This window comes from Lampris incognitus, chromosome 21 (genome assembly GCF_029633865.1).
Source record: "Lampris incognitus isolate fLamInc1 chromosome 21, fLamInc1.hap2, whole genome shotgun sequence".
NCBI classification, from domain to species: Eukaryota; Metazoa; Chordata; class Actinopteri; order Lampriformes; family Lampridae; genus Lampris; species Lampris incognitus.
In genome coordinates this window covers 12,571,874-12,643,962 of record NC_079231.1, presented here as the reverse complement: position 1 = coordinate 12,643,962, position 72,089 = coordinate 12,571,874, and the positions used below count along the sequence as shown (strand labels likewise).

Below are 72,089 nucleotides of genomic sequence, written 5' to 3'. Positions count from 1 at the left end.
CAGAGGCAAACCACAGCTGGTCCCCTAGCTTACAGTACTGTCACCTCCAGCCCGGAGTACCAGAGGCCAGCCGTCCGGGTCCAACCTGTGTCTGCCATCCAGACGGACCTCAGCCTGGTCCTGCACCACCCCAGCCCCGAGTACTTTGATACCTTATTTCTCTCTAAAAAATTAGTTTTTTTTTTTACTTCAGTCCTATTTTCCTATGCTTGAGAGTCAAACTGAGCAATGGGTAACATCATTTCAGTATTAAGCAACCTGGTAACCAAGCTGCAATGTAATCCTTCACCAAATAACATCCACTGAGAGAGCTCCTTTTTTGGCAATAACAGATTCAGACTATTATGAGAAGTGTCTGAAAACACAATAATGCCTGAAAACATCGTGAAATACCATCTCAGTACAGTCAGTCAGTGCAGTGATAGACCTTACTTTTTTGCACTTCTCTCCAACTTTTTCACACTTCCACTGTTGTCTTCCTCCAACAAATCACTCCTTGCGGGATTACAGAGCGAGGTTTCTGTTCCGGGTTAGAAATGGATCGATAGCTACATAAATTCATGGTCGATATCATGGCCAGTAAGACTCTTTAGACTCCTCTAATAACATCCTGAGTCTGTTAGTGCCAAAAAAAGAGCTTTTAGTAGATGTTATGGCAGGAAAATAGGGCTCAAGTTAAAAAAAACACCAGAGTTTTAAGACCCATTAATTTTCGATGCCAATTCATTCATGGATCGTGTGGATAATTTGAATAATCATGCTTAAAAAAAGGGTTTTGTATTTAGTGTAGTGTAGTTCTGAAAACATAATGAGAGCAAAACATATTACCATATAACCTACTGCATTGTATATCAACTTCATGTAAGCATGGCCCTCGGGTACCTGAATCTGTTTGCCATTAAGCACACATCTTAAATACTTTTCATAGCTGAAGGAAACTAAACATGGATATTCCAAACAATTATTTTTTTTGGCTCAGTTCTGTCGTGCATGCTTGCTGAAGGTCTCCCATTATCTTACAAAGTACAATTTTGTAAATGGAGAACGGCGTGAGAAGGAAATACGTCGGCAGTGACATCACATCTCAGTGAAAGTCCAGAACACAACACGCTGATGTCTTCAAACGAGCGAGGACCTCAGCCTTCCATAGCCTTAGCTTTACTAGCCTGCTCGAGCCTTTATAAACCACATATAAATCCAAAAGTGCATCCAATGCAGCAAAATAATACGCTTTTCACAGTCCGAACTGTAAATGTACTGATCCATTTTAAACTTTATAAGGGTGTACTGCATGACGAAAATGAAGTAGTCCGTTTTATAACATGCCTACACCGATTCAAACACAGTCACGTATTGCATGAAGACTGCACCTGACAAAGTTATATATATATATATATATATATATATATATATATATATATATATATATATATATATATATATATATAAAAAGGGTCTCGATCAATTGTGCTATAACTATTGATATGTTAAGTGACAGCTCATCACTCACCAGGAGAGATTTAGAAATAATGGTTAAACCTATTTTTCTAAATAGAATTTTTGATTTGCCATTATTTTTCTATATACCTTATTTAACTGTGTTTGCAAATGGCCCTGACATTGGAATGGTGTGGCCTGCTAGTAGGATGATGATGATGACGCATAGGACATTGATAAATGCAATGCATATTCTCAATGCAGCAAGCAAAACATTAACGCATCAGACTACGCGTAAAGCTGGATGTTGCATTTATGCCGGTTGTTTTGAGCTGATATTTCAACCACGTCCCGTATAGTTCGGTCATGTCTGGTGTCGCGTACTGATCCTTAAAAATACTTCCTTCAGATTCTGCAGCTACAACAGGCCCGGTGTCGCTTGTCAGCTGATCAAGTCAGTACACCGTGTATTGGGAGAGGCAAATTTGAGCTGATAATACTGCCATCCATATATCTGGATTCCTAAATTGTCCCTAGATCGCTTCCTGCTGTCTGTCCCTACAACTCATTATCCCTTGTGGTCAAATAAAAAACAAACATGTTTCATATTAGATGGAATGACAACATTTCTGCAGCCTATCAGCTGTCCAGACAAAGAAAAGTACATTTATGGATGGACTTCCCAACACCGCAGACAAAACTGCAGCTCAGACTGGAAAGGTTCTTCTAAAACTATACACGCCGTGTGTTCAGGATAGGCCAGACAGAAGACCTCAGTAACCATTAGAGAAACGGTTACCAGACTAGTACAGCCCGATGCCAGCTCAGTGTGGTGCGTTTCCTTCATCAGCTTTCTGTCTGGACCACCAATGAACAACCAACAATCTGCTGAAACCTAACTCGCTGTGTGCAATGTCTGAGGAGTTGTCTACTGAAACTTTTGTGGGATTTGCAAACTTTTGCAAATTAAGAATTAAGCGTTGCAGCAAGCAAACAAGCAATGGGTGGTACTTTCCCGCCGTGGCTCAGACACGATTCAGTAATGCTAAATTTGGCCTCCATCTGTAATTCCTCTGAGGCGGTGGTCCAGACACCACCAGGGATTGGTTTGTTAAATGCCCTGATTTTACGGTACAGGAGACAGCAGCGCTTAAATGGACATTGTACACTGGATAAACTGTAAGGGGAGGCAAAGAGAGAGAGAAATCAAGTGCGAATTTATAAATCGGAGACAAATGGAGGATATCTGATGTGAAAAGCCTCTGAAGGAAACAGCATCACAATAAGAAAATGAGAGAGGGAGGGAAAAGAGTGGTAGAGGAAGATACGTACGTCGTCGTATTGGAAGGTGACGGCTCCCTGTTGCGTAGTGTCTCTCTGTCTGAAGTTTCCTGTGCAAGGCAAAAAAGATGGGGGTCACGATTTCAATGCACCTATTCATCCAAAATCCCCTTGTAAGGCAATGTTAACCACTTGGTCAAACAATCCAATGAAAGGACTAGGACATGATAGCAACAGCAAGGGTGCAAGGTAATAAGGGTGGAAAGAAAAGAATGCAATTTATTTAAAAAAATGTTAGTGTCTCTCTGCAATATAATGTCTCTTCATAATGGTCTCGAAACAGAACATGTGAGGTCCTTCTAATTCAATGCATAGCAGCAGAAAGCAAGCCGAGGTTTGTGTTTTTCCTGCCTCCTACCTGTGAGAGCCCGAGTTTCGGGTGTAATGGATATGAAAATGTCTACTAAATGCACTGAATGGCAAAAGATGGTGTTAAAAACATCCACTATATGTGCACTGAATAAGTTAAAATGGCTATAATTCATTGCGTTACAAAAAGATAGTTAGAAATGCACTCTGATCTGCTAATCGGATTATCTGCAATCCATTGCTTTGGTATAGAGATGTGTAATCCATTGCTCATGCTGTCCAGGTAAAAGTTAAGAAGACGTAATGTGTTTAACACATCGTCTCATTTGCTTTCTCTAATGTTTTGGGAAATGTAGTTGAAGTAACGTTTTACAGCAGGGATAGGCAACATGGTCTAAAAAGGTCCGGTGTGGGTGCAGGTCTTTGTTCCAACCAAGGAGTTACACATCGGAGTCTACAAATCAAGGTCCATAGCAAGGTCCTATTGGTTGACTAATAGAATCAGGTGTGTCACCGCTTGGTTGGAACAAGACTATTGGTTGATCTATAGAATCAGGTGTGTAACTGCTTAATTAGAACAAAGACATGCACCGGACCTGTCTGAACCATGTTGCCTATCCCTGTTTTACAGTTTCTTCATTTCCCCAAATTCAACTATCAGTCCGTAATCTACTGATTTGTTGTCGATTGCTCATGCCTAGCTCTGCCTGTGAGGGAAACGTGTTGCTTGCGGTTTGTCCATTACAACTTTTGGACTCGAAGCAGCGTCGTCGTTTCTGCATTCATTCCTTTCATATTCCTCTTTACAGGTAAGAACCAAGGTGAAAATACGTTTAACCATGTGTATATGTTTTCTATGCTATATAGAACACGTGGAGAGTAAAATATCTTTCTAGAATAATTTTAACAAGTGATTCTAGTTCGGCTAATCATGAAAATGTTGCTGGACTGTAGCACGATTGCTAGCTGGCGTCACGTAGGCGAGAGAGCGGTAGAAACGTAATGGCCGCGATGTCGTGAGGCAGCATGTTTGGTCCGTATCCATTTCATATTGTACGGTTAAAATAGTGACGCCAATGTGTTCCAGTTTAAGAAGTATATCACTGTTAGTTGAATGTGGAGATATAAAACCGCTGTTTGTGTTTAAGTTAAAGCGATACCTTCATGCTGTTTCGGAGCACATTTCTAACACGGGTGGTTTGAATTACGACGAAAGGGAGGCGTGGTTTTAGGATTTCGTAGCTACTGGCCACTGAAATTCAGGGCGGGCTACACACTGGGGCTAAGCCGCTTGCCGTCCTGCTCTGTCGTCACTTTATAAAAAAAATGGCGAGCGACGAGACCACAGACATCAGCTTTGAGGATGTGGAAGTTGAAGACACGAGTCCTCTTCCTCAGTGGAAGTTGACTACTTGCCTCACGAACATGTTGCTCAGCGGCCTCAGCCAATACAGCCGTATTCCTTCGAGCCAAAAGGGGGCGTCTCCGCTTTTATAGCGTCCCGCTACAGACACGCCCTCTATGCTAATAATAATTCGTGACGCGGCAAATTACCAAATTTGTCACCAACCGGAAATATTTCGACCGCCGATATCTCGTCTGGCCATAAATGTGATTTTAGGGCTACCATTTGTCTCATCGATCACATCCACACTGCTTACATCGATCAACAACAGGACAAGTTGGGTTTTGATGCAGGTATCTCTTTAAAACAAGAATGTTTTACTGATTTATTGATTTACCAGTGACTCAACTGTATTCAGGTTTAAATGCGTGGCGGCCATACAGACACTACTGTATAATGCACACATACTATGCAGTCTGGTTAAAGGTGCTATAAAGGTATTTTCTAATTCTGTTTAAATGAACTGTAGAAGTATTTTGCCAATTTTGTTTAAAGGTGCAATGCAGGTATTTTTTTGATGACTACTACCCTGTTACTTGCTGTTAGCACTTATTGTATTCATTCATTTAAAAAAAAATGTCTTTCTTGCGCTTTTACTTTAGCACTGGTTTTGTTCTTAGATGCTTGTTTAGAGAGAAGTTGCACTTATGACCTCTGACTAGTAGTTCTCCTGATTTCCTACATTAAATGCACTCACTGTAAGTCACTTTGAATAAAAGCGTCGGCTAAATGACTGTAATGTAGTTCCAATGTGTTTTCTTTGTGTAGTTTAAGGTGTCTCTTTAAGAAACTCTTGAAGAGACAATACTCTGATTTTCCGAATGTGCAGTTTCTTAAAGGGACAGTACAGTGTTTATTGAGGATTTTGGTTAGCATGTAAAATTACGACTTTGGAACTTGAAGCAGCAACGTCGTCTCTGTATTCATTCCTTTCATATTCCCGCTTACAGGGGCATAACATCTGGAGGAACTGCTGGGATTGTGTGCAGCATGGGTCAGTGTCTACAACAGATGTCCCTAGCCATCACGTAGTCCTTTTACAACCCAGACATCGAGAGCAAGTGGTGAGTCGGCTACAGTGGGTTCCCGGCAGTCTGAGAGCTGAGCACATGTGATTTGAGGTATTTCTACATACTGATGGCTGCTACCACTCACCAAAGATTAAGATTAGAGAAAGTACAGCTAGACGTAATAAAAGAATTATGTGCGCTGCCCAAAGATACTTTGGTGGAGTTGTGTGACCATCTAATCATCACAGGATCAGGGTTCGAGCATATTACTGGCAAGGTTCAAACGGCTCTCATCACACTAATTTCAAACTACATACAGAGCGAAGAGCTAGAAAAACTTGAGGATAAAGAAATGGCTAACTTGCTCCATCTTCAAGACAAAATTTCTGAGCTCCAGGCAGCTCGTAAAACTGGCACACTAAAAGAGGCAGACGAGGAACAGAAAAAACAGGACGAAGATTAGCAAAAAATAATCAAGGAAATTGAAGCCTTGCAACTTCAGTTGGCAACCACACAGAATGAGAAAGACAGCAAGAGAACAGGGAGATTAAAAACATGATTCAAAGCAGGATGGTAGCACCGAGCACAGCCTCCAGTCATACACCTCCCCTATGGCATAAAGACCTTTATGATATCCGGCCAAATCAGTGAGCCCAGTCGGAAAGAGACTAACCTTCTTAAGCTTAGCTCATCAAATCGAACATGGTCTAAGCAAGGGGTTCCCCGAACTTGAGATCATAGATGCAGTGATAAGAGCAATATCCCCTGGCAGGCAACTTCGTAGCCATCTGGAGGGGAAAGCAAACTTGACCTTACCCACATTAAGGCGAATACTCTGTTCTCATTACCAGGAGAAAAGTGCAACAAATCTCCATCAGCAGTTGACCTCAGAGGTGCAGGGCCTAAAACAAACCCCCCCCCAGAACTTCCTTATTTGTGCTTTCGATCTGAGACAAAAGATCTTGTTTGCTTTGCAGAAATCAGAGTCAGGTTTCCAATGTGACCCCGGGTCGGTGCAGAAAATGTTCCTTCACACTGTTAGCTGGCCTGCAGAGTGACAATAGGAAACGTGACTTCCAGCCTTATTTGGAGCAAACTGACATTTTAACTTTCAGTTCACATCTAGTGGATGTTTTTAACACTATCTTTTCCCATTCAGTGCATTTAGTAGACATTTTCATCTCCATTACACACACCCCTTCAACACCGATGTCGTCCTGACATCTCAACAAACGAGTTAAGTCAACTTTTCAAGCAGTTACCCAGTGCATATGATGCTATTGTTTCAGCCTCGCAACGGTTCATACATGTAAGCACTCTGCTTTATCAAAAGTCCATGAGTGTATAGAGCGTGTGGTCGTTTCCTGTCTGTACTGGTCCGAGCTGTGATTTGCGTCTTTTATTTTGCACGTTTTAACTGAATCTCGAGGGGGAAATGGGCACATGGCAACAGGAGGTTACGGTGCAGAATTCTACTTCCTCTCCCTTTGCCTTGCTCTGGTATTACTTCATATATGGGTATATCTTTTCCCACCTGACGGATGACTTTGTGGATGCAAGCTTCCCAATGGTTCCGGAGCTTCCCTGTTCTTCCTCTGGGTGTCATTCTGAACTAGGACCCAGTCACCCTCGTGGAAGACAGAGCTCCTTACTTTGTTGTCATGATTCTGCTTGCTCCTTTCAGTACACTTTTTTGCATTTTCTGTTGTCATCTCATATGCCTCTTGCATCTGTTGTTTCCACTTTTTCACGTATTCTTGATGATCAGTAGTTCCAGTCTCAGGGGTCAAGCCAAACAGCAAGTCAACAGGTAGTCTTGGTGATCTCCCAAAGAGGAGATAGAAGGGAGAGAAGCCTGTGACTTCACATCGAGTGCTGTTCTATGCATAAATGAGTTTGGGCAATGACTCTCTCCAACTTGACTTCTGCCTCTCAGTAAGCGTTTTCAGCCTTTGCAGTAGTGTTCTATTTAGATGTTCAACTTGCCCGTTGCCTTGTGGGTGGTACGGTGTTTTCTCGAGCCCATCACTCCACAGTTTTTCTTCAGCTGCACAAACAACTGATTTTCGAATTCCCCTCTCTGGTCATGGTGGATCCTTAAGGGAAACCCAAACTTCAGCACATAATCGTTAAAGATCTTGTCAGCAACAATTTTTGCAGATTTTGATGTTGTAGCATAGGCTTGTGCAAAGCTTGGGGAAATGATCGACTATCACCAATATCTATTTATATATACCTTTACGTTTGTCTAAATGCAGGAAGTCAATGGATACGAGTTCGAAGGACTGGGTTGTGACAATTGAGGTGAGTGGAGCTCTTGTTTCTCTACAGGGCTCTTTCTGTTTGAGGAAGGCACAGCTTTGAGACACATACTGCTCTATCTCTCGCTGCATGTGTGGCCAGTAGTACTTGTATATTTCGGGTAGAACAAGTTGTGTTCTGGTTGCAGTCTTTCGGTGGAGTATCTCATCTCCATCCAGGCTGAGTTTTTCCCACTCATGGAGTAAACACTTGCTCTGTGTGCTGAATGATTTTAACTGCTGTCCCACAGGCTTTTCATCTGACTGTTTGAAGGCTATGACGGGGCCAGTATTCTGATCATCTCTCTGAGCTTGACAGATAGCTGCTCTTGAAAAGGACTTAGATGTGCCCTCATCTGTTTCTGCACATCCGACAGCCATCATGGACCATACTGTGTGCGAGTCTTTCGTGTCTGCGGCTTGTACTGAAGAATAGGACATTTGCGCTGTGCATTCTTCCATCACTGTTTCGATGTCACAGGGCATTCTTGAAAGGCTGTCAGCATCACAGTTCTCTTTACCCGGGCGGTATTCGATAGTTAGGTGGAAGTTGGCTAATTCAGCAACCCACCTACATCCCATTGCGTTGAGTTTGGCTGTTGACAACACATCGGTAAGTGGATTGTTGTCTGGGTGTATGATGCAAGATGAGCCAATTAGGTAGTCCCGAAACCGTTCGGTAACGGCCCACTTCAAGGCTAGGAATTCAAGTTTCCCTCAATGAAGATGGTAGTTTTTTTTTTCAGCTTTGGTCAGTTTGCGAGAGGCATAGGCTATAACACATAGCTTCCCCTCCTGCTCCTGATGCAACACTGCACCTAGACCTTGGTTTGAAGCGTCTGTGTGCAAGATGAACGGTTTGTTGAAGTCTGGGAATTCAAGTATAGGCGGCTCAACCAGGCAGTCAGTCAATGTTTCCAATATCTGTTGATGTTTGTCAGTCCGTGTTATCAGTTTTTGTGAGGGTGTACTTTAGTTCTTCCCTTTTACTTTCCTCATTTTTGCGTTACGGTCCTTTTGTTTATCTAATCCAGGATCCAATTCGATCAGGGCATATAGAGGTCCAGCGATTCGGGAGAAGTCCCTAATGTACTGACGGTAGTAGCTTAGCAGTCCCATGACTGCCCTCAGCTCTCCCACAGTCTGTGGCCTCTTCTCTTTTAAAGCTCTCACTGCAAGAGTATCTGCGGGGTCCATTTTACTGCCCTCAGCAGACACGGTGCACCCTAAGTAGCCGACCTCATGCCTGAACACTTCACATTTAGTGGGTTTCAGCTTTATTCCGTGCTGCTGTAGCACTGTCGTCACATCCTCCATGTGATCCTCAAAGGACCTACTGAAGACCAGGGTGTCATCTAAGTACGGAATGCAGCTCTCATCCCTCAACCCTTCCAAACATTCTTCCATACAGCGTTGGAAGGCAGCTAGGGCGTTCATCAGGTCAAAGGGGATTCTGATCCATTCATAAAGACCCCACGGTGTCACCAAAGCAGTTGAGTCTGCTCTCCTTTCCCATGAAGCCCTGATGGTACACTTTCCCTTTATCTAAGAGAGAACCAGGAGTTTCCTCCTAGGCTGTCCATTAAAGTCCTGCACCCTGGGAATAGGCTGGCAGTTGGGGAGAGTCTTTCTGTTCACTTCACAAAAATCAATACACAGTCGTAGACTCCCATCTTTTTTCCAAACACGGATGGCCGGTGATGCGTATGGTGAATTAGATTTCGCCACCCAGCCCTGGGCAATGAGGTCATTCAAGTATTCCTTAATTTCCCGGTACATTGGTTTAGGCACTGAGAGATAGGTGTGGAGAAATCTAATTCACCATACGCATCACCCACCGTTTGTGTTCAGAAAAAAAGATGGGAGTCTACAACTGTATATTGATTGAAGTGAACAGAGACTCTCCCCGACCGCCAGCCTATTCCCAGGGTGCAGGACATAATGGACGGCGTAGGAGGAAACTCCTAGTTCTCTCATAGATCAAGGGGAAGTATATCATCGGGGCTTAATGAAAAAGGAGAGCAGACCCCTGACTGCTTTCGTAACAACATGGGGTCTTTATTTGCGTACCTTGAAAAGCGCTATGAATAAAATGTATTATTATTATCAGAATCTCCTTTGGCCTGATGAACACGCCAGCTGCCTTCCAAAGCTGTATGGAAGAATGTTTGGAAGGGTTGAGGGATGACAACTGCGTTCCATACTTAGATGACACCCTGGTCTTCAGTAGGTCCTTCGAGGATCACGTGGAGGATGTGAGGACAGTGTTACGCAATAAAGCTGAAACTCAGTAAGTGTGAAGTGTTCAGGCGTGAAGTCCGCTACTTAGGGCGCATCGTGTCTGCTGAGGGCAAGAAAATGATCCCCGCAGATACTCTTGCAGTGAGAGCTTTAAAGGAGAAGAGGTCATGGACTGTGGGAGAGCTGAGGGCATTCATGGGACTACTAAGCTACTACCGTCAGTACATTAGGGACTTACCCCGAATCGCTGGACCTCCTATATGCCCTGACCGAATTGGACCCTGGATCAGATAAACAAAAGGACAGTAACACAAGGATGAGGAAAGTAAAAGGGTAGAACTAAAGTACACCCTCACAAAAACTGATAACATGGACTGACAAACATCAACAGATATTGGAAACATTGATTGACTGCCTGGTTGAGCCACCTATACTTGGATTCCCAGACTTCAACAAACCGTTCATCTTGCACACAGACGCTTCAAACCAAGGTCTAGGTGCAGTGTTGTATCAGGAGCAGGAGTAGTTGTCTGTGACACACACCATAGGCAAGATGCCGTGTGACATTTCTTGTGGTGAGTTCCGAGTAGAGGGATGATAGAAATATGGCATTGTCAATACCATCAGCAAGAGCAAGTGTTTCTCTTGCCAGAGTGCCCCGAACTACTCTCCTGATCCTTTTGGATTGCCAACAGACAGGTGAGAATGTCCCTTCCTTGCCCATCAGCATGATGAGATGCCTTCCTTGTATTCCGCCGTTGGTAGGTTACCCATAGAAGCATCACTGAAAACAAGCTTCAAAGAGTTATCATTTCCTAAGTTCTAAAATTTTAGGATAGCATTTTCTAATTTGAGTTTCCTTACTTCTTTGTTTGCTTCATGCATGGTTTGCACAGTAGCATGTTTTAGGATGGATGCACGTATCATATATGATATCCGGCCTGCTCTGTCTAGCCACCCATAGGAGTTGACCTATTTTTGACCTTAGTTTGTCAGTCTCACAGTCTGTAAGAGAAGAATCATGCTTCAAAGCTCTTGACGAGTCCATGAGATTGGACTGAAGATTCTCTATGTAGATCTGTTTGTTGCATCTCCACTCCACCTTTTACTGTGGCAAATTCCATCCCCACATAACGATAGCTGTTATGCTGCTCACGTCCCACCTGAAAAGCTGTTTTGAGGTGGGGAATGACTAGTGGCAAATGTGTGCAAGCCACCCCAAATGAAGTCAAGCAAGGATGCCAGTTACACTGCAGTGTTCATCAAGGCAGTAGAAAACAGCAGGATCCACTTGTGACATTGTGGCCCCTGTTCTGAGCAGTGTTGCCTTGACTCTATTATACCAGTAGAGTGATGCATCAGCTAGTCCATAGACACATTTCCTGAGTTTCCACAAAATTCCTTCACTTTTGGCTTCAGCAGGAGGACGAATGTAAATGTCCCAAGACAGCTCAGCTCCCTGAAGAAAAGCTGACTTGATGTCCATGGAATGTAGTGTCCACTGTCTCTGGCATATAATTGGCATAAGTAACCTGAGTGACTTTGAGGAGTACGTAGGAGAGTCTTTTGGAAGTTCTTTAGCGCTAAATTCCTCAAAGCCCCTTGCTACTAGACGTGCTTTGGGTATTATACCATCAGCGGTTTCTTTCAGTGTGCTCACCCACCTGGTGGACACCCGCTTTTGACCAATGTCTTTTACCTCCTAAAACACTGCATTTCTCTTCCAATTACTAATTTCATTAAGTTTTGCATTGTCAAATGAAACGTCCTCTGTGACTGACGCATCATTTTCGTGCACAATTTCATCAGGTTTTACATTGTCAAATGAAACATTCTCTGTGCTTAACACACCATTTTCATGTATGTCAGAGAATATTTCAATATTGTTCAGTGGCTCAATCTGAAGATTGTCTACCTGAGTAAGACCAGCTGACCTCATAGTACCTGCAATGTAAGCAGGTTCTGAGTACTGTAGGTTGTACCAATTCTTGTGCTTTCCTGTAGCCTTTCTTGCTCTTCCCATCATTTTTGCTGTGTGAGAAACCCTGGTGTCATTGTCCACATAGCTAATTGTCTGTCCTGTTTTAGTGCTAGAGAGCCTCTTGTTTTTATGCCTAGTGGCTGTTGATCATCCTGATGATTGACACCCTCAGTGTCACCTATAGCATTGTCGAGGACCCCTGCAACATTCCTAGCATCATTGTCCATATCATTATCAGTATTAGTATTACCCTGAGTGTCATTTTCTGTAGGATGCTCTAGACCTTCAGCACCAACTACTTCAGTGTGATCAGCATTAGCCTTCCTTAGCCTAGCGTGATGAACCCTGACATAGGTCCCACCATGATGTACAAATACCACCACCCCATCTTGTCCTATCACAACTCCAGGGCTTTTCCATTCAACACAATCTGTCCTCTTGTAGAAAACTTTGTCCCCAGTTTCATACTGTACATCTGTGGGACGAAGCTGCTTTCTTAGAGCTCTCCTTATTCTCTCTGAGCACTCTGCCTCTGAATGCTTTCCTTGCTGTGTGTAGTGCTGTTGTGTTGTTCTACCCATGCACTCATAGTAGTGCCTTCCAAAGCAGGTGGCTTATCCACTAGGACAGAGGGAAGATTTGGATTTTGTCCAAATACCACCTGGTATGGACTGAAACCGTGCACATTCTGCATTGTGTTCTTTGACAGGAGTGCCCAATCCAGGGCCGTTCTCCAGTCACATCCATTGTCGAGTTTTACTTTCAACAGTATTTCTGTGAGTGTTTGATTATGGCGCTCCAGCAAGCCATTGCTCCACGGACTGTAGCCAGCAGTGGTCTTAATCTCAATATTGAAGTTCTCTGCCATGTCTCTCATTTCCTCATCTTTGAAGTCCCCTCTGCTGTCACTGAAAAGTCGCTCCGGCGGACCGTGGACACTGATCCAGGAGTGCATGATATGTTTCACTATCACACTTGGTTTCTTGGAAGTGACGATACTACCAGCGCTGAATCGAGTGAAGTGATCGATAATGTGGAGGTACCACACATTTGGTTCTAATTTGTGTAAATCCACTGCCACAGTCTTGTTGTATCGGGAAGCCATGGGCAGACCAACAGCAGGCTTGGGCTTAGGCTTGTCGTGTTTGAGACATATCTCACATTTACTTATCTCTTCCAGAATAGCAGTGCTCTCATCATCCACATTTCCAGCATTCATCCGCAGTTTTTTGAGTTTATCAGCTGATGCATGGAAAAACTGCCTGTGAAGTTTCAGTAAAGCTTTGTTCCTCCGCCATTTTCTGTAATGGCTAATACCACGTTCTCAAATGTATCACTTGGGGGAGGGTTTATTTGATATGTTTACACAATAGTGTCCTGAGGCAGTAACCTCTACAGCTAACGATTGTTTAAACATTATCGCTGCATCGTTCTCTAAGTCCAAAACAGCTCCTGCCCTTTTCAGTGAGGTTTTGCTTAGTAAGGGGATGTCGGATTGCGCTACTTGCCCCCCCCGTCCGCTCATACACCCTTAGTCTGCGGCAGGCTGGAGACTGAGCGCTTGACCTGCATCTGTGATTTATGTGATTTATGACGTTTGTTTTTCTTTCCCTTTATATCTCTCCAAGTCGGCAAGTACTGCTGGCGGCGTCTGTGGCTGCCGCTTCTCTCTCTCGTAGCCCCCCTTCCCATCCACCTCTTTATGTCTGTATTATGTTAATCTGTTGTCTTATTTCACTCCATTTATTGTAAAACGACTGAGTACTAGAAAAGCGCTATATAAGATTGATTTATTATTATTACTTATGTTTCTATTCACAATTTTGTTTTTCTTACCTTTGCTGGGTTTTATACATTTCTTGTGGAATGCACAACTTGTCCATCCCCAAACTTGAAAGGCCTGCTACTCTCCATGTTTGTCACTTCTTGTACTCTCTCATTTAGTCCCTCTACATAGTTATTCAGCCATTTTTCACCGCAGACTGTCCTTGTGCAAGGTGTATCAATTATAGCCAATCCTAGAGACTCAACCATGAATATGTCAGACTCTAATTCCCTTGGAAAAACAGCGTTATGTTACAATCCCCATGTTCTTCACTGCATTTATTTTCACTTGTCATCTTTACGTGTTCTTTCTTGTGTGGGCAGTCTTCTACCCAGTGGTATGTGCTTTGACAAATTCCACACTTTGTCCGCCTTCCATACTTATCAAGTGGGTTAGTGCCAGGGAGTGGTCCTCTAGCTTGGCTACTTTGGGCTCATGACTGCTCTCTTTTTTGATCTGTGTAGTAAACGGCATCCTGACTCACGTTAATTGCTCCCACCTTTTGCTCACTTTTCTCACCAAATACTCGTTTGAGCGCTGACTTCATGTCAGCAAAAGTATGAGTACCGCATGCAGTTAATGTCAGTTGCTTGTCTTTTACATCAAGACCGGCTGTATCCAGTAGTTTAAACGCCAAAACCGCGTCGGGCAGAACCATATTAAACTTAGGGATCTTATTGTATTTCTGTTCAAAGTCCGCAATATATTCAGCCATCGAGATGTCATCTTTCCTTGATATACGATCAAACTCCGATTACGCTTCAGAAGCACAGTTCTTCTCTTCTCTCATAAAAACTTAGTCAAGTTCCTGAATCAAAATGATCATTCCATTATCCTTATCGAGATCGTCAGCTTGTATTTCCAGAGCGTCATCCCTGGCCCTACCTTTCAGCGATAAAGCCACAGCCAACGCTTGTTTTTTCTTGTCCAAGTCCATCACCCTTCTCCACATTTCCACTTAATTTTTCCAATTCTCGTAGGACTTAACCTTGTCGAATCCAGGAGGCAATTTGTAGTTATTAGCAACCATCCTCTGCTACCATGTTAATTTACAATAATGACACGGTTTCCATTTAGTTTTATTCCTTTACTTTTTGCTCTAAACAGCAGGTCACACCAGCATGGCCACCGTCCACCATCAAAAACGTCATCACAATGTGTGTGACACAACACAGAGAGGACTACCGCAGCGTTTCTCAAATCTCTCCTGGCGGACCACTTGTCCTGCAATGTTTTAGATCTCTCCCTGCTCCAACACAGCTGATTTAAATGATCGGTTTTGTTAATCGGCAGCTTCGGGAGCTCGTTACGAGTTGATCATTTGAATCAGCTGTGTTGGAGCAGGGAGAGATCTAAAACATACAGGACAAGTGGTCCGCCAGGAGAGGTTTGAGAAATGCTGGGCTACTGTAAAGAGTGGTATAGAGGCACCAACAAAAGTTAACTTAACGGAAACAAGAGCTCCACTCACCTCAATTGTCACAACCCAGTCCTTCGAACTCGTATCCATTGACTTCCTGCACTTAGACAAATGTAAAGGTGGATATGAATACATATTGGTGATAATTGATCATTTCCCATGCTTTGCACAAGCCTATGCCACAACATCAAAATCTGCAAAAACGGTTGCTGACAAGATATTTAACGATTATGCGCTGAAGTTTGGGTTTCCCATAGGGACCCATCATGACCAGGGAGGGGAATTCGAAAATCAGTTATTTGTGCAGCTCAAGAAAAACTGGAGTGATGGGCTCGAGAAAACACCGTACCACCCACAAGGCAACGGGCAAGTTGAACGTCTGTATAGAACACTACTGCAAATGCTGAAAACACTTACTGAGAGGCAGAAGTCAAGTTGGAGAGAGTCATTGCCCAAACTCATTTATGCATAGAACAGCACTCGATGTGAAGTCACAGGCTTCTCTCCCTTCTATCTCCTCTTTGGGAGATCCCCAAGACTACATGTTGACTTGCTGTTTTTGACCCCTGAGACTGGAACTACCGATAATAAAGAATACACGAAAAAGTGGAAACGACAGATGCAAGAGGCATATGAGATGACAACAGAAAATGCAAAAAAGTGTGCTGAAAGGAGCAAGCAGAATCATGACAACAAAGTAAGGAGCTCTGTCTTGCACGGGGGTGACTGGGTCCTAGTTCAGAATATGACACCCAGAGGAGGAACGGGGAAGCTCCGGAACCATTGGGAAGATTGCATCCACAGTCATCCGTCAGGTGGGAAACGATATGCCCATATACTATGAAGTAATATCAGAGCAAGGCAAAGGGAGAGGAAGTAGAATTCTGCACCGTAACCTCCTGTTGCCATATGACCACTTGGCACTTGCCCCTCGAGATTCAGTTAAAACCTGCAAAATCAAAGAGACAAATCACAGTTCAGACCAGTACAGACAGGAAACAACCATATAAAGAAGATGATGATAGTGATGATGATGACTTTGGATACTATATGTTTCGGGATCCTCTGCCTGCGATACAGCCTCAGGTAAATACAGAGAGGATGCTGATAGGGACATCACAGAACCCTCACAGGATACCAAGCCTCAGCAACAAGACAATCCTCAGCTGGATCAGAACAGGGGAGACATGTTGACAGAGGACACATCAGGCCAACAGGAGATGACGGTTCAAGAGGCGATTGCCTTGGAAGAGAGAATTCCAGTACCACTGTCTCCAGTTCAAAGTGAAAACGGCAATGAAAACGAACAACGATACCAGCGACCAGTAAGAGAGATGTGCTCAGAGTTTTCACATATGACCTGCTGGGCAATCCCAGTTGTTATAGCACTGGACTCCCAAGTAACAGCATGTACTGGTACCCACCAGTGCCCTATGGAATGATGCGAGCAACAGGGGGAAGGATGACTCCGGTACAGCACTTCAACTACTAGCCTGCAGTTGTACTGGGGTACTGAATGACTCGTTCATTACATGAATGGCTTGTTCATTACAACTTTTGGACTTGAAGCAGCAACTTCGTCTCTGTATTCATTCCTTTTATATCCCCTTACAGTTAAGAACGAAAGTTATAATATGTTTAACCATGTATATATGTTTTCCATGCTCTATAGAATACGTGGAGAGTAAAATATCTGAGTAATTTTAGCAAGTGGTTCTAGTTCGGCTAACCATGAAATGTTGCTCGACTGTAGCATGCTTGCTAGCTAGTATCACGTCGGCGAGAGAGCAGTAGAAACATAATGGCTGCCATTTCGTGAGGCAGCATGTTTGCTCTGTATCCATTTTATATTGTACGGTTAAAATAGTGATATCAATGTGTTCCAGTTTAAGAAGTATATCAGTGTTGAATGTGGAGATATAAAACTGCTATTTGTGTTTAAGTTAAAACAAGACTGTTTACTGTTTTATTGATTTACCGTTGACTCAACTGTATTCAGGTTTAAATGCATGGTAGCGATATAGACACTACTGGATAATGCTCACCTACTATGCAGTCTGGTTAAAGGTGCTATTGTGGTGGACACGTATTGGGGACAGAATTCAACCCAGGAACTAAGGGTTAAGTCATGGTTGCCCTGGCAGGTTAACGCAGGGTTAAGTTATGGTTGTCCAGCCAGTTTTCTGGTTATTCTTGCCACCTCCGCTCAGTCGAGCTGGGTTTGGTTGTCTCTCTGATTTACCGTGGATTAAAGAAAGTTGCCTACACGGCTAAAGTGTGAACCTACGGTCTTCTCCGTTCCTTCGGCTCTACACTGGTGACCCTGACGTCGGTTTTCGGATAAGTTTTCTGAAACCACACACATTATGGCTACGAACGCCGTTGCAATTAAACTGCCGGAGTTTTGGGAGTCTTCCGCGGCTACATGGTTCGCGCAGGCTGAGGCACAGTTCGCGCTCCGAGACATAACAGCAGACGAGACCAGGCACTACTACGTAGTGGCAGCGCTGGGGGGCGCTACGGCTTCCAGGATAAGCGGTTTCATAACCAACCCACCGGCCGATGGTAAATACGCCGCACTTAAACATCTCCTCCTTGAAACTTTTGAACTGTCAACAACGGAGAGAGCACGTCGCCTCTTCGCAATTCAGGGCTTGGGAGATGGCAAACCATCGGAGCTAATGAGCAGGATGTTAAACCTACTGGGTCAAGAAAAGCCATGTTTCCTGTTTATGGAGCTGTTTCTGCGCAACATGCCGCCCCACGTCCAGACTGCGCTCGCTAACTCCACCTTCACTGATCCCCGTGAGCTGGCAAAGGAGGCTGACCGATTCTTCGTCGCTACACAACGTTCCTCCCATGCCGGAGTGCTGGCGGGGGGCCTTCACTGGCCCCCCGCCGACATCGCGGGCGTGGCCCGACGGTGGCGCCACAGCATCAGACCGCTACAAGCCCTCTGGACTCTGTATGTACCACGCTCGATTTGGTGCGAAAGCTAAACGGAGCCGTTCCCCCTGCAACTACAGGCCGACGGGAAACGAGAGGGCCAACACTCAGTAGTGGTCATGAGTGTTGGCGATACGAGCAGGCTACTCTTCATCCTCGACACCATCTCCGGTCGGCGATTTCTTTGTGACACGGGCGCACAGAGAAGCGTGCTCCCTGCTACTGACGTCGACATCATGGGCGGGGAGCGGGGCCCCCAGTTGGCGACGGCTGACGGCAGCCCTATCCACACCTACGGCGTGCGGTCTGTAGAACTGTGTTTTGGTGGACAACGTTTCACGTGGGAGTTCGTCATGGCCAATGTAACGCTTCCCCTCCTCGGAGCTGATTTTTTTGTGCGCTTACGGTTTGCTAGTGGACATTCAGAACAGCCGTCTGGTCGATGCCTTAACCTTCTCCTCCTTCGCATGTACGCGGAGGGAAGCGGCCTATGCAGGTCTAGCCAACTCTCTCTGAGGCAGACAAGTTCAACCGCCTCCTCGCTGAGTTCCCTGACCTCACCCAGCCTACCTTCTCTGCACCCACCGCTAAGCATAGGGTGGAGCATCACATTGCTACGAAGGGGCCCCCGGTCTACGCCAGAGCCAGGCGTCTCGACCCCGCCAAACTCGCCATTGCCAAGTCTGAGTTCGAGCACCTGGAACGCATGGGGATCATCCGCCGCTCTGACAGCCCGTGGGCGTCCCCACTCCACATCGTCGCTAAGCCTGATGGAGGTTGGCGCCCATGCGGGGACTACCGCCGACTAAATGACGCCACCACGCCCGACCGCTATCCTGTCCCGCATATCCAGGACTTTTCTGCAAACCTGTCTGGCAAATGCGTCTTCTCAAAAGTCGACCTGGTCCGTGGTTATCATCAAGTTCCCGTGCACCCCTCAGACATCCCCAAGACAGCGGTGACTACCCCATTCGGCCTATTTGAATTCCTACGAATGCCATTTGGACTCAAAAACGCGGCCCAGTCCTTTCAGCGGCTGATGGATTCAGTGCTCCGTGACCTTCCTTTCATCTTCGTCTATTTGGACGACATACTCATAGCCAGCGCCTCCGAGGAAGAACACCTGTCCCATCTTCATGCCCTCTTCACACGCCTCAGCCAGCATGGGCTGATCGTCAACCCAGCGAAGTGCCGGTTCGGGCTGACAGCCGTTGATTTCCTCGGGCACCGCATCACTGGGGACGGGGCAGTCCCCCTGCCCTCAAAGGTGGAAGCGGTGGCGGCCTTTCCGCGCCCCCAAACAGCTCGTGCGCTCAGGGAGTTCATCAGGATGGTGACATTCTACCACCGCTTCATTCCCCGAGCCGCCTTTATCATCCGGCCACTGTACGAGGCGCTGAAAGGCATGTCCCCCAACCAGGCGGTCGACTGGACAGCAGAGCGGGACCGTGCGTTCACCGAGACTAAAGCTGCGCTCTCCCAGGCTACCCTGCTAGCGCATCCTTCACCTACAGTGCCTATTTCCATAACCACGGATGCATCGGACTATGCTGTTGGTGCGGTTCACGAACAGTGGGTGGGGGGGGCTTGGCAGCCTTTGGCCTTTTTCAGTCGCCAGCTTACACCCCGAGAGCGCAAGTATAGTACTTTTGACAGGGAACTCCTCGGTCTCTGGCTCGCCGTCCGGCATTTCCGTTTCCTGCTAGAGGGCCGCGAGTTTACTGCGTACGTGGACCACAAGCCCCCTCACGTTTGCCATGTCCAAGACGGCCGAGCCATGGTCCGCTCGCCAGCAGCGACAACTCTCCTACATTTCGGAATTCACTACCGACATCCAGCATGTCGCTGGTAAGTCTAACCAGGTAGCTGACTGCCTCTCTAGGGCAGTGATTGGAGCGGTCCACCTAGGCCTTGACTATGCACAGATGGCTGCTGACCAGGCCACGGACCCGAGCATCCTCCGTCTCCGGGCCTCCGACACGGGGCTCCGCCTGCAGGACGTTCCTTTCAGCGACACAGGTGTCACCCTCCTGTGTGACGTCTCCACAGGACAGCCCAGGCCCATCGTCCCGCACAGCTGGAGACGCCCCGTATTTGAAGCTGTGCACGGCCTCTCTCATCCAGGCGGTAAGCCATCCGTGCGCCTGACCTCTGTTAAGTTTGTGTGGGAGGGACTTAAGAGAGACGTGAAAGCGTGGGCCGACTCGTGTGTTGCCTGTCAGCGGGCTAAGATACACCGCCACGTTAAGGCGCCCCTGGAACGCTTCGCAGTGCCGGAGAGATGATTTGACCATGTCCACGTCGACCTGGTTGGTCCCCTACCCCCCTCCCATGGGTTCACCTACCTCTTCACTGTGGTGGACAGGACTACGCGCTGGCCTGAAGCTGTTCCCCTGGCATCCACGACGTCTGCTGATGTGGCCCGGGCTTTTATTGGGTCGTGGGTCTCACGTTTCGGTACGCCTTCCGACCTTTCATCTGACCGCGGGCCACAGTTTACCTCAGAGCTATGGAATGCTGTGGGTGAGGCTCTGGGCGTCAAGCTTCATCGCACTACCGCCTACCACCCTCAGGCGAACGGCCTATGTGAGCGCTTCCACCGGTCCATGAAGGCTGCGCTTCGGGCTACTCTCAAGGACTGCAACTGGGTCGACAAGCTCCCATGGGTCATGCTGGGCCTGCGGACCGCCCCGAAGGAAGACCTACAAGCCTCCTCTGCGGAGCTGGTGTACAGCACGCCGCTGCGAGTCCCAGGCGATTTCATGCCCAATGCAACGCGTCCCTGGTCAGCTGTGGACCAACGAGCCTCCTTGCTGGACGGGGTCAGAGCTTTCACACCCGTCCCTACCGCCCAACACGGCGCTCCGGTGTCCCAGGTGCCCCCAGGTCTGCAGTCAGCGGACTACGTGTTCATCCGTCACGACGCACACCGCCCCCCTCTGCAACCCCCTTAAGACAGCCCCTTCCGCGTCCTGGAACGGGGAACTAAGCACCTGGTGGTGGATTTTGGGGGCACGGCCGAGCATGTTTCAGTGGACCGAGTTAAACCCGCACACCTGGACTTGACGCAGCCGTTGGAGTTAGCCCAACCTCCTCGTCGCGGTCGTCCCCCGGCTCCGCCTCCTCCCCCCGTGGAGGCCCGAGCTGCCTCTTCTGCTCCTCAGGCCCGCGTCAATGCCTCCCAGAGACACTCCAGCCCCTGTTATCCGGAGCCGCCGCGGGGGGACGACAGGCCGTCCGCGCCTGCCTGACTTCGATTACTAGGGCGAATTCTGGGGGGGCTCATGTGGCGGACACGTATTGGGGACAGAATTCAACCCAGGAACTAAGGGTTAAGTCATGGTTGCCCTGGCAGGTTAACGCAGGGTTAAGTTATGGTTGTCCAGCCAGTTTTCTGGTTATTCTTGCCACCTCCGCTCAGTCGAGCTGGGTTTGGTTGTCTCTCTGATTTACCGTGGATTAAAGAAAGTTGCCTACACGGCTAAAGTGTGAACCTACGGTCTTCTCCGTTCCTTCGGCTCTACACTATAAAGGTATTTACTAATTCTGTTAAAAGGAACTGTAAAAGCGTTTTGCTAATTTTTTTTATAGGTGCAATGCAGGTATTTTCCTGACAACTTCCTAATTAGGGGTCCAAGCAGCGATGGCTATGGAACCCTGTTGTTTTTTTAAGGATTATTATTATTGTTGTTTTTGCAAAATTCTTCCCTAAAAGTGTCTGGGCAGCAAAAACTATACGCTGCACAGACGCCAAACTTGGTACGTAGGTTCCACACCTCTTAACGTTCTTACAGAAGAGATGTTACCTCGACACAACTCTAGTGGCTTTACAATAAGCACATTTACGTTTTGGGTCATAGTTCGGGCTCTGTATTGAATTTTTGAGAAATTCGTTTATCCCCCTAATTCCTTGGAAGCTCCCGAATCTAACGCACCCATTCCCGCCAATTTCCGCTTGCCAAATTCCCCGCCATTTTCAAAAAATCGAAAGTGGAATTAAAATGAACTAGTCTGAGGCTTTTCATCCGATTCGCATGAATTTTGGTATGCGTCATATCCAGACAATGCTGAATAAAAAGTTGTCAAAAGAATTTTGATATGTCATTCAATTTCGAAGTAACAGGTCAATGAAAGGTGTGGCCCAGAGTGATTCTATTGCCTATATCTAGTTATGTGATTGTCCAAATTTAACGAAACTTGTCACACACAATCATAACATTCTTTGGAAACATGCCAAATTTCGTGAAATTTCATCCATAGGGGCGTTACTACTGGCACATGTCTATCTCAAAAACCACTTGAGCTAAAAATCTGAAATTTGGTATACTTGGACCCATTTGGCTACATTGCCTAAAGTGCCGATTGGCTGGATTACCAAAATGGCCACCAAACAGCCAATCAAAATTCAGTAGCTAATATTTGTGAGTGTGAATTGCCGATCTTCATGAAACTTGGCAGGCTTATTCTTTGTGGCACATAGAAGCCATGTACCAAATATGAAACGGGTCGGACACATGGGGGCGCTACAATAAGCACATTTACGTTTTGGGTCATATCTCGGGCTATGTCCGGAATTTTTGAGAAATTATTTTCTCTTCTGATTCCTTGAACGCTCCCAAATCTAACACACACATTCCTGCCAATTTCCGTCGGCAAAATTGTCCCGCTATTTTCCAAAAACGAAAGTGAAAGTAAAATGAACTAGTCTGAGGCTGTTCATCTGATTCTCATGAAATTTGGTCTACATCATTTCCACATGCTGATTGTAAGGTGTTAAAAGAATTTTGATATGCCTTTCCATTTCGAAGTTACATGTCAATCAAAATTTAAGGTGTGGTCCATAGTGATTCTATTGCCTCTATCTTGAGATATGATTTGTCCAAATGTAGCGAAACTTGTTAAGCACAATCCACACAACATTCTTTGGAAGCACACCAATTTTTGTGAAATTTCATCCATAGGGGGCGCTACAACTGACACATGTCAATATCTCAAAAACCGCTTAATCTAAAAATCTGGCCCCATTTGTTACTTTGCCTAAAGTGCCAATTGACTGGATTACCAAAATGGCTGCCAAACAGCCAATCAAAATTCAGTAGCTAATATTTGCCAGTATGAATGTCCGATCTTCATGAAACTTGAGAGGCTTATTGTTGTCACATAGAAGCTATTTGATAGGCAGCTGCAATACTGCTTGGACCCCGTTAATCGCTGCTTGTGGCTATATTTCAGTTAACGGTACAATGCAGATATCTTCTGTTGTATTTTAAATGTGTTTTCTTTGTGTAGTTAAAGTGACAAAAGGCATTGATTATTGTAAAGTTTCTTAAAGAGACTACAGTATTTATTGGGGATTTTGGTGAACATGTTAAATGTATGTATTTGGATTTTTTTCATTACGACGTTGGAACTTGAAGCAGCAACATGGTCTCTGTAGTCATTCCTTTTGTATTCCCCCTTACAGGGGTGTAACGCAGGCAGGGGCTGTGGTCCCTGTGACAACCGGACGAAGCAGACCAAGCCCTCCAGCCAATCCAGCACCAGCTCTCCCAGTTAGACACTTCTGACACACTCTACACGACGACATCAAAAATACCACAGTCAACACCAGGTGAGGCCACCACCAGACCGCCCTCGGTGTAATCGTAACTGCCGTCCTGCGTGGGCTAGCAGTTAGCTTAGCCTGCCCTGCTTCTGCGTCCTGTCAGACCGCCCTCGGTGTTATCTCCTTGGGTGCGGCTCCGGGCAAGGCTGCGGTGCCGGAGCCCACAGCGCCACAGACCAAGCTCTTGCAGCCGATCCAGCAGTAGCCAACAAAATTTAGACACAGACGAGGACAAAGACACTGCATCGACGGTACTGGGTGAGGCCGCTGCGAACGTGAATTCACGCCACCATCTTCCCACAAATGGCGACATGGGGATCGCCAGATTAAATCCCCAAATGTACTTTTTTGATCTATCAATAAGTAAATCGAACGAAATAGCTGATTAACTTCATATCGTGACAGTTTTACATGTTGAATGTGATGATATATATTTATGGGGACCAGAACCAGAAGAGGAAGGTTGCCGTCACATGAACATGAATATACGATTCGGAGCTGTATATTGACAAGTATTACAAGCGGTTTGAAGTATGCAAGCCCATAAAGTATAAAGATAAATGTGAAACCAACCTAGGTAAATGACACGCAGGGCTCCATAGAACATAAACAAACTCGCTATCTCTCAGCTTTAGGTTCTCTATAAAGGATCAAATATATAAAAAAGAAAAAAAAGAACAACCTTTCATTACTCAGATCCCATACTCTATTAAGTGAAAATAAGTAGATGAAAGAAATCGTGTTAATCTGTTTTGTTTTTTCTTTTCAATATTTAATATCTGGCCACTGCCTTGAGAACCCATAGGAATTTATGTCCACTTTTCTAATACGTATATATAGGTTTAAAACATGATTTCTCGCAGTGTTAAGACTATCAATCCGCTCATTGATATAACAATCAATCATATGTCCATCTCCAAGTGTTTTCTTCTCTATCCAGCTTTTCTAACTCATCATTCATAATTAGAGGAAACCTCAGCATTGTCATTAATTAGGGTGAATGTAGGTCAAGAAATTATCAGTATTAGGAACCACTGCCCTGTACCTCTTAACCTGAACAGAAACCAGTTACATGAGCCAATGACCAGATAGCGATTCAATACATCACTTTTTAAAGAATTCGACTTTGACAGGTACCACAGAACAATTGAGGCAATTATGCTTGGGAGGATGATTAGGTGGCCAGATGGAGAGAGTAAGGTTGGGAATTTTGACAGGACACTGGGATACCCCCCCACCCCCTACTCTTTGTGGTGGATCTTTAATGACAACAGTGAGTCAGGACCTCGGTTTAAAGTCTCAACAGTGTCTCCCATCACTGCACTGGGGCTTGGGTTTTTTTTTCCTTTTTTTTTTTCTTTTCATTAGGACCAGAGTGGAGACTGCCCTCTACTGGACCACCAATCCCTAATGAGCTAGTGAAGGCCCTTGAGATGCCAATAAGACCAGATAGATAAACATCATAGAAATATAAAATATTCCCTCAGGATTCATTACTCTTGAGTCTTTTCTCATAGGCTGATAACATTGGCAAGGAGGCAGTTTCAATGGAGATTGACGGTGGTTCCTCCTATCAAGTTATCTCAATTCACAGGATGCCTGAGCTCGCCGAGACAGTAGCCAATCAGATGGATTCTCCAGCCCATTCTCTGTCAACAGGTATGTGTTGTGCAAATAGCCACCACATGGAAACAATTTCTTAATTACAACGTTTTCTGCTTACTTACATAGTGTCGGTACTGATATGCGTTCAGGTAATTTGATTTTTATGCAAGTGTGTTCACTTTCTGAACACTGCCCAGCTCCTTGCTGTATACATGCACTTCTCAGATAGATTGATTGAATTAGGGAGAGTTAGATACATCGTCACCTTCTTAAAACAACGGCCTAAGCCATATTTTCAAGTTTTGAAAATATGGCTTAGGCCGTTGTTTTAAGAAGGTGACCACATGCATTTCTGAGCTTGACTGATTGTTTATGTGCAGTAGTTGTTGATGACATGTCATACACTCCTAAAAAATATTTTGTCTTAAGCTCTCTCCTCTAGGACCAACAACACCACCACCACCCTTTCCACCGCCTCCAGGCGGCTTTGAACCCATAACCTCTGTGATATATGACAGCGGCGCTAACCACTGAGCCACCAAATCTTTTGTCTTTCTCCAATACCATGGACTATTTTATTATTCCCTTTGGATAGTAATTTTCAAAATGGGTGGAATGACGCACGCTGGTCTAGAACCCATAACGTCTGGGCTCTCTGACAGGGGCTCTAACCACTGAGCCACTGATTCCTCTGACTTTCTTTGTTTCCATGGACTATTTCAGTATTCCCTTTGGATATTCGCTTTCAAAACGGGTGGAATGATAAATGCTGGTTTAGAACCCATAACCTTGTCAGTGTTGCAAAAGAGTGCTAGGTTGTAGTTTTGAACCCATGACCTCTGTGACATCTGCCAGGGGCTCTAACCACTGAGCCACTGAGTCTTCTGACCTTCTCTGTTACCAAGGACTATTTCAGTATTCCCTTTGGATATTCACTTTCAAAACATGGGTGGAAAGATAAATGCTGATCTACTACCCATAACCTTTATAATATCTGACGGGGGTACAAACCACTAAGCCACTCAGTCCTCTGACTTTCTCCATTACCGTGGACTAGTTTGGTATTCCCTTTAGATATTCACTTTCAAACCATGGGTGGAATGATGAATGCTGGTCTAGAACCCATAACCTTGTCAATGTTGCAAAAGAGTGTTATCTGGTGGTTTTGAACCCATAACATCTATGATATCTGGCAGGGGCTCTAACCACTGAGCCACCAAATCCTCTGACTTTCTTTAATACCATGGACTATTTTATTATTCCCTTTGGATAGTCACTTTCAAAACATGGGTGGAACGACATACTCTGGTCTAGAACCCATAATCTCTGTGCTCTCTGACAGGGGCTCTAACCACTGAGCCAACCAGTGCTCTGATTTTCTCCATTACCATGGACTATTTCAATATTCCCTTTGGATATTCGCTTTCAAAACTGGTGGAAAGACCCATAAAATTGTCAATGTTGCAAAAGAGTGCTTACTGGTAGCTTTGAACCCATGACTTCTGTGATAACGGCCCAGGGCTCTAACCACTGAGCCACTGAGTCTTCTGACTTTTTATATTACCATGGACTATTTCAGTATTCCCTTTGGATATTCACTTTCAAAACATGGGTGGAAAGATAAATGCTGGTCTAGCACCCATAACCTTTGTGATATCTGACGGGGGCACAAATCACTAAGCCACTAAGTCCTCTGACTTTCTCCATTACCATGGACTAGTTTGGTATTCCCTTTGGATATTCACTTTCAAACCATGGGTTGAATGATGGTCAAGAACCCATAACCTTGTCAATGTTGCAAAAGAGTTCTAACTGGTGGCTTTGAAATCATAACCTCTGTGATACCTGGCAGGGGCTCTAACCACTGACCCACCGAGTCCTCTGATTTCATCTATTACCATGGACTATTTCAGTATTCCCTTTCAAAAAAATGGGTGGAATGATAAACACTGGTCTAGAACCCATAACCTCTCTGATATGTGACAGGGGCTCTAACCACTGAGCCACCCAGTCCTTTAATTTTCTCTCTTACCATGGACTATTTCAATATTCCCTTTGGATATTCGCTTTCAAATGGGTGGAATGACCCATAACCTTGTCAGTGTTGCAAAAGAGTGCTAACTGGTAGCTTTGAACCAATGACCTCGGTCGTAACTGCCAGGGGCTCTAACCACTGAGCCACAGAGTCTTCTGACTTTCTTTATTACCATGGACTATTTCAGGATTCCCTTTGGGTATTCACTTTCAAAACATGGGTGGAAAGATAAATGCTGGTCTAACACCCATAACCTTGTGATATCTGACGGGGGCACAAACCACTAAGCCACTAAGTCCTCTGACTTTCTGCGTTACCATGGACTAGTTCAGTATTCCTTTTGAATATTCACTTTCAAACCATGGGTGGAATGATGAGTGCTGGTCTAGAACCCATAATTTTGTCAATGTTCCAAAAGAGTGCTAACTGGTAGCTTTGAACTCATAGCCTCTGTGATACCTGGCAGGGGCTTTAATCACTGACCCACCAAGTCCTCTAATTTTTTTCCATTACCATGGACTAGTTCAGTATTACTTTTGAATATTCACTTTCAAACCATGGGTGGAATGATGAATGCTGGTCTAGAACCCATAATCTTGTCAATGTTGCAAAAGAGTGCTAAACGGTGGCTTTGAACTCATAACCTCTGTGATCCCTGTCAGGGGCTCTAACACTGACCCACCAAGTCCTCTGATTTTTCTATTACCATGGACTATTTCAGTATTCCCTTTCAAAACATGGGTGGAATGATAAAACACTGGTCTAGAACCCATAACCTCTGTGATATCTGACAGGGGCTCTAACCACTGAGTCACCAAATTGTCTGATTTTCCCCAATACCATGGACTATTTTATTATTCCCTTTAGATAGTCACTTTCAAAACATGGATGGAATTACATACGCTGGTCTAGAACCCACAACCTTTGCGATATTAGGCAGGGGCTCCAACCAGTGAACCACCAAGTCCTCTGTCTTTCTCCACTACCATGGACTATTTCAGTATTTCCTTTCAAAACATGAGTGGAATGATAAATGCTGGTCTAGAACCCATAACCTTGTCAATGTTGCAAAAGAGTTCTAACTAGTAGCTTTGAACCCATGACATCTACCAGGGGCTCTAACCACTGAGCCTCTGACTCCGCTGTCTTTCTCCATTACCATGGACTATTTCAGTATTTCCTTTCAAAACATGGGTGGAAAGATAAATGCTGGTCTAGCACCCATAACCTCTGTGATATGTGATGGGGGCACAAACCACTAAGTCACTAAGTACTCTTGACTTTCTCCATTACCATGGACTATTTCAGTATTCCCTTTCAAAACATGAGTGGAATGATAAATGCTGGTCTAGAACCCATAACCTCTGTGATATCTTGACAGTGGCTCTAACCACCGAGCCACCAACTCCTCTGATTTTCTCTATTACCATGGACTATTTCAGTATTCCCTTTTGGATATTCACTTTCAAAACATACTCTGGTCTAGAACCCATAATCTCTGTGAGCTCTGACCACTGAGCCACCCAGTCCTCTGGTTTTCTCCATTACCATGGACTATTTCAATATTCCCTTTGGATATTCGCTTTCAAAATGGGTGGAATGACCCATAACCTTATCAATGTTGCAAAAGAGTGCTAACTGGTAGCTTCGAACCCATGACATCTGCCGGGGGTTGCAATCATTGAGCTACTGATTCATCTGGCTTTTTCTATTACCGTGGACTATTTCAGTATTCCCTTTCAAACCATGGGTGGAATGATAAATGCTGGTCTAGAACCCATAACCTCGTCTGTGTTACAGAACAGTGCTAACTCGTGGCTTTTAACCCATGGCCTTTATGATACCCAAGCGGAGCACTAACCACCGAGCCATGGAGTCCTATTATTTTCCCGACTACCATGGACTATTTCAGCATTCCCTTTGGATGGGCACTTTCAAAACTGAGGTAAAGTGATAAATGCTGGTTTAGAACCCATAACCTTGTCAGTGCTGCAGCAAAGCACTGACCACTGTTCTCTGAACACGTGTGAATATTACCTTTGGATGTTAGCTTTAAAAACCTAGATAGAATGCTAAATGCTGGTTTAGAACCCATAACCTTGTCAATGTTGCAGAAAATTGCTAACTGATGGCTGTAAACCGATAACCTTCGTAATATCCCAGAGGAGCACTGACCACTGAGCCACTGAATCCTCTTATTTTCTCCACCACCATGGAGTATAATCACTATTCCCTTTGGATATTCACTTTCAAAACATAACAGAACATTAGTCTGGTTTTGAACCCATAATATCAGCAACATCATTTAAGAGCCCTAAACCACTGGACTACCGAGTCTCCTCACTCCCGCCACCATTATTGAATTTTTCAAGATTTCTTTGCTTTCAATTGAGTCTTTCTCATCCTTATTTTTATGGATGGGAGTTTCAAAAACCGACACTTGCATTAGGAGTTGAACCCATAAAGCAAGATACAATTCAGTGTCATCTGTGAGAGTGTCTCAAACTTTTCCTCTGGCTGTATGTTGATAAAATAGAAGGCTAGTAGAGGTAAAACCCTCCCTTGGAGTTTGGTCGTGTTTTTATCACAGTGAACTCATGTTAAGCCCAACTTTACAGCCTGTTCTCAGACTTATTTTCTCTCTCGTGGATGCTTAGTCTATAAAACAAGCAGACAGGTTTGGCTATGATGTGACCTCTCACCTGTTCTAATAGTTAATAACTAAAATCAGCTTTGTGCAATTGTGATGATTTGCCTTAATTTGGATGATGTTAATTAACTGTGACCTCAAAAACCACCTTGTATATCTTGCATTCTGTGTATCGTATCAGCAGGAAACACTGCATATATCCAGCCACCACTGCATTACATTACCCTTTGGACCACTTATGTCAATCGTTCTGGTTTTCCACCATTTAGATGTGAAGCAAAAAAAAGAGGAAGGCCAAAGAGGAGGTTTATGGATGTGGTGAGGGAGGACATAGTATAGTACAAGTGCTACACAAATAAAGTCTGATTGATTGATTGACATGCAGGTGACTGGTGTGACAGCGAAAGATGCAGAGGGCGGGAAGAAATGGAAATGGATGATCCGCTGTAGCGACCCCTTACGGAAGCAGCTGAAAGTATAAATAAACAACTGATGCTTTTTGACAAATCTACATCAAAACAGTAGGTAGTTCAAAATAGATACACACATTTTATTACGTATATTCAAATGTTAATTTAGAGTTTAAACTATAAGAAATACTTTGAGAATGTCTCCTCTGAAAATTGCTCCTCTGGTTTATGCCAGGTTCCTTCAATACATCTGAAATAAATTTTATGCTAAACAGTTTATTCTGCTTCAGAATCCTCCATAATGTAATTTTCCTTTATCACTTTGGACAATGTTTGATTCTAGTGCAATCAAAATACGTTTACACAATTTTTCTCTAAAGTGATCAAAAATACCTCTTGAACTTATTCCACATTATTTGTTATTCATCTTTTTCTATCATTGTTTTTTCAGCTTCAACAGTGACAGTAGAGAGAGACAGGAAGGGCGGGGGGGGGGGGGTGATGACATACAGCAAAGGGCCTGGGGTGGGTTCGAACCCAGGCTGCCGCGGTAAGGACTCAGCCTTATGTGGTATGGGCTCTGCTAGGTGAGCCTCCAGGGCACCCCTCATCTCTTTTTACTGAGTGTTTTTTTTAATTATTATTCTGTAGGCCGTGTTGCATCATCTAGACCTGCTTGCTGCTGCTCTAAACAACTGAATAGATAAAAGTTCATCTTATTATAGGATTCATTCAGTGTTCATGAAGCACACTATTGTCACTCGTGCTTATTTTTTAGCAAGCACTTTCTTCAGAAGATGTGACCTTTTCTACTATCATTATGGAAGTTACAAAAGAAAGTGAGCTGAGAAACATTACAAGAGACTGCAGCCTGTCAATTTTTCTTCTAGTAGAATTCTTGAAAGAAACAAACACGATGAAAAGCCGAGAAACACCTAAGAAGCTAAATAACAATAACACATTGCATAAAGGACAACTCAGAGAAGAATAACAAAATATGTATGAATAGATTTTAATTACGATTCAGAAAGTCTGTGAATGTTCTCATTCATCCAGGTCATGGTTATCCAAAAGAACCGAATCAGGTGCAACTGGACTTGGTATATATCTGTGAAGATGTTTCGCTTCTCATCCAAGAGGCTTCATCAGTTCGTGCCTTTCTGACTAGACCAAGCTAGTCTGACTGTGTGGTGATGAAACTCAGATATTTATCCTCTTTGGAGTTGTTATCAGAGCTATTGATGTCCATGGCTCTTTGTGTTCCGATGTTTAGCAACGCCCGTCTGACGGGCAGGTCAAAAATTTCAGCCAAAAAAAAAACCACCAAGGGGGTACTTATTGTTTTTTAGGAGAAATTTTAAAAAAAAAAATTTTTTTTTTAGTGAATCTGATTCCATGACGTCTATCCCTACATATACAGCAAATTTGGTGAAAATCTGAGCACGTCAAAAATTTCAGCCAAAAAAAATTATTTGGAAGACTTTTTTTTAAAAAATTTTTCTAATGAATCTGACTCCGCGACGTCTATCCCTACATGTACAGCAAATTTGGTGAAAATCTGAGCTCATCAAAAATTTCAGCCAAAAAAAACACCAAGAGGTAGTACCCCTCTATTGTTTTTTGGAAGTTTTTTTTTTTTTTTTAGTGAATCTGACTCCTTGACATCTCCCTCTACATATACAGTAAATTTGGTTAAAATCTGAGCAGGTCAAAAATTTCAGCCAAAAAAACGCCAAGGGGTAGGACCCCCTTGTTGTTGTTTTTTTAGTAAAGTAGAGATACAACATTGGCGACGAGGATTAACATGCATTAGGTAGTTAAAAGAGTCAAGTTTAGCTAGTTAGTATAGAGAAATCCAGGATTCAAAATTCGCATGCTACACAGAGCCAGCCACGTTAGGTTCCAGATGGAAGCGGTGGCTAACATCGTTAGAGCTTTTTGCTGACGGAAAAGGGCTCATCTTGGCTGACGATTCACCTGAAGCTACAAAGCAAAGGAGACGTGCACTATTACTACATCTGGCTGGACCAGACGTTCAGGACGTTTTTTCAACTTTACCGGACACTGGTGATGCAACGCACTACAAGAAGGCGGTGGGGGCTTTGAATGCATACTTCGTGCCCCAAGTTAACACAGCGCTAGCAAGGCACGCATTTCAAAAAATGCACCAGAACCCAGGTGAGACAGTGCAGCAATTTGCTACACGCCTGAGACAGGCTGTGAGAGACTGTGGATATGGGGGTGATTCTGATAACCAGATAAGGGATGCTATTCTAAGTTAGGGAACATTGGAGTATGTGCGCAGGAAGCTGTTAGAAGAGAGTCGTGGGCTGACGCTAGCAGTAACACTGGACATAGCTGCTCGTTGTGAGAGCATCGAGGAGTAAATGGCTAACATGTCGTGCACATCGACCGGAGCTACCCCAGAGACTGTACACAGAGTTGACCATAAAGGAAAAAAGGGAAAGCACGGAACAAAAGGTAAACTGAACAGAGACAATAGAAATGACGGAAGGTGCTGTAGATGTGGAAATTCTGATCACATTGGCCGAGATCCAGAATGCCCCGCACGCGGCCAGACATGCCACAAGTGTTGGGGGTAAGGATCACTTTGCAAAGGTATGCCGCACCAAAGGCGAGAAAGTGAAACAAAACGTGAATAATGTTGACGAACAGGAGGACTTTGCATTTGCCATTAATGACAATCACATGTCAGAGAGACTGAACTTCTGTGTGGGGGGAGTGAATATGAAAATGCTCATTGACTCTGGCGCAACAAGCAATGTGATGGGAGAAAATGTGTGGGGAAAATTTAAAGCAGAACGCATTAAGTGTCATTCCTATGTCCCTAAGACAGAGAGGAAATTGTACTGATATCGTTCCAGTGAGCCATTAACTGTCAAGGGTGCATTTACATGTGATGTGTCAATAGGTAGCAAAACTGAATGTGCAGAATTCATTGTAATCAGGGGAAAAGGTGAACCACTGCTGGGAAATAGAAACCGCAATACGACTGGGCGTCCTGAGAATAGGTGCCGATATTGCTGCCGTCACAGAGATGAAGCAAACACTCCAGCAGCAGTACCCTGAAGTATTCAGTGGAGTTGGGAAACTGAAAACGAGACAGGTCAGTCTACACATTAACCCAGAGGTCAGTGGGTTCTCTAATAAAGTGCGCCCAGCAAGAGACCACAAATTCGATGTGTCGTCCAAGTTATTGAGATTAAATTCTGTATAAGCTGCTTAATTCAGTAGTAAAGTAGGGATACAACAGGTGGTACCAGTTGTGAGCCATTTAGGGCAGGTTTCTGGGTTGCTGATGCATCCATTGTAGGCATTTGTCAGATCTTGGTGTAAAGATGGTGAGTTCTTGATCCAGAAGTTCGCTATCCCGTCATTACCAGGGGCTTTCCGGTTACTGGACTTCTGTATTGCTGTTTTTGTTTCTTCTAGGGTTATTTGTGGCCATTCTTGTTGGTTGGTTTAGATGTTCTCTGTTTCTATTTGGCCAATCCATTCAGCGGGGTTTTTTTTTGGAATTCTTTTGTTTTTCCCAGATGTTGCTCCAGAAGTTCTCTAAATCATTTTAAAGGGGTTCTTTGACCGCAACGGACCTTTTTCCTAGTTTTCTATAGAATTTCTTTGCGTTTTCTTTGTAAGTTTTGTTCTGGTGGAAGAACTTTTGTCTCTTATCGAACCTTTTCACTCGTTTGGCTTTTGCTTGTAGTTGTTTCAAATTTTCAATGGCTGTTAGTATTAGCTCTTTCTGTTTAATGTTGTGTTTCCTGATTAGTGCTCTTTTTCGTTTTTCTTTGACTGGTTTCTCGTTTTTAATCTCATTTAGTGTAGATATGTCTCCCCTAATTTTGCGTATTTCACTTTCAATTTTTTATTATTATTATCATTATTATTGTTATCTAATTTCATTCAGATCTATGGATATATGACAGCAGAGTCAGAGAGCGAGATCTGTGTCGTCATATGGATATATGACGTCCCAGAGTCAGAGAGAGTCAGTCACAGATTTTTTTTTAAATACTTTCAGATATTCGAAAGAACCAAATGCCTTTTTTTATGACTCTGACTCTGTGACGTCCCCCCCACCCACCACATGTACAGCAATTTTGGTGAAAATCTGATCAAGTCCACATTTTCAGCCCCTTGGTGTTTTTTTTTTGGCAGACTTTTTTTTTATACCGAAGAATAAATTTTCCTACCAGTAACGCAGCAAAAAAAAATCTGGTGTGTAACCGCTTGGCTGGAACAAAGACTTGCACCCATACCGGCCCATTCTGGATCATGTTGGCCATCCCAAGGGGCCCAGTTTATCCATTGCTGAAATATTACCTGTCAAATCCCATAATGTCTTTTTTTTTTGTGAAGCACTTTGTAACATTTTTTGGAAAAGTGCTATATAACTAAAATTATACGCCGTTCAGAGCTTGAGGATATTTGAGACAGCAGTGTGTACTATCGTCTGTAGGCCACACGAGGGAGACATCGTAGCAAAGTTGTAACGCTTGCAGAGGCACGTTCTTTCGGCTGCTCCCGGTTGTTCATCATCATCATCATCTTCATCGTTTCTTCTGTGGTGTTTCACGGCGGTTCGCAAGCAACGTATGGTTGCACTACTGCCCCCCGCTAGCTGGGACGTCCAAAAACATGCGTAACCGCACTCGGCGCAGATTTCCTTAGAAGAAAAAGAATGGAAGTAAATGGACCCAGTGCCATCATAGATGTAATCATGCGTGAGTAAAACGTGGAAGTTGGAAAAGCCTTCCGATGAAATCAGACTGTCGTAAGGATGATTATTTGAAACCCAGTTCATTTTCTCAAAAGAAAAAGCGTTGGAACTGCTATTCAAATTTGGGCAAGGCTACGTTAGGTTTGATGACATCACTTAGGGGGTGTGGCACGGCTTGATGTGGGCGTGGTTCGTGGCGGAGGAGGAGGTCGCCATTTCGGCGTCGGGTTGAGTGGACGTGAAACTCCTTCGTCGGCGTTAGTTGTGTGTTTGTGCGGGATGGAGGCGGCGGTGCTGAAGCGACAGTTGATGCCGGAGATGGAGAGCCAGACCGCCGAGCTGGAGGTGAAGAAGCTGCAGGAACTCGTCAGGAAACTGGAGCGACAGAATGAACAACTGAGGAGTCGAACCAACGGCTGCAGACCGCACCTCCTCTCTCCACCTGCTGGGGCTTTTCTCCCACACACCGCCGATTATTACCTGCCCGGGCCGCTAGCCACCCCCACCTGTCAGTCGACCCCGGACGAACCGCCGGAGTATTTTAACCCCCACACTGAAAGAGAAGGAGAGTTTGAGGAGTCGACGGTTCTGGACCAGCTGGAGGATCTGGATCTGGATTCTCTCTTTCCCGCAGAAGAGTCCGAAGAAACGTGGTGAGCGTCTGGTTTTGTTCGTTTAGTTCTCAACCATTTGTTGCTTATGTGACAAGTTAGTGAGTAGGCCCGTCGATGTGTTGTGGTGTGACGCTAAATCTGGATTAACGTAGTCGCAGTTCCGCCAGCAGCACAGCTGGTCAGGTCGAGCCACTGATTACTACACCTGCGGCGTAACGAGGCGTCCGACACGGGACGCCGCTGCTGCTGCACGTGTTCATGCAAACCTACGGAGACTCCAAACCCCGTTCTGGGGTCAGTAATCCTGCGCTAAACGAGACTGCTGCTGGTTGGCTGTGAGCTATGTTTACAATAATTCGGCTTTACTTTGCAGGGAAGGTAAAGTAAATTTGACAACTAATTGAACTGGGGGGACGTTTGAAGATCAGTCATTTCTCATTAACGGAGTGATTATAAGCATCAGAGTTTGTATGAATAAATTTGGCAGATGATAAGATGCTGAATCAGTCATCTCTCTAGGTGTGTATTGCTGCCCATTCAACTGCTCGTCTTTAGTTCCGTCATGTTGGCTGGTGACATGTTGGCTGTGTCTGTGTAGGAATTCAGGTTGTGTGTATTTCTGTTGGTGCGGAGCTGTTCAGTGGGCTGATTTTTTCTGACCCCCCCCCCCCCACCTCAGGGACAGGTTGGATCTGTAATTCAGTCCGTCACATTAAACCAAGTATGGAGGTGAAGATGTGCTGCCAAACAATCGAGTGGAGTCGTTCCTCCTGTCACCTTTTAAATCTCAATATCATCTCGTGTAGTTAAAGGGGAGTCACTTCCCGTGTGTGTGTCCTCCCCCCCCCCCCCCTCTCTCGTCTGTCTGTCTGTCGCTGGCACATGAACAAGAGAGGTTCTGCCAGGTTTGGTGATTTGCAGGGCATTTTCAGAAGCCTCTTAACGTATTCATGCACCAAAGGCATGAGGGTGGATTATCCAGGTAGCATGTATGACCAGGACTGAGCAATTATTCAGTATCATCTCTTACTGCTATTATATTGGGGTGAGATTTTGATCTTATTGTGGCACACAATTTAAAGATTTGAAAAAGTGTTCTTCACTCATCTGTCCTTTCCAAGTTAAAAAGAAAAATTATCTCCAATTCGTTCCATCTTAATCAGTGTTGTGATTTATTCAGTACTTTTTCCTCACCCTATCCTCTTCCTTCCATTGTCAGTGTGCTGTAATGTACTCTTATGGGTGGATAATTGTCTGTCTTGCTCTTGGTATTGACCGGCTGTCTGTCTCTGCAGGTTGTATGTGTCCTCCAGGGCCAGACTGTATGAAGACGGTCCCCTCACTTCTCTCCAGTGGTGCCGACATGTTCTGGACGGTTCAGAGTCTGAGATGGAGTCTGTCCAGAGATCACTGTCTCTCCGACTGGACCAAGGTACCAAAATAATGAAGACAGAATTGGTCTTTCATAAGACACAATGGCACTGAATTTAGAAAAGTAGATTTGGGACTGGTCACCAACCTGCTCCTGGAGAGCTACCATACTGGCAGGTTTCACTCCAACCCTAAACACACCTGATTGTACTGACTACCTACCACCAAGACCTTGATTAATTTAATCAGATGTGTTGAATTAGGGTTGCAGTGAAAACCAGCAGGAGGGTAGCTCTCCAGGAGCAGGGTTGATGACCATTGGATCAATGGTAGAAAGTGTCCAATATCTTTACCTCCCTTAAAGCTACAATCCTGCAGATTTAAATGCAAACAAGCCTCCTTTTTGATAGTACTTGTCTCTGGCATGTTTAGGACGATAGATAATCCTCAAATAACCAAATCACAACAGTTGTTAATGATAAGGAATGGCAAACAGATGCTCCAAATCATAACCACTAAATTATCAATAAGCCTATAGTGTGATGTGAATGTGTTCTTTATGGTGCTGCAGAGTATACTTCCTAAACTTCCTACTGCAGAGTATACTCCCTATTGCAGAGGATACTTCCTACTGATGTGTGGGATTCTCCTGCTAATATGCATCACTGACTACTGTTTAATATTGCTGTTGTCTCCTTCTCCTACCTGTACCATCAGTTGTTTGTCTCATACGGATATGTGGCTTTGTATCTGTTTTGTACTTAAGGCACTCTCCTTTATTAAAAAAAAAAAACAGTATCCAAGATAATAGACTTTTCTCTGGTAGGATCTACTTTCTGTCCCCTCTACCAAAGGGACAATCTCTAAGTCCAGACTTTTCTCTCCCCTGAGTCGATCAGAGCTACTGACGTCTTTATTTCATTCAAGAGACTCAAGTTCTCGTTCAGCCCTCAAATGGTTTCTTTCATATGATTATGAAATGGCACCGGCTGGTACTACTGGTGTCTACTATTGAGCCCTGTAATACTTGTACTTGCCAGCTTAATTGCAGTAATGCTCATACTTTGACTATTTTGATTTTTCCCATTTACCACCTCTTGATGCACTAAATGAACTCGATATGACATGCATGCATGACTATATGACGTGATTTTACAGTTGGCACTTAGTGATGCCAGGTGGTTGAATTTATCTAAGTGGTTGTGTGTCTGGGTCTGTGGAGGATACTGCTGAGTTCTCACCTCTGCAGCTGTTATATTGTTGACATCACAGTCACAGAATTTTTCTTTTCATAATTCCATTTTACTTATTTTTCTTTATTTGTATTGGTGTTAGTGTTGGGAGGCCAGGTCGTGTCTGTGCTGACAGTTGTATTGGTGTTAGTGTTGAGATGTGGTGGTGGAGAGGGAGGCCAAGTCGTGTCTGTGCTGACAGTTGCATTGGTGTTAGTGTTGAGATGTGGTGGTGAAGAGGGAGGTCAGGTTGTGTCTGTGCTGACAGTTGTATTGGTGTTAGTGTTGCGATGTGGTGGGGGAGGGGGAGGCCAGGTCGTGTCTGTACTGACAGTTGTATTGGTGTTAGTGTTGAGATGTGGTGGTGGAGAGGGAGGCCAAGTCGTGTCTGTGCTGACAGTTGTATTGGTGTTAGTGTTGCGATGTGGTGGGGGAGGGGGAGGCCAGGTCGTGTCTGTACTGACAGTTGTATTGGTGTTAGTGTTGCGATGTGGTGGGGGAGGCCAGGTCGTGTCTGTGCTTACAGTTGTATTAGTGTCGAGACGTGGTGGTGGAGGGAGGCCAGGTCATGTCTGGGATTAACATTTTAAATGAAACAGCTATTTAAACCATGTTGAAGCCTCAACACACACTCATATCTCTGTCTCAGTAATTCCAAATCAAATAGCTTTATTGGCATGAACAAAAAATATGTTGTTGCTAAAGCAGTTTGCAGAAGATTCAAACATTGCATCACACATTAATACATAGGTGTCATCACATAAGCAAGTTCCATATTTCTACCTACTGAAGCAGTCAAATTTTTTTTTATTGCCATACAGTACAGTGCAACAAATGCCACACAGTAGAATGCAGTGACTCAGCAGCATGTATCTTGGGGGTCTCACAGTGGTTGTGAGTCCTGCTGTTCCTTCACCTGGAGAACGGCGAGGTTCTCCTCTGGGCTTAACAGTAGGAAGTTTGGTGTTTTTTTGGCTATTTCCCCAAAGTGGAAGTCTCTTACTGAAGAGAACTTCTCACAGTGGAGGAGGAGGTGCATCTCTGTTTCTACCTCCCCTGTCCAGCAGTGACCACATATACGCTCCTCTCTGGGTAGCCATATTTGTCTGTGTCTTCCTGTTTCTATAGCCAGCTGGTGGTCACTGAGCCTGTATGTTGTCAGGATCCGTCTCTGCTTCATATCTCTGACAGAGTGGAGGTACTCGGCCAGTCTATATTCTCTGTTTAGGGTCAAATAACAGTCTACTTTTGGGTTTTTCAGTATCTCTCTCTCCGTCTCTCTGCCACGAGACTTCACCGTGGTTTGTCTGATAGTTTTTGGAGACTTGTCTGGATCAGTGGATGAGTTTATTCAGATTTTTCACAAATCTGGTGTCAATGTATGTGAATGTGAGCCCGTCTACATGTCAGTATACAGGTCTATATATCATTAATGGCATGGTAGTTTCCAGCCGTACTGTCTGCAGACGTCTTTACTCTCACCACATCTCTGTAATAGGCTCAACATGGAGCTCAGAGACGGTAATCCACCTGGACTGTCAGCGTTAAGACAATATTAAGATATCCGGGTCAGGGTCAGCTGATGTCCACATGCCTGACAGGAGCACACGGAAGACTAGGAAGACTCAAGAAAAATACAGATCAGATCAAACATAGAAGGCACACTAGCCACTGACATGTTGGCATTGTGAACTGTATTAAATGTCTGAAGTGTGGAGGACCGTGTGGGAACATTAGCTGTTGTATTGAGATGGATTTTAACAGACCTGGTTGTCGTACCTGAATCCAGCATGGACCATGTTGATTCCGTTTTGCTCACATGAGGCGTTTCCCCGACTTCATTTTAATCCTGAGAAGTTGCATCAGCTCGAGCAGCTCATTGCGTCGGAGAAGGCAAAGCTTGCACTTAATGTGAATTAATGTAGACCAGACGCCTGCAGCCATGAGAGGATTCAGGTTTTCCATCAACTTTCAACATACCAGCAGATTTTGCTGGTTAACTCCTTCAACCAGACACAGACAGACAGAACAGAAACCACCTGCTGTGGTGACTGTAGCACTGGATGATATGGAAATTATTATCACCATGAAGACCTGAATATGTTACACGATATATACCAAAAATGTGTGTGTGTGTGTATTTATATTTTAGCAAAGTTAAAATATAATGTATATTTAAATTTATAGTGTATATTTTAACAAAGAGATATATATATAACTTTTGTTAAAAGAAACACTCATGTTAATCTGTATGGATGTGTGCGTGTATGTCTATATATATATTAGTTCGATATGTAAAAATACCGTGTTTAAAAGAATCCAACTGTGGTTCATCACATTGACCTGTGTGGTAATGTAAAGTGTGATATCAAACCAAAACTAGTTTTCAAATAATACTCCCTCAGATATTTCACACCTCATTTAGGCCATATATTGTTAATATCAGTACTTGGGGTCAACTGTCCAAAGTAACAGGGGAGTGCAGAAGTGAGGTGAAGAGGGTGGAGAAGAGTGTCAGGAGTGATTTGTGACAAGGGTACCAGCAAGAGTTAAAGGGAAGGTTTACAAGATGGTTGTGAGACCAGCTATGTTATATGGTTTGGAGACAGTGGCACTGATGAGAAGACAGGAGGTGGAGGTGGCAGATGATAAGATTTTCATTGGGAGTGATGAAGGACAGGATTAGGAATGAGTATATTAGATGGACAGCTCAGGTTGGATGGTTTGGAGACAAAGCGGGAGAGACAAGATTGAGAGGGTTTGGACATGTGTGGAGGAGAGATGCTAGGTATATTGGGAGAAGGATGCTGACTATGGAGCTGCCAGGGAAGAGGAAGTTTATGGATGTGGTGAGGGAGGACATGCAGGTGGCTGGTGTGACAGAGGAAGATGCAGAGGACAGGAAAAGATGGAAACGGATGATCCGCTGTGGCGACCCCTAACAGGAACAGCCAAAAGTAGTAGTAGTACAAGCTTTTTAATGGCAGTAATTTAGACAACAAATTGTGTATCGCAACATGACAATATCTGAATTTCATCCCTATACAAGATGATAAATGTTGTTATTGACCGGTCCATTTTTCAAAAAATGTTTTTTAATCCACGTAGTAAATGGTTAATGCTCACACTGCATCTCAATATATTAGTCAGACAGAGGTGTAAAAACCCTAACCGTGTCTTTACTCCATCCATGTATTAAACCAGCTGATTTGGGAAACTAGTCTGTGCAATCTGATGGTTTAGTAGTAAAGACACAGGGTTTTTACACCTCTACTGTCAGATGCAGGAACTCAGAACTGTTGTCATGGAAACTGTCTACTTGAAAGGAAGGCACCCCCTTCATTTGTTTGGGGTTTTTTTCTGTGCTATACGTGGTTTCTACTCCCCGTGAGAGGCTGCGGGGGGGGGGGGTCTTCACATCTTTGGGTGGTTGAACTGTGAATAACAGACAGCAGTACAGAGCACGCCTGCACAGTTTTAATGGGAGAGAATCATAATGGGCTTAGGGCTGCAGTACATTTTTGATTCATTCTCTCTTTCATTGCTGCAGCAACACCGTCAGGGTATCTGCTGTTTAATGCAGATGAGCCCAACTCGGTGTCAATACAATTTTGTTTGTATAGCCCATTATCATAAATTACAAATTTGCCTCAGTGGGCATTATAGTAACACAACATCCTGTCCTTAGAATGGATTGAAAGTTGTTGATACACAACTCTCTAGTACTTCAGAAAATTACAGAAGATTAGAGACTGACTGGTTGATAGTTATTAAGAGACCCTGCATCAAGGTTTAACCACAGTTGTCTTAAAACTGCTGGGAACAGTGCCATTAGTAAGTGATAAATTAACAATGTCTGGCCTTGTAGGTTCCAGGAAAAGCCAGAGGTCTTCAAAAAGTATTGCTGGTAAATGGTCAAGTAGGCAAGTAGTTCAAAGAAGGTTGAATCGCTTCATCTGGATATGTTTACTGACATACATTTCATCACTCAACTAGGCAAGTAGTTGGTTTAGAAGCTGAAATGATCTTAGTCAAAGTATCAAGACAGGTGGCGTGGCAGTCTAGTCTGTTGCCTACCAACATGGGGATCGGCGGTTCAAATTCCCATGTTACCTTCGGCTTGGTCGGGTGTCCCTGCAGACACAATTGGCTGTGGGTATGTGTCCTGGTCGCTGCACTAGCGCCTCCTCTGGTCAGTTGAAGCACCTGGGGGGATAGCGTGTTCCTTCCATGCACTACTACGTCCTACTGGTGAAATTCCTCACTGTCAGGTGAAAAGAATCGGCTGGCTACTCCACAAGTACCAGAGAAGACGTGGTAGTCCGCAGATCGGCAGAGGGGGTAGAGCAGCGAATGGGATGGCTCAAGAGAGTGGGGTAATTGGCCGGATACAATTGGAGTGAAAAAGCAGGGGGGGGGGGTATCAAGAGAGATGGTCTCCAAAGCTGTAATAACAGTCTATCAGTGACTCATTGTATAGATATGAATCTGCAGGAGTTGAACTAATTTTGTTTATGATCTCATCAACTTTATTGTAGAAAAAGTCTAGAGCCTCATGGACTGAATGGTGAGCAGCTAATAGATGGCTGCTTTTTAGTAAGTTTAGCTACAGTGTCAAAGAGAAATCTGGGGTTATGTTTATTAATATTGATTAAGTGAGACGATAGACTGTTTTCTCAGCAAATAAAACCCGTTTGTATTTCACTAAACACTCATGCAGATGGAAAACTTGCCATTTACATTCCAGTCTCCTGCAGGCCCACTTAACAGCAGGTTGTCTCGTTATTAAACTGGGGTGTAGGCCTCTTTAGTCACCTAGCTCTGGTAGTGAGAGGTGCAACTGAATCAAGGAGACTAGAGAGGGCCACATTTAAGTGACTAGTGAAATTTTCAAGAGTCAGTTACCACAGTGAAAGGAACCAAGACTTCAGGCAGCTGCTGGCCAAATGCAGCTACAGTGGAGGGACCAATGTGGCAAGTGGCGATTACATCTGTGCTGACATGAACTAGACAGGCTAATAATGCTTCAAATTTGATGAGAAAATGATCTGACACAGCAGATGTGGTTGGCAAGACATTCAGATCAGAAATGGCTATCCCTTTAGATAAAACCACATCAAGGGTGTTACCACTGCAATGAGTCGACTCTTGAACAAACTGAGCGAACCCAAAAGTATCAACAAGCACCAGAAAGGGTCGGTGTGGGTGCAGGTCTTCGTTCCAACCTAGCAGTTACACACCCGAGTCTACAAATCAAGGTCCTTAGCAAAGACTATTGGTTGACTAATAGAAACAGCTGTGTAATTGCTTGGTTGGAACAAAGACCCGCACCCACACTGGCCCTTTCTGGGTCATGTTGCCCATCCCTGCCTCACAGGTAAGGGACAAGAGACAAGTAATTGATGCTGACACATCTTTCTGGCCGATTCAAGCGTCCTGACTAGGCTGGCTTTGTGATTTCTGATTGCTTCAACCTAGCATTATTGGTGCCGACATGAACCACAATGTTGCTGAAAGTAGAGGTGCTGTGTGCCTGAATTCCCAGTTTCTCCCTCCATGATGCCAGCACCCTGAGATTATCCTCTGTCAGAGACTGGTGAAGCTAATCTAATATTGCGGGTAATGGAGTCTCCTATCACTAGCGTGCATTGCTTTACTCTGTTGACAGGAGCAGGAGAGGCACGCTGGTTGGTAGGACTTTCCAACAGGGCAGATGAGGGGTGAAAACCGGTTTGCAGTCGGGAGAGGTGACTGCAGACCAGGCCACTCAACCAGTAGGGCTTGCTCTTGCAAGTCTTCCCACGCCGGTAAATAGAGACAAATTCTACCGACAAGGCTGAGCTAGTGCTAACAATAGCAGGTCTGCCGTCAGGCCTGGGGCTATCTGGAGTGCCCGTCACATCTAATGTAATCCTAGCTGAAAGAAGCTGCTCTAACATGTCTCTCTAATAGTGGAGACAACCTTTCTGTAACTGCGGAACAGTCACCACACACCATCGTTTTAATGAAGCTGCTTTGATTGCCAATACAGTAGCGCTAACTAAGCTTAGGCTTAGCTCGATGCTAGTAACAGAGTAGGAATGAGAGGCTGCCGACTATCCACGAGTCGTATGAGAAAGAAAACTAGAGATTCTCGCGATAAGTGAACTAAGCACAGAAAATAGTGAAATCAGTAGAATAAATGAAGAGGTTAGGGCAGAATAAACAGCAGTTAAGACCTGTCTTCCATGTCTGTGAATATTAACAGAACCTTGTCATGCATGCAAGGACACCTGTGCTCGCTTGTATGTGTGTGTGCCTGGTACAGTAACAGTGTCAGACAGTGAATGGGCGTTTGTTGTTCTGCTGAAAGTATCTTTGTCCTCGGTGGCCGGCCGATCGACAGTCTTTGTGAATAGGACGGTTTGTGAGGGTCGCAGCGTCCTTGTGAACAGAGTCCGAGGTAACGGCTGCCCACAGCTAACCTCTCTCCAAATGTGTGTTAACTTGTGTTGTTCCAGTCGTGAAGACTTCTTTGAGCTTAAGAGCCACATAGAAGCCTTTATTACTGGTCCTTCATGTCGGTAGGATTTTTTTTTGGCTGTTTTATGTTTGATTAGTCAAAATCACATGTACGCAGTGAGCGTTGAAGACTTTGACAAACTGAATGAAGTCAATGCAAAGATTCCACATGTTGTGCTGTCATTGGGAAGGCCCTGAAGTGATCCCAGTACACATCTGAGAGACTGTCAGTATTCAGTACTGATCTCTTGTCTTGGTTTTTCTTCTGAAGCCGGTTAGATTTGGTTTTCGTACATCACATCAAGACCTAGTCCTCTCTATTTCTTTACATAGCTGTCTTGTGCCTTCTATCAGCAACCCACCGAGGCAGGAAGCTATAATCTATAACTGAATTAAAATATCCTGAGCTAAAATAAGTTAAGACATTTTCAAAGAAAGATAACTTATTATGAGACTGCACTAATATTAATGGCAGGTCACCATTATGATACACGTTTTGGGTAGATTTAAGTACTTTCATATATTCATCTGTTTTCATCTTTTACCCTTTTATAAATTGTCATTGCAATGGTTGTAGTACTGTGTAGAACCATAGTACAGATCGTTTTTATTTGATAGATGACTATTAGTCCCTGGAGGGAAGTAAAAACATCATAGCAGCCAGTTACATTAAAATACAAAGAACATAAGTCTAATAAGTTTCAAGTGTTTTTTTTTTTTTCCATAAATGCAAGTTCAGTTAGTTCATGAGTAGTTTAATGTTAGCAGGCCTGGCAAAGCCAGATGAATTGTAAAGTCTGATAGCACACTCAGCAGGAACGACCTCCTGTATTGCTCCTTAAAATACCGGGGTGAAACGAGTCTATTGCTAAAGGTGCTCTCTAGCTTGGCTAACATGTTGTGTAGGGGGGGTGGGAGGCGTTGCCCAGGATTACCAGTAGGGCTGGGGCAAAATGTTGATACAAAAATATATTGTATTACTTCCTCTTGTGATAGGTTATCCATACACTGGTGCTGGGAAATGCCAGAAATGTTTTCCATAGCACAGCAACTCTCTTAAGGTGCAGACTGATGTTGAAAAGGTGCTGGAGTACTCCACATTGTGTGGTCTGCACACACGTTCAACATCTGGGGGCTAATGGTGTCTGGTCCAGCAGCTTTAACCTGATGAAGTCTCTCCAGCGCTTTCTTCACCTGGTTGGCTGTGATATATAGTCCAGCTTGGGGAGTGGGGGATGTGGCGGGGGGGTGGTGAATGAAACCTGGGGCCTCCACTGATGGTGTCGACAGGGAAGAATGAGTGTCAGAAAGGGACAGACCTGGGAGCTGAGTGAGTGGGCAGCTAGTGTGGGGGCTGCTGGAGGTGAAGGGGCATGAGTCAAACCTGTTCAGCTCATTTGCCTGCTCTAAATTCCCCTTAGCAGCACCTCTGCTCCTCCTCCTGGAAGCCAGTGAGCTCTCTCAACCCACTCCACACATCCCTAGCCTTTTTCCTCCAGTTTCGTTCCTTTTGTACACACTTGAGTTCTGCTCGGTCCCCTTTCCTAAACGTGTTTTTCTTTTCATTAAGTAGGGCCTTCAGGTCGCTGGTAATTCAAAATTTGTGATGGTTAATATTTGCTCAAGTTGTGTCAACTAAATGCCCTTTCTCCGTTTACCCTCCAGTCTCCAGGTGGCACCGGCCCACTTCCAGCCCCTCCTCCTCCACCCCCCCCCTCAGTAGTTGGGTAGTTGGCGTGTCGTCCTGCTCCACCCCTTCATCACCGCTGCCGGGAAGACTGGGTAAACAAGCACACATCTTGTCCGCTAGTTATGCATGTGTGTGTTATATAACATGCCTACCACCCGGATTGAAAAGGGCTTTGTTTTTCTCTATTGTCCTTTATAGTCCTTATTTATACTATTTCCATCCATCTCTTTATCCCTTTTCCAGCCTCATCCCTCTCCTCTCCAATCCCTCCGCTCCTTCAGAGAACTCGGAGTTCCGCCGGGAAGGAGGTGCCTCCCCCCTCCGACCACAGTAAGCTTCCCAATGTGTGTGTGTTGTAATGCAGAGCGAACTACAGATGTGAGGTCAGGGATTCTTTAATATTTTCATAGTAAATACAGCATGATTATGAATTAACATACAAGTTATTCAATCTTTCAATGCCCCCACCCCAATAAATCCATTCATAATATTAATTCACAACAATGAAAATGGAAAGATCACATTATCGGAGGATTATTTGCATTATGGTACATAAATCATAGGGTTTTCTTATTCCATTATCTCACACTTAATGGACTTCCAACCAGCACTTCATCAGGTGGCTTCATAAATAATAATTTGGCGGTAAAGTCTTGTTTTCCCCTATAGCAGCATGGCTATAGGGGCGTCATGGATCAGGAGGTAGAGCGGGTCGTCTAGTAATCAGAAGGTTCCTGGTTCAATCCCCGGCTCTTCCAGAGAGCGTATCAGTGTCTTTGAGCAAAACACTGAACTGCTCCTGATGGGCAGGTTGGTGCCTTGCATGGCATCCTCCACCATTAGTGGGTGAATGTGAGGCATACATCGTATATAAATGCAGTCAGTTTACATATGAAAGGGCCTTACAGTGTCAATCAGATTGCAGATTTTAAAGATGTATAGAAATGTGCGGCAACTCTGTATGCCATCCTGGAACCAATCGGGTTGCTCAAAATGCACAACAGTGACTATTCTAGCCAGTTTTTACTTTTCTCTTGTATTGTGAAACAATTGACCTTTCGCAAAGTCCCGCCCCCCTTAGTTACTGTTGCTATGCCCGTCAAGCATTTCAGAACTATCCAGGAAGTAGCCAGAATACACCAAAACATGAAGGAAGAAATCAGCGCATTGTGTGGGTAAAAGTAACAGTAATAATACGTTAGCTGTATTAGCTATCAATAATAGCTAGTAGCAAGCTTAGCTTGGAGCAAACAGGTATTTTTGTTGATTTTGGATGGATAAGCTGGCCGTGGGGTCTGCTATACTACGAAATCTATTGCCGACATTGGGTTTCGGGAAGGGAAAGAAAATTACACCCCCTCCAAACTTTTCAGATATCTAGTATCCGATTTGCAGATCCCATAGGCACACCGTTTCAGCATTTTGCTGTGTTTGAAAGCTTGACTGACCGTTGCCAAGGTAGGATTGGACAAGCACTGTTCTGGGGCAGTACTTTGTGAAAGGTCAATTCAAGCAGCTGATCTCTATGGAGGGAGAAGACTTTTACATATGTACATGTGTCCAGTTGATATTTAGTGAGGGAGGTTGTAGGATGATGTAGCCAGCATTTGTGTTTTGTCTTGAAGACCCTCTTCTCTTAGATGCCATGACAGTACATTGTGTAGAAGCACTGCATTGATGGATTCACATCTTGGTTTTCACATGACTAAATATTCTGGTTTGAAGGTCGTCTTGTGCTGCGCTCCGTCGTCCAGTCGTCGATGGACGGCGACTCCATCGCCCTCGGGTACAAACTTCAAGACCTCACCGACGTACAGGTCATGGCCCGTATGCAGGAGGAAAGTAAGGAATAATGTGGAACTTTTTTTTTTATCTGTTGGTAGATACATAAATGGTTTGAAGAAATCACTTCCCATTCTGGCATCTGTCATAATTTTTATACATTTTGGACTAAATGATTAATTTCTAGTTCCTGGCCTGTTGGAGCCATTAGATGTTTTTTACTGCTGTAAAATGGAAAGCATCAATAAGGCTGTGATGCATTGCAGCACAGTATGTTGTCTCCAAAAAACATTTTGATGAATAATAAGTCCAGTTTCTTGACTTCCTGTGGTTTCCTTCTAAACTTGTCCGTCCCCTCCCTCTTAACACAAGACCTCATCGCTACTTCGGCTTCATTAACCAAGGAGGTGACGTTTGTTTCTATATATTTGTGTTTGTGCATCTTTTGCGCTGATTCTCATGTCTCCACCTGCAGGTCTGAGGCAGGACTATGCCGGCACCTCATCAATCCTGGCCAACCGCCGAAGCCACAGCTACACCTTCCAGCTGAACCCGCTAAGCCCTGCCCTGGACGAAGGCCTCCTGCAGCCACGTCTCACCTTCTCCACCCCTCCGTACTCTTCTGGAGGCTTCGCCTCGCAGCCGTTGGACAGACCCACATCAGGTCAGGGACACTTAGTATATTGGGGAAAATTACCTTTTGTTCCATTTCAACTGAGTAGATGATAGACAGAATAGAAGGAGAGGTCAGGATTGTGGCAAACAGAAGATTTCAATTTATTGTCATTAAAAATGAAATAAGAGCTTCGCCAAACATAGGATAAGACAGTGTTTCTCAACCCAGTCCTCAAGGAACCCCTATCCTGCATATTTTCTTTGCAACCCTGAATAGGTACCGGTTTGTAGTTATTCAACCAATCAGCAATGAATTTTGTCAGATGTTGTACACCTTGCATAATTAAGTGCTGCGAGATGATTGGTAGAGTAAGTACAAGCAGGGCTACAATGAAAATCTGCAGGATAGGGGTTTCTTGAGGACTAACAGCTTGGGGAAAGAAGCTGTTTTTGAGCCAGGTAGGGATCTCTGCTGATGAGACCTCTTTGAAGGCACCCTTTGTAATAAATGTCTTTTATGGCTGGGCCACCTTGACGACCCGCTGCAGAAGTTGGGGGATAGATGGGCGCGCTTCAGGAAATACAGGTGTTGATGTACAGGATCGGATGGTGCTCTTTACCATGACTAAGAAGAGGGTGAAGGCAGAGCCAAGCATCAAATGGTGGAAGACTGTTGTATGGAGTTAAGACAGGCACTGAAGAGTTGTCCGATGGCTGGGCAACCACTGTAGAAATAGTGAGGGAGACAGCTAGGAATGAAGAAGAGGGATAGTCAGATGAAGTGTAAAGCCTCTTCTGTCCGGTGAGCGGATAACCTACATAACAGGGAGTTGCCATTTTGATGAGACATTAAAGATCCATGGCATGTATTGCAAAGAGTAGGGGGTCCCCCAGCAAGTTCAAACCTGGCTCTCTCCATCTGGCCACATAATCATCACCCAGGTGGGTGCAAACTGACTTTGATAAGTGCCGTGGGATCTTTAAGGACTACAATGAGAGAGTAGATAGGTTTACTCAGGTGTCTGTGTTTTCATGGTTAAACCTTTTTTTTCTCAGATAAACTACGGAGGAGCATGCCTAACCTGGTGAGGGCTCCCAGTGTTCCCATCCCAACTGGTCACTCTGCTTCTCCATCTTTGCTTCGAAACAGTCAGAGCTTTGACTCCTCCAGTGGACTGGCTTGTCTTCAGTCCTTCAGTGAGACCTTGGTTGCCTTTATACGCATGCTCAGTAATCCAGGTAAGAATGTTGAATCAGTTCACCACTCTTTCGAGGGGCAGACCGGGAACCCCCGTAGTGCCAAGGGCTAATATTAGTATGTACGTCGTATTAACATATGTATTAGCATATATACTAGGTATTAGCAAATAGCCCTTGGCGCTATACTACTACATGTACATATCGTCCGAGTCTACTTATCCGTGCACATCCTTGAACCGAGGGGGTTAAGAGTGCTTTGATTGCAAACATATGAAACCTGTCATTATGCAACATTTCTCAATAAACGTTGTGTCCAGATGAACTGATTCAACTTTCTTAGGGTTACACATGTCCACCCTGAAATATACTCAATCCTGTCCTTTGTCACCTCTACTCCCTCCTACAATCTAGTTAAAAAACTGCCTTAACAGCTCCATAAGTATGCAGGTTTTCATTCCAACCAGACTCCACACCAGGTGACTCCACTGATTAGCTATCCTTCAACCAAAGAGGAAGAATGTATCAGTGGAGTCGGGTTAGAAGGAAAACCTGCATACACATGGTTAGCCACAGCTGACCTAAACCATCTTCCAGTCCCCTCACCAGGCCGGGTGCAGAGTGTGGGAAACTTCGCCTCATCGTCACGACAACCACTGAAAGCCACCGCCTACGTCAGCCCCACCATCAAAGGCTCTGTGTCCATGCCGACATCTATCAATCACCTCAGAACAACCAGCAGTAACAGTGGGATCCCCCTGCTCAACAAAACCACTCCTCCTCGCAGCAAGATTGCACAACCGGTGCACAGGTAAGCCAGCAACATGTGCTCCAATGATTTGCACTAGAGTTTTAAAAGTCACACCAAACTAAACATTTGTAAATGACTCACTGTTTATACCTTTATCCATAACTGAGGGAGTGGTCTAGTCCTCAATATTCCAAGTACAACCCAAGGGGTGGGCAGGGCAACTCTTGAAAAGTATTATGATTAAAGCAGTACATGATCATGAATCTAATCCATTTTAACGTTAGTAACTACCAAGACTGTGCAGTCTTTCATGTCGCTGTCCTCCTTTTGCCTAGCTTATTGACTCCTCCAAAGAGCATGTCCACCCTCAGTGCCCTTCGAGACACAGACTGGAAAAACGGCTGCTACTGATGGACGCGGCTGTGTAGATGATTGACCCTGCTGGCTGGGGGACACACCGAAGACACCTTCAGTTTTAAAATTCAGACTGTGGTTTAACACTAACCTGCTATAGAGGGCTGACTCTTCTTTTTTTTTCACCATTTTTGGGGTGTATTTGTTTTGTACTTGGTGTTTCCTGCGGGTCGGCGCACCGTCCATGCTGCTAATCCTGACTCCCTCCCTGTAGACGAAGCACATTTGGTCTGACTTCTACAGGGAAATATCTGACAGTATTTTTAACTGTCAATAGTTTACTATTTAATGTACTCAACCTATATTAATGCAATGTAAGATTTTAAAAACACCTTGACCAAATTGAGAAAATCTTGTGTTAACAAGTTTATTCTTGAAACGGAAAACCCACTAAACTGCGCATATTAACGCGCCAAATTTTCATGTTGTTGCACTTTGTTCTTCTGGGTCTGAGAATTTCACAATAATGTAGCACCTTTTTGTTTAATATGTTGGACTATTTTAAAATGGCCATTGCATCACAGAACATTTTTCTGACTGTGCTTTACTGAATAAATGAATTGAATAACTTGGTTCTTGTCAGCCTCCATTAAACACTTGAGAATAAAGGACCAGAATCATTGAGGGGTTGTGCAATTACACAAACTCACATTCCTCTTCACTATCGTCAACAATTCAACTGACCAGTAAAAACAAACGTCATCTAACACGTGTTCTTTTGTTGAATAAAGATCTGAAAAGTATGCTAACGGCCGCGCCTCTAGCGGCAGCAAGTGGAATGACAGGACTAACGGACTGCAGCGTTACTGTCGCGAGATAATATAGACATACTGCTTATTACCCTTTTTTAGCAGACAGGAGAGAGAACCCGTCTGACCGCAGGTCGTTATTCTTAGCAGAAAATGTATGTAATGTGGTCCATCTGAGGACCTGGCTGCTTATTAGAAATGCATTCCCCGACGCAGTGCTCTGAATAATTCAACTACATTAGCCTTGATCTTATATATTGACTCCCCACTAATTTTTTAATTTCATTTAAAGTATAAAACGAAAGGCCTAAATCTATTCATTTGAACGTCAGCTCTCCTTCTTATTTTGAAGTTATCTGAATACAGTAGCATACAGAGGCTTCCCAGCCCGCAGGATGGACAAACTGAAGTACATGTGACCGCTGCAAGGATTAAACTACGTCGGTCTGGAACGCAGAGAAAAGGTTTTATGGAAGAGCACAGCACGTTGGAGGAAGTTTGAACCGGAACAAGAGCTGTGACGTCACCTCACGTCCCGCGTTACACGCCTAGTCTCAGCATCAGCAGCGTCTTGATGGCCAAAACAACGCGGACCGAGATGAGGCCTTCATAACAAACGCAGTCCGGTTCTTCTCCTCCTCAACTCGGTTTGTGCAGTGATGTCTGTGAGTCTGAACTCGTCATGCCTGCGGATCGCTGCCTGCTTTTATGGCTCGTTTTGGTTTTCGGTGGAGGAGGAGCGGTGGGAGCGACGGAGGAGGGCGGACACCGTCCCCCGCCCGACGACAAAGCCTTCACCGCGGACAGAGACTCGTCCGTCACCGGCCTCCCTGATCGGGATCCGGAGCAGACTCCCTCTGCGCTGTCAGCAGGTACACACGCGCACACCTACCGCTACCACATCAGCCATTGTTCAGAGAAAGGCGCGTTTTTTTATGCAAAAACCGCCGACTCGAGCATCGTGTGTCTTGTCATGAGTCCTGCTCGGTGAGCATGTTTCTAAGACAACACGCGAGGACGATCAGCATCAGCATTCCACAAAAAGACCATGTGCATTAATTATGCACTGGATCACATTTCTATTGTCATGTGTGAAAGAAAGCCGGCAGCCCGTCTGCAATGTTCCGTCGGACTAGTGGGTTTAAGGTGGCTCATAAAGCGGTGTGAGGGATTAGGACTCGTCTCCTCTGGCTGCAGTGATGGGAGTGTTTCATGTGAGCTGATAACCGCCGGCTCTCCTCCCCGTCTGCAGGACCGGCCTCAACCACCAGCACACACAAGCGGTGCCGTTCTACACGTTACAGAAATCCACAGCACAACATTTCCCAACCCCACCCATCTGGACACGAGTGCATTTTCACTCTTTTTACAGGGGCAACTTAGTACCATTATGTCTTATACCAGCTGACTAGTATTATTATCATGCCTCTACTAGGGCTGGGCGGTACGTCGACCTTTTTTCCCCACGTTACACAGATATATTTTCAAACAAGATGAGACAATACCGTCTATATCGATACAGTCTGATGTTGCGTTCAAATACATAACCCGTTTCTTAAGACCAGGACTACCGGGATTTCACTCCTACCCAAAACGACCATGGGCGGTCAACATGACGGCCGGTTTTTAAACTCTGTAGTCTGTCAAAATAAATACCTAATGGAGACGTTAATCGTTATGAAACTATTTTTTAAACAATTTAAACTTCAGAGAGACATGGTCGAACTTGAATAGCAAAAAGTGAAACTATTACCTGAAAATAAAAACTGAAACAGTCCCAAACAACGACCGCAATTTAAAAACTACTGGAACGTTTTTAAACTCTATAATCTGTCAAGATAAAGACCCAACTGAGACATTAATGCATTACATATGTTAGTATGTCCGTTAAGAAACTAACTGATACCAAAATTACATTTTACCAGATTTAATACTATTTTTCAAACACTTTAAACTGGCCGCTGTCCAACGCCTGTAAATACTGCAAGGCGTCGGTGGTGGCCATGACGCGTCTGTAACGGCGTCTAACCGGACATGTGGGGAATAATCAAAAATCAAGTGTAGACTATTTCTCTGCACTGGGGGGCGCTAGTGCGTTTCTAGGACAGAGCGATTTACTTCGCGAAGGAAATGACGTGACAACACACCATCAGTTTGACCGCTCATGGTCGTGTTGGTAGATCTTATCGCAACCTTTGTGTGTGCGATTGATCTAAAACTCGTTTCAATGCTAATACATGCAATTTTAGGAGAATTCAGGGAGCGGCAGGTCTATCCCCCCCCCCCCCACAAAGTTATTAAACTTTGAAAATCCAAAACATTCGGTTTGTATTCTCAGAGACAGATCTATTTTTATTTAATATAGGCCAGGGGTTTTCAAAGTGTGAGGCGCGCCACCCCTGGGGGGCGCCAGGGAGCTTCAGGGGAGGCGCAGCGCGAGAAAAAAAACGTGAAGAAAAAGTAACCGTAAAAATCTAGCTAAATTTATTTAACTTCAGCAATTCTTGGAGCAAAATGGGTCGATTTTTAGTAACATTACCTACAACATTTGAAAAATGTTTAAAGATGTTTAAAAAATAAAAGATCATCTTCAAAGATATCTCATTTATTGTTGAAACCCGTTTTTATACCTGAGTGGAACATACATTATAGCAACAACAATAATAATTGGGAGGGGGGGCGCAGCTGTTTTTATGTTCTCTGAGGGGAGGCTCGCTTTCCTACACTTTGAAAACCCCTGATATAGGTTATTTATTTTAGATAATTTTCCATTTACAAGTTGATATATTGTGCAGCTGTCTATTTTAAAACAGGGAAGGAAACCCTGTCTTTGCATTTTGTTTGCGACATCTCACATGTGGCTTTGACTTACAACTGAACATTTAATGTTCGTGGACTATACCGAGATATATACCGTGTATCGCCATTCAGCCTTAAAATACCGATATATAATTTTCGGTCCATATCGCCCAGCCCTAACTTCTACATGCACTACTGTTATACTGTGTGTGTATGTCCATCTACTTATCATTTTAATCTTCTGTCACTTCAGCTTCACTTTAACTAAACACACCGATATGGTTACTATGTAGGGTTAGCTGGAACACCTGCCAGTAAGTGACGTCATTGTACAGAAACGCGTGTGCTGAACAAGTCAGTGTACATTAATGCACATGTTACGCCTCAGAAGGCTTTGCGTTCACATGACAAGTCTCCCTCACAGGTACATTGACTAAATGACTGTGTGTTTCTTTGGGCTGCCAATTGCGATTAATCTAAATTTCAATAGTTAATCGCGATCATTTGCGTTTTACATCGCATGTTTAAAATTCTATTATTTTGCATTTCCAGATAGTGTTTACGTCCATAATAACGATATTACCGGAGTGATTGGGAATCATATGAACACTAAGAACAGAAAGAAACCCTTATGTACATACGACCTTCACCGGTCTGCAGGCAGTCGCTGCTAGCTCGTCACATATGACGTCATGGTGCTTTGGTCCGACAGTTAGCTGCACCTGTACGTTTAGCTCAAACTCCAAGTACTGCGGTGATCATGAAATTCCGCTTGACACAAGACGCACATTACTTGTGCTGTGTCAACTGAGCCGTTTCGGAGTCCAGCGGTGTTATTTTATCCACCACCGCACTGCGGCTCGAGTCCCCAACCAACTACGGGTACGTAGAAGGGACAAATACGGTCAGATAAGTAGCGCGTTATGCTGCGCTTTCAATAGCATCGTGATTAACGTGCTACCGCTGACAGGCCGGCTGTCAGTGACAGGCCGGCTGTCACTGACAGGCCGGCTGTCACTGACAGGCCGGCTGTCACTGACAGCCCTACCTTCTGTTATCGTTTCTTTTGCTCTGGTGCAATTTCAACGAACACCTCCACTCCTGGCCACGACAAAACTCCTCGAGAACATTTTCAGGACTACTGAAAATAAAATGAGGGATTCTTCAGCATGTTTGTAAAAGTCTCTCCACTCTGGCAGAACCCCGGTTCTTCCTGAAAGTCCTGGTGAGGGACCTGGTAACCCGCCAGCCACTGGCCGGGGCAACAGTGGACCTGTACCTGAACCACAGCCTCCGAGACTCCAGCAGAAGCGGGCCAAGAGGCGAGCTCCTGGTCCTGGTACCCTACAGTCCACAGCTCAGCCTCACCCTGCTGGCCCACACAGATGGCTACGTCCCTACTCCACTACCATGGAGAACCGCCAAGAGACCAAGTGAGTTGAACCTCCGATAACATTTCTACCAACCTTTCTGGACGGCACGATCTCCTACCGCAGGCCAAAGACAGACATGCTGAACTAATCTAACACACTAGAGATGGTTACATTTAACCATAAGGCTAGAAATGGTTATTTTTAGTTAGATTCTTTTATTAGATATTACATTATCATTTTAGATACGCCAGCATGGACATCCCTGGCCCCACATGACCCTGACAACCCCAATCTGGGGACCGGTAAATGGACTACATTTATACAGGGCTTCTCTAGTTGCTACAGCCACTCAAAGCACTTTACAATCAATGAACGCATACCTGCCACCACCCCCCCCACCCATACGGTGATGTCAGCCATGCAAGGTACCAACCAACCAGCTCATCAGAAGTAGTTAGGGGTTCGATGTCTTGCTCAGTGACACCGCCACATTTTTGCAAGGGGCTGAGGATCGAACCGGCAGCAGGTTTGATTGACCAGACAACCTGTTCTGCCTCCTGAGACACTGTCTGGAAGATCAATTTGTAAACACCGTCTGCTTCACTTCCATACAATTAATTATACTGCCTGCTAACATCCTGCAGGATGAGGCCACATAGGCTGAAATACCAACTTCACATGAAATATTTATTGAGTTTGTAAATTACTGAGCCAACGCAGCCACTTCCTGTTCAAATTATTTGTTCTATCAGTCATGGCTGAAAACGGAAGTGGGACTATTCCCCGGTTTGACGATTTGGGTCCTGAAACATCTGATGTACTGAAGTGTCCTTGAGCAAGACAGTGACCCCACATCAAGCTGCTGAGCAGACTCTCTCAGAGGACCAAATGATAAGATAAATTCACCTGCCAGTGGTCAACAGTAATGTCATTTACACATTCTGCTGACAATCTTTCCTAGAGACTTTTTTTATAAGGAACTTCAGGATCTCATTCGAGGAACACACACTGTTAATTAACAGTCCCATTCTCTGTTAGTTAATGCCTAAACATCCAACTGCTGCAACTACTACTAACAATAATTATTATTTACAACCATCATTATTATTCTTCATGAATAATTTTAGTATTAAAAACAGCAACAACAACTGGTGAAGCTCTGTAAATAAAATGATTTATGGGTCATTTTAATCAAATCAACAATAAGAACTGTGATGTATTGTTTTGTTCCTGACAGCCGCCACTACTTATTCTGAGGTGGTTCTCCATTGACAGCCACTGAGGCTGATGGGTACTGTAGTTTTTGATAAACCAGACAGAATAAATAACATGATTTCTCAGAAACAATCTACTACTACTGCTGCTACTACTACTTTCGGCTGCTCCCATTAGGGGTCGCCACAGCGGATCATCCATTTCCATCTCTTCCTGTCCTCTGCATCTTCTTCTGTCACACCAGCCACCTGCACGTCCTCCCTCACCATTTCTGTAAACCTCCTCTTTAGCCTTCCTCTTCTCCTCTTCCCCGACAGCTCCATATTCAACATCCTTCTCTCAATATACCCAGCATCTCTCCTCCACACGTCCAAACCATCTCAATCTTGCCTCTCTTGCTTTGTCTCCAAACCGTCCAACCTGAGCTGTCCCTCTAATATACTCATTCCTAATCCTGTCCTCCTCCATCACTCCCAATGAAAATCTTATCTTCAACTCTGCCACCTCCTGTCTTTTCATCAGTGCCACTGTCTCCAAACCATATAACATAGCTGGTCTCACTACCATCTTGTAAACCTTCCCTTTAACTCTTGCTGGTACCCTTCTGTCACAAATCACTCCTGACACTCTTCTCCACCAACTCCACCCTGCCTGCACTCTCTTCTTCACCTCTCTCTGCACTCCCCGTTACTTTGGACAGTTGACCCCAAGTATTTAAACTCATACGCCTTCGTCACCTCTACTCCTTACATCCTCACCATTCCACTGTCCTCCCTCTCGTTCACGCGTAGGTATTCCGTCTTGCTCCTACTTACTTTCATTCCTCTTCTCTCCGGTGCATACCTCCACCTCGCCAGACTCTCCTCAACCTGCACCCTACTCTCACTACAGATCACAATGTCATCCACGAACATCATAGTCCACAGAGACTCCTGCCTGATCTCGTCCATCAACCTGTCCATCACCATTGCAAACAAGAAAGGGCTCAGAGCCAATCCTTGATGTAATCCCACCTCCACCTTGGACCCATCTGTCATTCCTACCACACACCTCACCACAGTCACACTGCCCTCATACATATCCTGCACCACTCCTACATACTTCTCTCCAAACAATTTCTCAGAAATAATATTAAACTTTATATTAACGATGGTGCTGGATTAACTACGGTATCGCTTAATCATCCGAGAGGCTTCCTTATTTCTGTGTTGAGTTTTATTGTGGTAATTGTTATAAGTAAAATTTCCAACAGTGGACTGAATGGGGAAAAAAATCCTCCAGGAACAGCAGCTCTGCCCACTTCTCACATCACTGCTTTAGGCAGGACTGTGTTTTTGCTTTGGATGTTCTTTAATGAACAGTCACCTCACAAAACAACACTATTTACATACATGAAAACCTAACATACAACCTACACTGCACAAACTGCCACACACACACAACCATCAGACCCTCACCATGATCCCCACATACTGTTCAGTTTTACATATGGTTACATACATATTGACCACCAACACACAGTCAAGCCCCCTCCCCAACAAACCATACAGCCTCCCTACACAGAGTATATGGGCGTTATTCACCCAGCTGTAATAATCATTTTGTGCTCTCAGCATGCTGTGACCAGTGTCCTGTATGGGGCCACTAGATCCACACACCAACTCCCTCTCCCCCTGCTCCTCCTTGTAGGGCATGTGGCAACCTTTGCTTGGCCAAGCAAGAAGTTCACTAGCTTACACTTTGCCCTGTTCTAATGTGAGTACCTCGGCCCCAAGATGTACAGCCCCCACAATGAAACCCACCCCCAGCTTCCCACATCCCATCAACAGGCAGGACTGTGTAACCCAGGTTACTTTATCATCTTTCAGTGGCAATGTGTTCGTCGTGTAATTACAATAACTGATAGCCTATCATTCCAGAAAAATGCCTAAATTAGGTGTAATGCTTATCATGTCCAATGCATGGACACATGCTAACATATCGAAGAAAACGTATTCCACTACAACAAAATAGGAAAAACGTTTTAAAAATTGTTGCGTTGGGTCCGCGGTGGTGTAGCGGTCTAAGCATCGGCTTTGTGTCGATGCAGTTGCCCACTGGGGACCGGGGTTCGCGTACCCGGTCTCGTCAGATCAGACTATGGACGGACTCGATGAAGCAGCAATCATTGGCAGCGCTGTGTTCGGGAGGGGGGCGGAGTCGGCTTGTGTTCGTCACGTGAATGCGTCTCTGCGTGTGTGGGAAAAAGCAGTGGTTCGGCCTGGAGCCGCCTTGTCACGGAATTTAGGAGGCGTCTCCTTCCAGACTGCCGGCTGGAGAGATGCAGTTGGCGAACGCATGCAGCACGAGGGTGGGTGTTTGAACTAGAATAGGGATCGATTGGCCACTAAATTGGGAGAAAATCATAAATATTTTTTTAAATTGTTGCTTTAAATTTCTGTTGTCGTAAGAGTTCTGTCATTGCGTTTGAACACCATCTCCCACAACCCCTTGTGGCGTCAGTCCTCCACGTGTCACAATAGTGACGTGGTGGGGACTGGGGCGTGGTGGGGGCCGGGGCGGGGCGGGGCGTGGTGGGGGCCGGGGCGTGGTGCAAGCAATTCCAGTCGATCGCGAGCGTGGTGGCAAGTTTCGCGCAGGTGCAGACAACTTCATGATTACTGCGCTGAGGAGAAACAGGTGCGAACAAGCCAACGTGGGGTTTTAGAAAGCTGACGAAAATGTTTCCTGTTCTGTTGTGTACACATTTCTACACCCAAATATAAAGCGTTTTATACGTTTGGCCCCAGGGTTGAGCTGACCTGTGGGATTTACCGGTGTGTAAACACAAGCAGGTTCACAGAACACTTCTTCAACCGGGTCTAAAGTGTTTTCTTACGTTCACGCCATCTAGAGTCGCTTTCCCTCTTTCTATCCACAACACAAATTAATGTCACCAAACAAAGACACATGGAACCGTTTATAGTACAACTGGGACTGACAACCACAATTTTGTACCTAACCTCAGTGTTTGTGTCCACAATTAACTGGGCCCAAACCAGCCGGTACACGACGAGAATCTCATCATTATCACCCCACAACAAAGCCCTTATAGAAGACATGAACAAGACCACAGCTCAACAGATAACCCACACCACGTCCACGCTTCCACCAAGCCTCCATCATTTAGCACAACACGACTAAGATGACCGACACTGTTTCTACCAGCATCCTTCCCATCAGGACTTAGTATTATGAGAAACAGCCCAAAATAACAATGACAATACGGACTTACCACTGGCAGGCTCGGCCGCAGTCCCTCCCGAAGAACGACGTCGCCTCCTCGTCTCCCAAAGTCCCTATTGTCTCCGGTTCACATCGGAGCCCTTATAAACTGGTCCAAGCCCGGGTGACTGGAAACCAACACTCCCCCGTGCGTCCGGTGGAGCCCAGTTCGCCAAAAACAACGTCTTTAAAACCACACTGTCCCACTTTGCTCCCGACTCCAGTAAAAACCGAATTAGGCTTCGGCATGTGCGGACCTCGCGCGCGGCGCATCAGCAGCTGGCGTTAACGAACTGCTTCCGGTTTTGTAGAATGACGCTGATGTGCGTAAACTACGACCGGGATTTCCCTCCTACCTAAAACGACCATGGGCGGTCAAAATGACGGCGGGTTTTTAAACTCTATATTCTGTCAAGATAAATACCCAGTTGAGATATTATTGCATTTCATATGTTAGTGTGTCTGTTAGGAAACGAGTAACATCAAAATTAACATTTTAACAACTATAATACTAATTTTATACAATTTAAACTTCAGAGAGACATGGTCCAACTTGAATAGCAAAATTGAAAAAGTGAAAATATTACCTGAAGAACAAAACGGAAACACATATTGATAATCTAACAAACGTAACAAGGCCTATGAAACGTGGCGTGTAAAAAAGAACCGAAAGTAAATATTGAAACAGTCCCAAACAACGACCGCAACTTAAAAACTACTGGAACGCCACCCACGGGTTTCCAACTCCATATTCTGTCAAGATAAATACCCAATATTGATATTAACGCATTACATATGTTAGTGTGTCTGTTATGAAACTAACTGACACCAAAATTAGCATTTCAACAACTTTAATGCTATTTTTTCAAACAATTTAAAATGGCGGCTGTCCAACGCCTGTAAATGCTGCAGCGCCTCGGTGGGAGTCATGGTGCGTCTGTAACCAGACATGTTGGACATCGTCACACATCAAGTTTAGACTGTTTCTCTGCACTGGGGGGCGCTAGTGTGTTTCTAGGGCAGAGCAACGAACTTCACGAAGGAAATGACGCCACCAACAAACGTCATAAATACTGACATGACGCGCCCCATGACGCGCAAATTACGCGGGGCCTTTTTGACCGCTCATGGGCCTTTTTGACCGCTCATGGTCGTTTTAAGTAGATCTTATCATAACTTTTATACAATTGATCTAAACCTCATTTTAAATGCAAATATATGCAATTTTAGGAGCACTCGGAGCGGCAAGTCTGTAACTTTTCCCCCCCAAAGTTATCAAACTTTGAAAATCCAAAACGGTCACAATGACCACCCATGGTCGTTCTAGTGATGAGGGTAGTTTCTTTATAAAACTATAACTACATTAATTACTAATATTGTTATTTATAAAACAAAACAACGCTGATTATCAGAGATGCAGAAAACAATGCAAAGGCTCAAAGTAAAAAACAGTGATGTCAGTCAACAGACATAAGACAGCAAATGAACACACACACACACATACACACAGACGTAGTAAATTACTACAGTATATTGTACAACAGAGAATATAATAGTCTATTTGTTACCAACAAACACATTAATACATTGTCTTTTCTAAACATATTACAGTACAAGCATTTTAGTACAGTTAGTATAATGACATCCATGTATAATTCAGTGATATATTTGTATAATGAGCATATTTTATTTATCTGCTTCAAACTGGCTACTGCATATGAAGTTCAGAGTTCCCTTCGGGAAAAGTTATTCTGTTCTATTCCATAGCTGAATTTACACTTCCCTTGTTTCTTCCAGTCTTTTTTTCCTTTTCTACGAAATGAAACCTGTGTGAAATTCCTCTGGCCATTGACTTTGACTTGCTGACAAAATATTAATCCAAAGTATTTTTGTGTTTTTGCCAGTATTCTCTGCTGTTACCTTGATGCTGCTCCCTCACAGCCAGGGAAACATCTGGCTGTTTGAAGACTCGCTGCTCATCACTGGAAAACTGCCTGGTATGTTCACTCACCCCCACTTCACCCAGGTCAACGTGAAGGTCACGTCTGAAATGTGCACGATAACCAGAGTCTTTTTCCCCCCCACAAAGCTTTGAAGGTGCCAGTTTCATTTTAGGCATTTAAAGTTACAATCTGGAAGATTTGCACACAAACAAACATCCTTTATGATACTTCTTACTGCTGGCAAGACCACAACTAATCCATGAATATAAGAATCCTGCAGACTGTAGCAGACTGATGAGGAAGAGGAAGGCAGGTAGTGTTGAGTTTGAAGAAGTAAAGTTGTCTAACACACACACGCACGCACGCACGCACGCACGCACACACCTAGGGACAATTTAGTACGGCCAATTCACCTGACCTGCATGTCTTTGGACTGTGGGAGGAAACCCACACAGACACGGGGAGAACATGCAAACTCCACACAGAGGACGACCCCCAAGGCTGGACTACCCCGGGGCTCGAACCCAGGACCTTCTTGCTGTGAGGCCACTGCGCTAACCACTGTGCCACCGTGCCGCCCCCAACAGATAGTACTACATCAATGGGTACAACTCAGGTTCCACCAGGTTTTATGGGTGGTGGTGGACAAGGTGTTTCATGCTGAATGGCTCTCTGTGATCGGGTGTGCTCAAACACCATTTTGATCACCACCTGTCATCGTAGGTGTGGATAACTTAAATAAAAACGACAATAAAAACGAAGTCCAAATAAGCTTCCTGTTTGAGAACATTGACGTTACAAACAGTTAGCAGCAGAAGTCATGTACGACGACATAAAACCACAAACGAAGAGAAGCAGATGTGCACATCACAAAAAACTATAAATAAACTATATTATACAAAGAAACTAAGATGAAGATAAATGAAGGAAGTCTGAAGAAGAGCATGTAGCTCGAAACATCACTATTTTGGATGTCTCAAGAAACTGTGACAGTGTGAATCAGCCGTACTAAATTGTTCCTAGGTGTGAATGTGTGTGTGCGTGTGTGTGTGTGTGTGTGTGTGTGGTGGTGGGGGGGGGGGGGGCGTGATGGCCCGGCGGCCTGTTCAGGGTGTCTCCCCGCCCGCTGCTGGGATAGGCTCCAGCATCCCCATGACCCTGAGAGCAGGATAAACAGTTTGGATAATGGATGGATGGATTTCTACTTTAATCTTAAAATGAAATTGGATAAGAAATTGAAAAAAAAATTGAAATCACAAAAAAAAAAAATCTCATGAGAATTTTCTGTCTTTTATCTTTTCACTGAATGAAATCAAGAGACCATTCCTTCAGGAACGTCTCGGGCTTTTACTTGAGAAAAGTTTTGTGAATCCGTGAGTAAGATTCAGTGAGGACATACTGGACATGAACATTTTCTTTGAGACAAATTATACATACATATATAGTATATGTGTGTGTGTGTGTGTGTGTGTGTGTGTGTAAGTATGTTAGCATGCTCCCAGCTCTGAGATGTCATGTCATATGCTGTTTAATGAAGCATTACAAAACACTTTGTATGTGTGTCATTCTGTACATTGTGTTGACAGACAGCTCCTCTCAGCCCAGCGTTAAATTCCCCAAAAGCATCCTCCCTCTACCAGACAAGACCAACATCTCGTCAGTGACGGCTTACCTGACGGTTCCAGAGCGCCACCTGGCAAAAGACTGTGTCAACTGCACCCCAGGCATCATCAACAACAAATCAGGTGAGCCCTCTGTAAGGTCCACCACCACATCTCCATTCAGGGACATCACATATTATTATCTAAAGGCTGTACTACTGTTTTCCAAGAAGTCTAAAATAAAGGTTTTTTAAGAGTGTTTTAAGATAACTCTCTCATTATATTAATGTGTGCAGTTTACAGAAGCATTCAGCTGCAGGCCGTGGCCGCCATTTGCACCCTGCTGTACTCTGGTGGCGAGGAGCTCCCAGTGCGAGGGCCAATTCAAATCAGCCTGCCGCTTGGACGCACAACCAATCTTAGGCCCTCTGACACAGTACCAGCATGGGCCTTCAATATCAAGACTGGTAGGGACAAAACAATACTTATAATTGATATATACTTAGCACAAAAAGTAAGGAAATGTGTGTTTGGTAGATTATTTCTTTGTTGTAACAATGCTTTTTGGCAATAAATCTGATATCGTTGGAAAGCCTGTTTATTTCCCTTTTAAATCGTGCCACATTTGTAAGGAACATGCATTTGTGGGATGAGCAGCAGAGCTGAGTATGTGGGCTGCTCCCATGAAAAATTTGCCAAATCTTCTCTGCTGATGCCAAACAGCTTATTTTGCTGTTGCTATTGACTCTTGTTTTGAGCTTCTGGTACTCCAGGTGCTGACAATCAGCTGCCTGATATAAGATTTATTGCCAAGAAGCATTGTTACAACAAAGAAATAACCTACCAAACACACATTTCCTTACTTTTAGTGCTAAGTATATATAGAGCAGGTTTTTTTTCTTCCAGAAACCATCAGTGGTGTTGACAAAAGTGCTCAACAAATGAGAAGCAGAATATTAAGACAGATGTACAACTACCTTTATATATATATATATATATATGTGTGTGTGTGTGTGTGTGTATATGTGTATATATGTATATATAATTCTTATCAAAAAGACATGCATGTTAGGGTTAATACTCTTGCCTGTGCCTCTGAGCAAGGCAAGAAAGAAAGAACTGGAGTTGGTCCCCGGGCACTGCAGCTGCCCACTGCTGCTATACTATAGGATGGCTGAGGGGCGTTTGGGTAACGTGGCGGTCTATTCCGTTGCCTACCCAAATGGGGATCACTGGTTTGAATCCCTGTGTTACCTCCGGCTTGGTCTGGCGTCCCTACAAACATAACTGGCCATGTCTGCAGGTGGGAAGCCGAATTATATGTCCTAATCGCTGCACTAGCGCCTCCTCTGGTCGGTCAGGGCGCCTATTCAGGGGGGAAGGGGAACTGGGGGGAATAGCGTGATCCTCCCACGTGCTACGTCCCCCTGGTGAAACTCCTCACTGTCAGATGAAAAGAAGCGGCTGATGACTCCACATGTATGGGAGGAGGCATGTGGTAGTCTGCAGCCCTCCCCGGATCGGCAGAGGGGCTGGAGCAGAGACCGGGACAGCTCGGAAGAGTGGGGTAATTGGCCAAGTACAATTGGGAGAAAATTCCAAAAATAATTAAAATCAAATAATGATCTTCTTGGGTGTTACTGGTGTAACATTTGCCAATGACCTCAATAATTTGTCTTTTGTGCATTTATATATATACTGATTGACCAACACTGTGAGGCGTAACAATACAAAACCAGAATCCTTCTCATAATTTGAAGGTGCGTGGGAGAACCAGGGACTTGGAATAGTAAAAAAGATCAACGACCAACTGGTCTGGACCTACATGGCCTCCCATCTGGGCTACTGGATCGCAGCACCGCTGACCTCATCAAACGGTATTACCTCATGGAAATATTTCAAGATGACCATGATTTTTTCACATTTCACTGGTAAATCCGGTAGTTTGTATGAAACATTCAGCTGAACTCGGGTGATGCATTGATGTGTTGTGTATGTACATACCTGTCCATGCAGACTACACGGGACATGGCAGTTCGCTGGACTTCATATCGTACCACACATACCTACTAGTGGGAATACTGGGAGGGACGCTGGCTGTTGTGATCGGGTTTCTGTCTGTGCTGCTGTGTCACTGCAGGTAAAAAATCATTACTGTTAAATATTCTATCACTTTTCTCAGTTTTAATAATAATTCAAAAGATTCTCCATTAGGAATCAAGTCCACAGCCTTTGTTAAACCTGTCTGGATATTTAGAGCCATTCCATCTGATATATTGAAGTCAATATATTTAAAATTTATCAGATAAAGAAGAGATGTGACTGGATTTTTACCTGCCAAAATAATTTTAATGAGGTGATTAAAAATTCTCAAGATTTTAATAAATTTAAAACATGTCTCTCAGAGCCCAAAACATCCAAAGTGTTTTCTGCTCTCCAGAGAAGGTTGTGAGTGATGGTTTCTGGACAGTGGCTCTATTAACTGTACTCTATCTACTCATTTTAATTCATTTAACTTCTCTGCTGCTGCTAACAGGAATTCTTACCGAGAGCCCCGGAGGAGGAGAGCACGTTTTTCCAAACTGGCAGTCCTGAAAAAGGACCAGACCACCTCCACCAACATGGAGGAGGGCTTGTTGTTCCATTCTGGCGACCGCAGCCATGCATCCCGCAGCATTCAGTGCGAGCCATCCTCCACGCCAAGGCACAAAGCCAACTACAACATCTACGTGGAGGACCCAGGGAGTCGTCCTGCTGCTCCCATCTACGAGAATGTGGCTATGGACCGGATCAAGGCTCCCCAGCCTCTGTCTCACTACATCAACAGCAAAGAGGTGGCTCGCATTCGGGAGAAGTCAGAGCAGAACCGGGCCAACATGAATTCGAATCACTTCTTCCAGGACAAACTGGTTCACATCTACAACCAGCCTGTGGCCGTCATTCAGGCCCCGGAGCTGTTCGGTGGTCAGGAGCAGCTGGTTTCAGGCTGCAAGTCAGCCACCTTCCCCCGGAACGGGGGGGAGTACGACGCTCACTCAGAGCCTGCTAGCAAAGACAGCTACACCCAGACCCTCCCCAAAGCTCCCCACCACCACCAAGCTGGAGAAAGCCCTCAGCAGAGCCGCCAAGATGAACCCCAGCCTCTAGAAACTCCCCCCCAGGGGCAGGGCCCCAACCCCGGCATATGGGGGCACTACAGTAACCTCCTGGAGTCCTCTGTCTCGGTGCCTGGGACCCTCAATGAGGCAGCTGACATGGGGGCCTTCAGCACCGTCCACGGCGTGCCGGGTGAGCTCCAGGGGATCTCGGAGCGCACATTGCTGGAGCTGACACGAGGCAGGTCCTCCTCCTCTCATCCAAGGGCCTGGTTCGTTTCCCTGGATGGAAAGCCAGCAGCACAGGTACGGCACTCCATCATTGAGCTGCAGAGCCGCCATCGCCCACCCAGCAGCAACGACACCAGCCTGGACTCTGGTGTGGACATGAATGAGCCCCAGCAGAACATCCGGGAGGCAGAGCGCAAGCGGCCGTCCATCAGGGCCTCCTCCCTGCCGCATCACGGCAGAGGGGGGCGTTACAGCGAGGAGCAGGACCTGAGCAGCAGCGAGAGCGGCAACACAGCCACATGCACACCGGAGGACCCTTCACTGAGGAACATTCTGGACGGGAGCAGCGGGGGCATCCCCAACATCCCCGAGGAGCAAGACGGCATGGACACGTCCAGCGCTCAGGAGGACAGCGAGTCCCGAGGTACGCCGCCTCCACGCCGTCTGAGGAAGGTGAGGGAGAAGGGGAGGACAGAGAAGAGGAGTGCCAAGCATGTCCGTGAAGGCCGACCTCTAGCCAAGCGCAGTTAAACGTCACATGACAAGCAGCGGTTTTCCCATCACTGCTTCATTAAATGTCCTGTTAACCGTTTTAAAAACCCCATGAGTTATTTCACCTGGTGGTGGCGCCGGTGATGAGTGAGTGATCATGGAGCCAATGGAAATTTCATTCTGTTTGTGCTTACATAGGCATTGTTGTGGTTGGGTTATGTGATTGTAAAGTACAACCTTGCCAAAGAAAACATAAGCTAGCTTTCATGTCCAGAAGCAGGATCTGTGTCATGTGTTAAATGATCACACTGCTGTCGTAGATGTTTCCGTGTGCCATCACTGTCTCTCATTCTCCCCAAACTGAAGATCACCAGCAAGAAGCTGGTGGGAACACAATACAACACATAGTCCCTGGTGTTGGCATTAGAGAAGGTGCCTTCTTTCTGCCCGCAAGCATGAATTATTATTATTATTATAACACGGGCAGAAATGTCATCTAAAATTCTGCTGGATAAACGAATTAGAGAAATGTGAATCTGCAGGATGGACACAGATACAGGTCTATGTGTAGTGCACTTACCCTCACCATTATTGCCTGCTGTAGAGAAAGTGAACACACAAAAGAGCCTTCCCCATTCACAGCACTTGTATATCTGGTTTTGGTCATTCTGCCTGTTTTTACTGAGAAGGAGAATCTGAGTCTGATGTTTCTTGGTTAGAAAACTGTTGGTGAGCCACAGACCCCTGTCAGGTTTTAAAATACATCGTCTCAGTATTAATATCAAAATGTTGGAGTAACATAAAAGTCTGTATTTTTTACTGAAGTATGCTTCTTCTGCTCTCTGACTGTGACTGACTCCAACCTGAGAACTTCTCAGTGATCTCTGAATGACATAAACATGTTGACATTGTGGGCCTCAGCTGCCATTTTTTTGAGGTTATTCATCTTGCTGTTGAGGTTACAAGCCCTGACTATACGTATAAATGCATGGAACTGAATGGTTTATGATGTGTATGAACATAAATTGCATTTCATTGTAGAACGTAACAAGATAACGCGTTGATTCTTTGTGTTACTTCAAAGGTGTGAGTTTTGACTGGTTCCATTTCAACATCTAGCCGTGTAAGCAGACTCGGTGTCGTGATGTCATGACCATAACTTAGCTGCTGGCAAAGTGGTATTGCAGTAACAACCATGAGATTGAGATCTAAGGTGATTGTGGGCATAATAGTGATTCAGTATTTGCTTATCATGAAATTACACCCAATTAACATAGTCAAATGTATTAAATTTAGTTGCCAACCCACATCCACCTACTGAAAGATTTTTCCTCAAATAATTAACAATTAAAATATATGGAAGAATCCAGAAAAAGGAAAAATAGGCTCAGTAACCTTCTTGCTGTGGTTATCACAAGAACTGCAACAGCAGTGCTTTAAAATAATAATAATAACAATAATAATATAAAATTCATTTACCATTCAATCTTCGTTCCAACCCTCACCTATGGTCATGAGCTTTGGGTAGTGACCAAAAGGGTGAGATTGCGGATACAAGCGGCTGAAATGAGTTTCCTCCATAGGGTGTCTGGGCTCAGCCTTAGAGATAGGGTGAGGAGCTCGGACATCCGGGGGGAGCTCGGAGTAGAGCCGCTGCTCCTTCGTGTCAAAAAGAGCCAGTTGAGGTGTTTCGGGCATCTGATTAGGATGCCTCCTGGGTGCCTTCCTTTGGAGGTTTTCCGGGCACGTCCAACTGGGAGGAGACCCCGGGGTAGACCCAGAACTCACTGGAGGGACTACATGTCCAATCTGGCCTGGGAACGCCTTGGGATCCCCCAGGAGGAGCTGGAGGGCGTTGCTGGGGAGAGGGACGTCTGGAGTGCCCTACTTAGCTTGCTGCCACCACAACCTGACCCCGGAGAAGCGGCTGATGATGAGATGAGATGAGAGATGAATAATAATAATAATCAGTGGAACCAGAATGCATCTTTGACTCAGATGGACTTGGGTGTAACTGGTATAAGCGGCTCCATATTCTGGCCTCTATGAATTCTGATTGGTTGGAGGAGTGTTAATTAATTTCAGATAAAGGAACTGTTCTGAATTTTTTTGCTTTGAATGAATCTCACACTTTACCTTCTGTGAAAGCCATGCCGAGAACACGTTATATCCAAAAATATTTGTAATTGTAAGAGCTACAGGTATGATAATGACATCACACATCCGAGTCAACCGCTAGATGAAGTTACCCTCTACTGACAGATGTTAAGCTTGGAACACTTTAACGTGCATGTCTGCTACACGTAAACGCAGCGGTCTGCAGGGGCTGAGCTCATTCTGAATGTGAGAATAACACACAAGCTGAGTTTAGTCACACACGCACTGATGACTGCCTCCATAAGATGGTTCCTCTAGCAATATTTGCCCTTCCCTGAAATTTGAGGTACAACGTGTAGTCAAGTTTAGTCTTCCATCATGGTGTTGTTTAACTGATTCATCCATCATGACATGTGTGTGACTGAGGGTCAGTACTGTAGCTACATACATGACTAGTTTTTGTAGATAATACATATTTAGGCAACATTTTATGTGGTGACTGTGGTGTTAAATATCTTTTTCGTGCGTACTGTTTTTCCTCCTGACACGAGGGGTTGTTTTAAGAGGGCCATCGGGGTCTTCAGCAGATGTTCCTCCTCCAGGGGGCATCTTAATCCATCTGAATGCTGTCAGAGGTTGTCTATCAGGCACACAGTGGCAGGTGGTTTTCTGACAAGGATAATGAAATAAGATGAAAAAATTTCAAACATGTGACAGCTTGTAAATGTAGCAACAAGTTCAGCGTTTAGCTAATCACAATGCTCACAAACCAGCAGAAACCCTCCTGTTGCCAGTGTTGAGCTTGAACCACACCAGCTGAAAAACAAGGAGTGGTACACTCCCTGTCTGTGCTGACAACTACTCCAAGTAAAAACCAAGACTGCTGTTGCTTTGCTGAATGTATTTGTACTGACTTGAGTGTTTTATAGTGTACTGCCCTTCTCTTATGTCTCGTCATTCATCTTTATGGGTGTTCATCCTGTCAAAAGGGGCAACTTGTGTTTTTACCTCTGTTATGATAGTAGTGTTGTTAGTCCAGCCTTTTTTGTGCACTGAATTAATAAACTCACTTGGTACCAACACCAGTCCCCAAGCTGTGTCATTCATACGATTGCAGTTGCACATTAAGATGGAATTTATTTATTTACCCCCCCCCCCATTGCACTTGGCCAATTACCCCACTCTTCCCCACACCCAGCATTAAGATGGAATTTAAATGTAATGATGAGAAAGCATTATTAACAGCTGCCTCCAATGTCACCAAATAAAAAATTATTTCCACAACTTCAGACTCTAACACATAAAGTCACATAAAACCCAATTGTAATTTACTTCACAACAGCCAATGTGCTGACATTTGATACGACACTGTAACAGTGTAAAACTAGTTTTTTCTGATGTAGTCTACTTTTTTTTTGTTTGTTGGATGTTTGGATTTCATTATGATCTCTTTCTCACAGACTGTGTGTGTGTGTGTGTGTGTGTGTGTGTGTGTGTGTGTGTGTGTGTGTGTGTGTGAGCCCTGTGTGATGGCCTGGTGGCCTGTCCAGGGTGTCTCCCTGCCTGCCACCCAATGACTGCTGGGATAGGCTCCAGCATCCCCGCAACCCTGAGAGCAGGATAAGCGGTTCGGATAATGGATGGATGGATGGATGTTGCTCTTGGGACCAGAGGGAAGACTGCCCCCTACTGGCCCACCAACACCACTTCCAGCAACAACTCAGTTTTCGCAGGTCTTCCATCCAAGTACTAGCCAAGTCCACCCCTGATTAACTTCTGTCATTCGGCAGAGCCAGGGT

General features: G+C 44.6%; 2 protein-coding genes across 4 annotated transcripts; both read left to right on the top strand.

Moving 5' to 3' along the window:
* Positions 1 to 30,536: 30,536 nt before the first annotated feature.
* On the top strand, positions 30,537 to 51,988 carry LOC130131565 (SLAIN motif-containing protein 1-like). 3 transcript variants are annotated; one of them, XM_056301303.1, is made up of 9 exons: positions 30,537 to 30,631; positions 37,174 to 37,310; positions 46,648 to 46,764; positions 46,916 to 47,002; positions 48,398 to 48,514; positions 48,930 to 49,118; positions 50,126 to 50,308; positions 50,864 to 51,077; positions 51,353 to 51,988. In XM_056301303.1, the coding sequence occupies exons 1-9, from the start codon at positions 30,603 to 30,605 to the stop codon at positions 51,426 to 51,428; spliced, it is 1,149 nt and encodes a 382-aa protein (XP_056157278.1). In that variant the 5' UTR covers positions 30,537 to 30,602; the 3' UTR covers positions 51,429 to 51,988. The 3 variants fall into 3 exon arrangements, with proteins under 3 accessions (XP_056157278.1, XP_056157277.1, XP_056157276.1); XM_056301302.1 differs by lacking the exon at positions 30,537 to 30,631 and adding an exon at positions 35,544 to 35,917 and having other exon boundaries at positions 50,126 to 50,266; XM_056301301.1 differs by lacking the exon at positions 30,537 to 30,631 and adding an exon at positions 35,544 to 35,917.
* Positions 51,989 to 52,818: 830 nt separating this feature from the next.
* Positions 52,819 to 68,309, top strand: fam171b (family with sequence similarity 171 member B). The gene is made up of 8 exons (XM_056301300.1): positions 52,819 to 53,052; positions 56,179 to 56,412; positions 62,736 to 62,828; positions 64,361 to 64,519; positions 64,672 to 64,842; positions 66,136 to 66,252; positions 66,392 to 66,515; positions 66,912 to 68,309. The coding sequence occupies exons 1-8, from the start codon at positions 52,863 to 52,865 to the stop codon at positions 68,230 to 68,232; spliced, it is 2,409 nt and encodes an 802-aa protein (XP_056157275.1). The 5' UTR covers positions 52,819 to 52,862; the 3' UTR covers positions 68,233 to 68,309.
* Positions 68,310 to 72,089: the final 3,780 nt, after the last annotated feature.

What these genes read in the sequence shown, in the direction of transcription:
- LOC130131565 (XM_056301301.1), top strand. Translation starts at nt 35,544, where the DNA reads ATGGAGGCGGCGGTGCTGAAGCGACAGTTGATGCCGGAGATGGAGAGC. An exon ending in GTCTCTCCGACTGGACCAAG is followed by an intron (nt 37,311 to 46,647) that starts GTACCAAAATAA and finishes TTTACCCTCCAG; the next exon opens with TCTCCAGGTGGCACCGGCCC. An exon ending in ACGCATGCTCAGTAATCCAG is followed by an intron (nt 50,309 to 50,863) that starts GTAAGAATGTTG and finishes ACCATCTTCCAG; the next exon opens with TCCCCTCACCAGGCCGGGTG.
- fam171b (XM_056301300.1), top strand. Translation starts at nt 52,863, where the DNA reads ATGCCTGCGGATCGCTGCCTGCTTTTATGGCTCGTTTTGGTTTTCGGT. An exon ending in CATCACTGGAAAACTGCCTG is followed by an intron (nt 62,829 to 64,360) that starts GTATGTTCACTC and finishes TTGTGTTGACAG; the next exon opens with ACAGCTCCTCTCAGCCCAGC. An exon ending in CATCATCAACAACAAATCAG is followed by an intron (nt 64,520 to 64,671) that starts GTGAGCCCTCTG and finishes TAATGTGTGCAG; the next exon opens with TTTACAGAAGCATTCAGCTG.